Below are 54,055 nucleotides of genomic sequence, written 5' to 3'. Positions count from 1 at the left end.
GCTGAGGCCCTTCAGTGCAGGGATCTCCAGGGCCAACTGAGAGGCAGCATCCCTTGCCCACGGCAGAGTTCATGCAGGGCATGTGTCTGCTGTTACTGCAGTGAGAAGGCTGGCTCTGAGAAGCCCCACAGCCCAAGGGAGAAGAGCACAAAGAAAAGGGAGAGAAGGAGGTAGGTGGAGGGATGGAAGGAGAGGCATGGGCCATGTTTTCAGAAAGTGCAGGCTGGCCCCTTCCTGCCAGCATGTGCCAGAGGAGCTGAGAAAGGTCAGACATTCTGAAAGGAATGGCCTGAAGATTCCTCCTTTGTGTAGCACCATGTTCGTAATCCCGGAGAGAAGAAGCCCAGGGCCATGGCCACTGGCTTCTTTAGCACGGCAGGCACCTTCTGCCACAGTAGCGGCTGGAAATGCCCGAGAGGTCGCAGCAGCCGGAGGTGATGGGGACTCCGTCACAGCTGAGGATGCTGCCAACGGCAGCAGAGGTGGAGGATCCCACAACGGTGTTCTGCGGGAAGGAGCTGAGGATGGGGCCGGGCAGGGTCACCACCACGGGAGAGGGCTCAATGACGATGGTGGAGTTCTGGCACTGCCTGACGCAGGGCTCGTTGCAGCTGCTGGCCAGTGGAGTCGGGCCACAGGGCCTGCATGGCAGGCACTGGTTGTAGCAGGACATGTCTGGGGGCAGGAGATGCACCTGGGAAAGAGGACAGGGAGGAAGTAGAGCACACGGGCAGGTGATTTACCAGCCTGGTTACCCCATCACAAAAGAGCCAAGGCAACTGCTGAGGGTGGATGTGGAGGCTCTACCAGGAGGCTCATGGTCTTCATCGCTTTGTCCTGACAGGGCCCTTCAAAGAGCAGCCTGGCCCAGGAACACTCTTGCATAGTACATAAACCAAAAGCCGCCTCAGCCCCATGTCCCAGCCTCTGTCTACACAGAGTTTCTGTATCCACCCCTCTCCCATGGCAAGGAACTCCAAGGCCCAGCATAGCACTGAACCACCATCAGATGAGATGTCTATTGATGCAAGATCCCTTCCACTTCGGAAGAGGAGGAGAGAGGGCTTCAGACTCACCTGGTTCCCAAGGAGGAGGAGGTGAGAGAACTGGATGGGAGAGCAGGGAGCTGGGCTGCTCTTTATACTGGTCCTTCATTGCCGTAGGCCATGAACCACCCTTAACAAAGGTAATAATTTTTTATCAAGCTCATCTTGAATGCAAACTATCCCAACTAATAATATGTATGGGCTGTGTGTTGGTTTGCTGCACTTCTACCTTTTCATTTCCAGATTTAGGTCTTGCCCATGCCCCAGTGAAGGATTCTTTGGAGTGCTGGGATGAAAGGCCCAAGGATTTCTAGGGCAGGAACGCGTTAGTGAAGGCAGAAGACTCAAGTGATAGACGTGTCTTGAGCAGTCAGGTGATGTCTGTCTGGGTCACTTTGTTGGGACTGTTTGAAGTGCCATACTCGGGAAGAAGCTCCCACAAGCTTCAGTTGGTTTCTGAAGGACTCCTGTTCATGAGGACGTCACATCGTTCCCTTTCCTTCCCTATTTAATTCTCTCTTGGTCCCTTGTTGCCTCCCCGGGTGTGTGATTTGTTCTACTGGCTTTTGATCCCATCCCCATTTACACTGCCCTCCAGAATTTATATTCTTTCCCTTTTCAACCCTGCCCAGGGTCTTTCCCTTTTCAACCCTGCCTGTGCAGTCTGTGAGCTGAGGATGGGGCCTGTCAGAGCCAATATCACAGAAGAGGTTTGGACGATGACAGTGGAGTGACACTGGCACTGCCTGCTGCAGGGCTCATTGCAGCTGCTGACAGTGGGGTTGGGCTTCAGGGCTTGGCACAGCAGGCACTGGTCGTAGCAGGACATGTGTTGGGACAGGAGGTGCAACTGGGAGAGAGGGCAGGGAGGAAGCAGAGCACAGGGACATGTGAGGAGCAAAATGTCTTCATCCAGACATGATCTGAAAAGTGTGGTCAGGACCAACAAGGCTGCTGCCTCTCTCTTAGGTGAAAATCCTACTCAGCCAGGTCCCACATGGTCTCTGAGTCACACCTCTCCTGACTGTGACCTCTCATGACCACCATCGCCAATACCTAGCACAACATGTATCGGTATTACTGGAAAAGGATATGGGGAAAGGGCTTCAGATACACTGGGTTCCCAAGAATAAGAAGACGAGGGAGTCAAGGATCTCAGCTGGCTTTTCTGGTGACCCTTTACTGCTCCAGGCCCAGAGGTAGCCTCCACAGAAGTGATAATTTTCTAGGGTGCTCGTGATGAATGGAAAACCTCCCAGTTAATGACATGGGCTGTGGGGCTGTTTCCCCCTCTACACTGTCTTTTCATTTCCTGGCTTATGCCACACCCGTTCCCTCTTAGAGGCTCCTTCAGAGTGCTGGGATGGAGAGGCCCCAGGATTTCAGGACTGAGTCAGCGGTGGCAGAGGACTTGGCTCAAGCACCAGATGGGTCCAGTGCAGACAAGTGATGATGGCCTGGGGCACTGTGGTGGCGTTGTTTGTGACTGTGGTAACAGGAAGGGGACCAGCTGTTCCCAGACCTGCAATCCTTGCCTGGTCACCTGAGGGCTTTCCTGCATGTGGACGTGCCATGTCTTCCTCTTTCCCTCTCTCCCAACTTACTCCAACAGTCCCATGGGGTGGGCTTCCAGACAGGTGGGCTCTATTGCGGGGTTTCCAATCTCTTCCCATTAAAGCTGCCCTCTGGAGAAATGGGTTGACATCCTTGGACTCCTCTCTCTGGGTCGTCCCTGCGCATCCCCACACTGTGCTGTCCTCTCCTCTGGAGCCTTGTCCTGCTCAGAGTGCACAGCCCTGCCCTGCCAGAAGGTCCCCAGCATCTCCTCTGTCACCTGCCCTTGGCCTCTGCCTCTACCCCACCAGGAATGTGTGTGCACATGCGTGTGGCAAAGCCCTTGTGAACCCGTCAGAGGCACTGAGTGCACATGTGTACCTGATGTCTGCATGTGTACACATGCATGGCCTCATGTTCCTGTGCATGCAGTGTTTGCACCTGCATTTGTCAGGGTGTATATAGAACTATATGTGCATGCATGCACATGCATGTTTGCATGTGTCCATGGATCTGTGTGTGAAATGTGTATGCAATTCTTGGTATGTGCTAGTGTGCACATAATTCACCTGACCCTAGGCATGTGTCCAGCTGGTCCCAGGGCCTATAGTGTCATCTTGGTGTCATGACACCAGGACTACCAACTCCTGGTGGGGAGCACCTTTCTCTGAGGAGGGAAAGGATTTTTGTCCAGGAGTTAGCAGGGCTGATTGATAGGGGTTTAAACTAGATTTGAATTGGGAAAGAGACAAAACCAGGCCCACCAGTGATAAGCTAAGGGACTACGTGACAATTTTTGAGGAACTGCATGCTAGTGAGGCCCCACAAGGTCTTCTAGTCTGCCCCACAAGGGGCTAAGTTGAATGAAATACATCTGAATTTTCTTATACATACACGTGCGGCATGAGAAGTAAGCATATCAGGTCCCTGAAATGCTTGTATACTAATGCACGTAACATGGGAAACAAGCAGGAGGAGTTGGAAGCCACAGTGCGATTAGAAAACTACGATCTAATTGCTATCACAGAAACATGGTGGGATGAACCAGGGCAATCAGTGCAACAGCGGGAGATTTAATTGGCTGAAAGCAGGAACTAGCCCTCAGTAGTCGAGGTCAGCCGCTTTGGAGCTGGCCCAGCCGCAGCAACTAATTACGAGTTACAGGGGGATTTTGAACCCTTGCTTCACCAGCAGTGACCCGGGACAGCGGCACGACCAGGCAGCACCGCCAGCTCTCGAGAGAGAGGCTGACAGGGAGTGGAAATTGCCAGGACAATGGTGACTACTCCCACACCCTCTGCCTAGAAAAAGCCTCCAGGAGGACAGGGACACCCTGCTGCCCACCATGAAGAGGGAGGGGCCATCAGCACATGCGCACTGGTGAGCAGCTGGTGTGGCAAGGAGCAGGAGCTCTGCACCAACTATCGGCAGTCTGCGAGATTACAAACCTACCATGGTGTCCACTAGGCAGAGAGCTCAATCCAAAAAGGCTGCGGCGACCCAGATGGAGGGTCTGCCTAGAGACATAGCTGTTCAGGCCTCTGGCTGCAGGGAGTGCCTGAGCCTGCCGCTGCCAAGGGAGGGCAGCGAGGAAACTGCCTGTTCTCAGGGGGAAAGTCTTCTCACCATGGTGGCTGAGCTCAAGGTGGAGGTGGAGAGACTCAGAAGCGTCAGGGAGTGTAAGCAGGAGATTGATTGGTGGAGTAACTCCCTGGTGTGCCAGAGAGAAGGACGCCAGGGGGATGCCACCCGGAGTGTAGTGGAGCCCCTGCCCTGTCACTGTTGGGCAGAGGGAGGGGACCAAAAAGAAGAGGAGGGTTGGAAGCGAGTTCCAGTTTGGCTTCGTGGGCACCCCCCCTTCCCTTCCTCCCTATCTTCCCCAGGTACCCCTCCATAATAGGTTTGATGCCCTGGATCTTGAAGGAGAGGTAGGCAAGGATGTCGTGGAAGGCCTGCCTATGAGGTCACATAGAAAAAGGCAGTTGACACCACACCTCAAGACTGACTCCAAAAAGAAAAAAGGAAGGGTAACTGTAGTAGGAGATTCCTTTCTGAGAGGAACAGAGGGCCCAATATGTGGAGTCGACCCTCATCATAGGGATGTCTGCAGTCTATCTGGAGCCCAGATATCACCAGGACACTCCCCAACCTGGTGTACTCAACAGACTACTACCCGCTTCTGATCTTCCAGATAAGTGGGGAGGAAGCTGCATCCCATAGTCTGAGGGGAATGAAGAAAGACTTAAAGGCCTTGGGATGGTTGGTGAAGGAGTCTGGAGCGCAAGTTATTTTCCCCTCTCTCCTTCCATTCTCAGGTGATGACGTAGGACATAATAGAAGGATCCAGTCCATAAATGCTTGGCTATGTGACTGGTGCTGCAGGCAGGGCTTTGGGTTCTTAGACAATGGCTGGTTTTATAAGACAATAGGCCTGACAGTAAAGAAAGCAAGAAAGGTTGATCTCACAGAGGCAAAAGGGTTCTGAGACAGGAATTAGCAGGGCTCATTTGGAGAGCTTTAAACTAGATTTGAAGGGGGATGGGGCTGTAGCTGGGCTTGCACCGGTGGGGCAGCATTATAGCATTGAGGAAGACCGGGCAGCCTCCCACCTTCCTAGGGTTAAGTTGGCATGCTCAGCTCGCACGCTGAAGTGCCTGTACACCAATGAACGCAGCACGGGGAATAAGCAGGAGGAGTTAGAAATCCGTGTTCGGTCAGGAGATTATGATCTGGTGGGAATTACAGAGACATGGTGGGACAGCTCACATGACTGGAATGTGGTCATGGATGGTTACGTCCTTCTCAGGAAAGGCAGACCATCAAGGCGAGGTGTCGGAGTAGTGTGAGAGAGCAATGTTAAATGCTTTGCACAAATCCAGGTAGATGATATCAGTTGCACTTTCTGTATCCACCAGTTCTTTAGGCCCATCATAGAAGGCCATCCAGATTTGTCGGACACGATCTGCCCTTAGTGAAGCCATATAGGCTGTCACCTGTCATCTTCTAATGTGCTTAAGCGTAGTTTCCAGGAGGATCTGCTCCATAGTCTTGCTGGGTACAGAGGTGAGGCTGACTGGCCTGTACTTCTCTGAGTCTTCCTTTTTTCCCTTTTTAAAAATGGGGAGTTATTTTTCCCCTCTTCCAGTCAGTGGGGAGTTCACCATTCTGCCACAGCTTCTCAATTATGACGAATAGGGGTTTAGATACCTCATCAACCACTTCCCTCAGGACATGCAGATGCATCTCATCAGGTCCCGTGCACTTGTGGACCTTCAGGTTCCTTAGCTGTTTTTGAATTTGATCTTCTCCTTTTATCATCCATCATTTGATCAGCGGGCAGTTCTTCATTCTCCTAGTCCCTGCCTTTGCCTTCTGGGACTTCTGGGCTAAATGGCTAGAGCTCTTGCTGGTGAAGACTGAAGCAAAAAAGTCATAGAGTAACTCAGCCTTTACCATATCTTTGGTGACCAGGTTTCCAGTTTCCTCCAGGAGAGGGCCCACAATTTCCCTAGTCTTTCTTTTGTCACTGACATACCTATAGTATGCCACCCAGCAGATCAGGTTGGCCAAGGGCCCATCCAGCCTGGCCTTGAACACCTTCACTGATGGAGCATTCACAACTTCTCTTCAGCCTGCTCCAGTTCCTCATTAACCTTACAGAGAAGAATTTCTTCCAAATGTCTAATCTAAATCTCCCCTCTTTTAGTTTGAGACCTTTTCCCCTTGTCCTATCATTATTTCCCTGAGTAAAGAGTCCCTCCTCGTCTAAGGGTATAAGCCCCCTTTAAGTATTGAAAAGCTGCAATGAAGTCTTCCTGGAGCCTTCTCTTCTCCAGGATGAACATTCCCATCTCTCTCAGACTTTCTTTGTAGGAGAAAGGCTCCAGCCCTCTGGTAACTTTTGTAGCCCTCCTCTGGACTTGCTCTTGCAGGTCCTCATCCTTCTTGTGCTCAGGGCCCAAAACCTGGATGCAGTACTCCAGGTGGGGCCTCACAAGGGCAGACTAGAGGGAGACAATCACCTCTCTTGAACTGCTGGCTACTCCTCTTCTGATAAAGCCCAGGATGCAGTTGCCCTTCTGGGCTGCAAGTGTGTGCTGCTGGTTCATGTTGAGTCCTTCATCCACCAAAATCCCCAAGTCCATCTTTGCAGGGCTGCTCTCAATGAGTTCAGCCATTCTGTGCCCGTGCCTGGGATTGCCCCAAGCCACGTGCAGCACCTTGCAGATGGACTTCTTGTACCTCATGCGGTTCACATGGACCCACTTCCCAAGCCTGTGCAGGTCCCTTGGGATGGCATCCTTTACTTCTGCTGTACCAATTGCACCCCTCAGCTTGGTGTTGTAAAAAGACATGAAACAGAACCAGTCTGTAGGCAGACACCTGAAGGACACCAAAATTCCCACCAAAGCAATATCTTTCTCCCTTGGCCATCTCTTTGCAGATGGAAAGACCAGACAGGGACTCACTCAGGGATGCTGCAAATGTTTATTGAATCTCAGGAGGGAAAAGAGGTGACTACAAGAAGAGGCCCTGAGAGAGGAGATCAGCAAGAGCCGACAAAATTTGTTCAGATTTTCCTCTGGCAGACTTGCCACAGGATATCCATCTAACTGGACCCACAAGTGGAGAGAGGCTTGCAGGTCACACCAGGTTGGTTTCTGGGGGCCTCACAGAGAGCTTGGACGGGAGCAGAGGGCAAAAAGTAAAAGAGAGAAAAGGAGTGAGTGAGTGGAAAACAAAAAAGGTAGACATTGGCCGTGTTGACAGAGAAACCAGGCTGGCCCCTTCCTGTCTGTCATTACAGGACAAGTCAGAGATGGTCAGCTCCTCTTAAAACAGGAGCACGAAGTTCTGTTGTTCTTCTGTCCAGCAGCATGTTCTGAGTTCCTGGGGTCCTGGTCTGGGGCACTGTCTGGCATCTTTAGCAGGGGCGGCACCTGCTGCCACAGTAGCGGCTGGTAATACAGGAGAGGTCACAGCACCCGGAGTTGATGGGGACTCCGTCACAGCTGAGGATGCTGCCAACAGCAGCGGAGGTGGAAGATCCCACAGCAGTGTTCTGTGGGAAGGAGCTGAGGATGGGGCCGGGCAGGGTCACCACCACAGGAGACGGCTGGATGACGATGGTGGAGTTCTGGCACTGCCTGACGCAGGGCTCGTTGCAGCTGCTGGCCAGTGGAGTCGGGCCACAGGGCTGGCACGGCAGGCAGGGCTGGCACTGGTCGTAGCAGGACATGTCTGGGGGCAGGAGGTTCACCTGGGAGAGAGGGCAGGGAGGAAGCTTAACATGGGGATGCATGAGGAGCAGCCTGTCACCACACCCTAAAAGAACCAAGGCACAGGCAATGCTGTGAGCTGGAGGCTGTGCAGGGATGTGCGAGGGGTTCTTGGCCTAATCCTGCCAAGGCCTAAAAAAAGCTACCAGGGACTACCTGGCTACAGCTGAGGTTCTAGCCAAGAAGCCATTGTAGTACATGTCCATCCTCTCCATTACAAAACTTCTCCCCACTTCCCTCTCCCACTACCAGCAGCCCCAAGATTTGGCATGGAACAGAGCTGATTGCAGCTAAGAGGTCCATAGAGCTAAGACTCCCTTCTGGAGAATGAGAGGGACAAGAAGGGGCTTCACACTCACCTGGTTCCTAAGGAGGAGAAGGCCAGAGAAGTGAATGAAGGAGCACGGAGCTGGGCTGGCTTTTATAGTGGGCCTTAGCTGCCCGATATCCAGAGGCATCCCTTGAAGCTGTGATTATTTTCTGACAAGCTCCTCTTGAATGCAAAACATCCCAGCTAATGATATGGGCTGTGTGTTTCCTTCCTGTGATGATGTTTTTCATTTCCTGCTTTATGCCCATTCCTCAATTAAGGCAACTTTTGAGTGGCAGGTAGGGAGGCCCAAGTATTTCCGCGCAACACAAGTCAGTGTGGGCAGAAGACTCAGCTCACATGCTGGAAGGGTCCAGTAAAGGCAAGTGATGTCAGCCTGGGTGACTCCTTAGGGGCTCTTTGAAGCTGTTTTTCCCAGAGGTGGCCCAGCTCCTGCCTGTGACCCCAGCCTACCTAACACTGCTCTTAGGGAAAACCTTTTGGCCTGTTTTGCCTCCTTCTGCTCTGACTCAGGGATGTCTGTATGGGGGAAGAGGTTGTGCAGGGCCCGTTCTGGATCTCAAAAGAAAGGCCCAACAGGAAATTTTCTCTTTTATTTAGAAGGAATAATAATAAGAATGTAGACAGAAAGTAAATCTTTCATGTTCAGGAACCCTGTGCACATCTGACACACAGTGCAGATCCTATTCATAGAGAATTCCTTCTTCACTTCCATACATTGGTGCCAGCCAGAGAAGCGTTACTGGACCTGGTGTTCTCCAGTGCAGAAGAGCTCATTAAAGAGGTTAAGATCGGAGGCAGTCTGGGCTGCAGTGACCACACCCTGGTTGAGTTTGTGATCTCTAGGAACATGGGCTTGCCGAAGAGCAAAGTCAGGACCCTGAACCTCCTACAAGCAAACTTCCAGCTGTTTAATGACGTAGTGGATGAGATCCCCTAGAACACTGTCCTTAGGGCAAAAGAGCTGTACAGACCTGTTAACTCTTTAAGGACACTTTTCTGAGAGCACAAGAACTCTCCAACCCCCTGTGTAAGAAAGCGAGCAGGGAAGTCAGGAAACCAGCATGGATGAGCAAGGGCCTGCTGGTCAGACTGAGGCACAAGAAGAAAATGCACAGGCAGTGGAATCAGGGACATGTGGCCGGGGAAGAGTACAGGGATGCTGTCCAGATGTGCAAGGTTGGGATCAGGTAAGCCAGGGCACAGCTGGAACTGAGCCTGGCAAGGGATTCAAAGAATAACAAGATGGGATTCTATAGGTGCATTGGCCAGAAAAGAAAGGAAAGGAGAGTGTAATCCCAATGATAAATCAGAAGGGAGAACTGGTAAAGACAGACATGGAGAAGGCTGAGGTACTCAACAACTTATTTGCCTTAGTCTTCTCTGCCACCCAGGCTTCCCACATCTCTCAAATCCTGGAACCTTGAGATAAGGGCTGGGGCAGCAAAGTCTCCCCCACTGTAAGGGAAGAGCAGGCTTGAAATCACCGGACAAAACTGACCAGGTACAAATCCATGTAGCCCAATGCCATGCATCCCAGGGTCCTGAGCGAACTGGCTGATGTCAAGTCAAGCCTTGAAAGTCAAACTTTTGAAGACTAGAAAGTCAAGCCTTTCTCCATCCAATTTGAAAGGTCAAGGCAGTCAGGTGAAGTCCCTGGTGAGTGGAAAAAGGGTCACTTACATTTTTTAAAAGGGTTCAAAGGAGGTCCTGGAGAAATACAAACTGATGAGCCTCATCTATCTACCTGGGAACATCATGGAACAGATCCTTCTGGAAGCAATGTCAAAGACCATGCAGGACAAGGAGGTGGTCCAAGACAGCCAGTATGGCTTCACCAAGCACAAATAATGCCTGAACAGTCTGGTAGCCTTCTATGAGTCACTTCTGTGGAGTGAATGCATCAGTTGACAGGCAAAGACTGACAAATGTCTTCTGCCTGGACTTCTCTAATGCCTTTGACACAGTCCCAAATGGCATCCCGAGCTCCAAATTGGAGAGAGATGGATTTGAAGGCTGGAACATGCAATGGATAAGGAATTGGCTTGAAGGCTACACACAGAGAGTGGTGGTCAATGGCTTTATGCCTAGGTGTAGGCTGGTGACAAGTGGTGCCCCTCAGGGTTCTGTCTTGGGACTGGTACTCTTTCAGATCTTTATCAGTGACATAGAGCATGGGATCGAGTGCAGCAAGTTTGCAGATGACACCAAACTGAGTGGTGCAGTTGATAAAACAGAAGGAAGGGATGCCATCCAAAGGGACCTGGAGAAGCTTGAGAAGTGGGCCCTACGTGAACCTAAAGAGGTTCAATAAGTCCAACTGCAAGGTGCTGCACCTGGATCAGGGCAATCCCCGGCATGAGTACAGACAGTGTGAAGAATTTATTGAGAACAGCCCTGCGGAGGTGGACTTGGGGGTTCAGGTGGACAAGAAGCGTACTTGTAACCCAGAATGGCAACTGCATCCTGGGCTGTATCAAGAGGAGTGGCCAGCAGGTCGATGGAGGTGATTGTCCCCCTCTGCTATGACCTTGTGAGGTCCCACTTGGAGTGCTGCAGCCGGGTCTGGGGTCCCCAGCAAAAGAAGAATGTGGACCTGTTAGAGTAGGTCCTGAGGAGAGCCATAAAACAATTGGAGGGCTGGAGCACCTCTCCTACAAAGAAAGTCTGAGAGAGATGGGGATGTTCAGTCTGCAGAAGAGAAGGCTCCAGAGAGACCTGATTGCAGATTTTTAATACTTAAAGGGCCCTTATAAAAAAGACAGGGAGCAACTTCTAGTACATCAGGTAATGATAGGACTAGGGGGAATGGTTTTAAACTAAAAGAAGGGATATTTAGGTTAGATGTTAGGAGGCAACACAGAGGTTGTTGAGGCATTAGAACAGCATGGGCAGAGAAGGTGTGTATGCCCAGCCCGTGGAGGTGTTCAAGACCAGATTGCCCTGGACAACCTGATCTAGCGGGTGGCATCCCTGCCCATGGCAGGGGGGCTGGAACTCGATGATCTTTAAGGTCCCTTCCAACCCAAGATATTCTATGGTTCTATGATTCTATCATACTGTTCTCAGACATCTACCTCTTAATCCAGACTGGGAATACACTTGTAATGGTGATGCCCCACCAGCACTTGCACTCTCCCATGTAGTTTGTCTTTGGCAACTTCCCTTTCACTGACATGTGCCATGTCTTGCTCAGGATGCCTCTTACGCTTTTAGATGCCTTCTGTGCAGCGAGGATAATTTTGTTCTCTAGCTGTGTGGTCTGGCTCCTTTTCCTCTCCTGGTGGGCCTAAACTGGGGTCTCCTCTTCACGCTCACTGGCCCAGGTAGATGTGGCCATCTACCATCCACTGCGGTATTCCAGCGCCATGGGAGGGAAGGTCTGCCTATTTGGTGGGAGGCCTGTGGGCTGAGCTTACGCTAGCCTCCTTGGCACAAGTGGCACTCCCCCTTCGATAATCCTATGCTGGCCCTACATAGTAACTGACAGCTTCTTCTGGGACTTGCTACCTGTCATGCAGCTGGCCTCTGCTGAGGGCTTCTGGCCTGGTGTGCTCCCTGAATACAAGAGCACCACCAGTTTTCCTGTCCTCTTTGAGCTCCTGTAGGGTGTTCCTTGTTGCCCTCTGGAAGTAGACATGTGAGGAGACACAAGACACTGTCTGCTCACTCTCACTTGGCTGTGGTTGTGTTGTGCCTCGGGCCATGCTCCCTCCTCTATACCCATCCATTGCCAACATCTCCCTGAACAAAATAGCATCCATCTTCTCCAGTGCTGTGATTACTCCCCTCCCCTCCCCTCCCCTCCCCTCCCCTCCCCTCCCCTCCCCTCCCCTCCCCTCCCCTCCCCTCCCCTCCCCTCCCCTCCTCTCCCTTCCCCTCCCCTGTCGCAAATTGCCGTTCTTCTGGGAGTGCAGAAGGGGCTCCATAAACACCCATCTTATACCCACTGAGGGCAAAGCCATTCCTCCCATGGACAGCTCAGGTGGGCATACACGGAGGGAAGAAAAATCTACAGCCAAGGCTGGGATGCAGAAATCTTTAATGAGTGTACAGAGGAAAAGCAGATCACTCCAAGCCGAGGCCCCTCAGTGCGCGGGATCACCAAGACCAACATAGAGGCAGCGTCCCTTGTTCATGATGGAGTTCATGCAGGGCATGTGTCTGCTGTTCCCTGCAGTGGGAGGGCTGGCTCTGAGGAGCCCCACAGCCCAAGGGAGCAGAAGAGCACAAAGAAAAGAGAGAGAGAAGGAGGTAGGTGGAGGGATGGAAGGAGAGGCATGGGCCATGTTTTCAGAAAGTGCAGGCTGGCCCCTTCCTGCCAGCATGTGCCAGAGGAGCTGAGAAAGGTCAGACATTCTGAAAGGAATGGCCTGAAGATTCCTCCTTTGTGTAGCACCATGTTCGTAATCCCGGAGAGAAGAAGCCCAGGGCCATGGCCACTGGCTTCTTTAGCACGGCAGGCACCTTCTGCCACAGTAGCGGCTGGAAATGCCCGAGAGGTCGCAGCAGCCGGAGGTGATGGGGACTCCGTCACAGCTGAGGATGCTGCCAACGGCAGCAGAGGTGGAGGATCCCACAACGGTGTTCTGCGGGAAGGAGCTGAGGATGGGGCCGGGCAGGGTCACCACCACGGGAGAGGGCTCAATGACGATGGTGGAGTTCTGGCACTGCCTGACGCAGGGCTCGTTGCAGCTGCTGGCCAGTGGAGTCGGGCCACAGGGCCTGCATGGCAGGCACTGGTTGTAGCAGGACATGTCTGGGGGCAGGAGATGCACCTGGGAAAGAGGACAGGGAGGAAGTAGAGCACACGGGCAGGTGATTTACCAGCCTGGTTACCCCATCACAAAAGAGCCAAGGCAACTGCTGAGGGTGGATGTGGAGGCTCTACCAGGAGGCTCATGGTCTTCATCGCTTTGTCCTGACAGGGCCCTTCAAAGAGCAGCCTGGCCCAGGAACACTCTTGCATAGTACATAAACCAAAAGCCGCCTCAGCCCCATGTCCCAGCCTCTGTCTACACAGAGTTTCTGTATCCACCCCTCTCCCATGGCAAGGAACTCCAAGGCCCAGCATAGCACTGAACCACCATCAGAATGAGATGTCTATTGATGCAAGATCCCTTCCACTTCGGAAGAGGAGGAGAGAGGGCTTCAGACTCACCTGGTTCCCAAGGAGGAGGAGGTGAGAGAACTGGATGGGAGAGCAGGGAGCTGGGCTGCTCTTTATACTGGTCCTTCATTGCCGTAGGCCATGAACCACCCTTAACAAAGGTAATAATTTTTTATCAAGCTCATCTTGAATGCAAACTATCCCAACTAATAATATGTATGGGCTGTGTGTTGGTTTGCTGCACTTCTACCTTTTCATTTCCAGATTTAGGTCTTGCCCATGCCCCAGTGAAGGATTCTTTGGAGTGCTGGGATGAAAGGCCCAAGGATTTCTAGGGCAGGAATGCATCTGTGATGGCAGAAGACTCATTTTAAGTGCTGGATGTGTCTTGAGCAGTCAGGTGATGTCTGTCTGAGTGACATTGTTGGGGATGTTTGAAGTGGTATTCTGAGGAAGAAGCTCCCACAAGCTGAAGTTGGATTCCGAAGTACGGCTATGCATGAGGAAGTGCTACATCCTTCTTTTTCCTTTCCTCCTCATCTCACTCTGATGGTCCTTTGTTGCCTCCCCGGGTGTGTGATTTGTTCTACTGGCTTTTGACCTCATCCACATTAGCACTGAAGTCAATGAAAAAATATTCCTTCACCTTTTGACTCCATGTGTCTCGGTGCAGTCTGTGAGTTCACTAACAGTGCCATAGAATCACAGAACAGCAGAATCATAGAATGGCTTTGTTTGGAAGGGATGTTGAAGTTAAAGTTCATTGAGTTCAATCTCCCTGCCATGGCCATGGATACTTTCCACTGGAACAGTCTGCCAAGAGCCCCATCCAATGTAGCCTTGAAAATTTTCAGGATGGGGCATCCACAAGTTCTCTGCACAACCTGTTCCTCTGTATCACCACCCATCATTGTAAAGATTTTCTTCCTAATAACTAATCAAAATCTACTTTCGTTTAGTTTATAACCATTACCCCTTAACATACTGTAGCCCTCTGATCATCTCTGAGGCCCTTCTCTGGACCCACTCTAACAGGTCTATGTTAGACATAGAAAGATGGTAGGGCAGGAATAGCTCATCTCTTGTGCTGCAGGAAGAGAGACAAACTCTTAATACAGCTGAGGGAGAGAGAGAGTAAATAGACTCAAATCTTGCTGAGGTACTGCTAAAAAGCACGGGTATGACAGACTTGGGTATGGGAATTGAATAGCATCTGCAGAAAGAAGAGTGCATGTGTACTTAGCTCAGCATTTCACAGCCCGTGAAAAGGGAGATGGAGAGTGGAGACAGTGAGCAAGTTGGTGAAATGAGAGACACAGGAGAGAGAGGGGGAGAACAGATAGACCTTCAAGCAGTGCTGAGATGCTGTTCTGGCCTTTGCAGGTCATATACAGAAGGACTCTGTGCTGCAGTTTGCACAAGAAACTGCCATCCAGGTGGGACACAACGCTACTCTGCACTGCAATTTCTCCACCAGCAGCTCTGCTTTCTACATCTTCTGGTATCAGCAGCGCCTGACCCAGTCCCCTCAGTTCTTGCTGCAGGTGAGCAGGTCCAAGCCTCATGTGCATTCCAGGGACGGATCTCCTCTGTGCTCTCCATGGAGAACTCTCAGGTGCTTCTCCACGTGCAAGATGCCAAGCTCCAGGACAGCGCTGTCTACCTGTGTGCACTGAGCCCACACTGGTGCCTGCAGCATGCAGCTTTATACAGGAAGGTGTGAGTGCTGTGAGGAGCAACTCCCTATCACCAGTGCTTCCATGGAGCTCTGACTGAGCCTGCCCAGCAAGGACACGTGGGGCTTGTGGTGAGCCAGGTGTGAGTGGCAGCCCCTGCTCCTGATGCCTGGCAGTGTGGTTAGCATAACCAACAGTAAGACAAATATCCATAATGTGGAAGGGGGCTGTTAATGCGCACCCCTGCCCCCTTGTCTCTCCTGTTCACTAGCCCCAGAGTTTGGAGATACCCGCTGTCATGGTGAGAAAGGGCACCAGTGTTATCAAGCCCCCAGTGCTGAGTCACCAAGAGGGTGTTGGGAGCACCTACTGACAGGGTGATTAAGCCCATCAGGGTTATCAATACCCAGGTTCTGGTTTGCCAGGAGATGGTGACACCAAGAAAACCTAAGACTGAAAAGGGAATTCTCATCCAAAGACACAGACATTTTAGCTTTTGCAATACACTGGTTATACTAAGTCAAGGACTTTTCATCTTCTCATACCAGACTCCCACCAAGGAGGCTGGAGGTGCATAAGAAGCTGGGAGGGGGCACAAGCAGGTTAAAATTCCAGATCAATTATCCGGTGTGCAATGAGCCAATACACACAGAAGGTTCAAGAGATTGTTTATTTTGGAATTGTGCAAGTCAGGGTACCCAGTGATTTTCCACAAAGCTGGCACCCCTTAAAACTTTCCTCACTACTTTTATACAACACCTTCTCAGTGCATTTACGTGCTTGTACAATCCCATTGCCTCTGATTGCTTCCTTAATTAGCATAGTGCTGCCATGTCAGAATCGTTCTGCACATCTTCAGAGAGGAAGGGTCCCTTGTTAGGGTGGGATCTCCCAGATTAGGGGTGTGATATTTACTCTTATAATGAGGATAGTACACAGACAGTTCACATTGGAATACTCCTAATCTTTGTTTTTCAGCCATCTATTCAGATTACATTGACTGATGATGTATTCAAGGAAACACATCAAAATGTTTTGCCTCAAGAATGTCAACATCATGGCCTTCCTGATTAGCAGTTCCTCAGTTAATCATCCTTTTGACATCTCCAAGGCCTGGGTCATCTTGGCCTGTCCTCAAAGTACATATTTTATCTTTTTCAGAGAAAACAGAATTAATGATCAACTGGTATCAAGGACAGCAGACCCAAACTGGACAAAAGGATATCCCATGCCACATAATGTTCTACCCATTAATGAAGCCTGGGGGAGTTGGATGAGGATGCTGCCATTGCTCAGGGAATGGCTGGGCATTGCTCAGCTTTTGGTGAGCAACTGCACTGTGCGTCACTAGTTCGATGGTTGTTTTCTTTTATTATTTTTATTTCTGCCTTTTCTTCTTATTGAACTGTCCTTATCTCAACCCATGAGCTCTTGCACTTCTTTTTTCCAGCTCTCTCCCCTCACCATAGCAGGGGGGCAGTGAGCGTACGTCTCACAGTACTTAGCTGCCCACCAGTTAAACCACAACACTTAGTGACTTTAGCATGATATGTGGGGGTGTATCTGTGCCATTTCTTAGCATATTTCAAGATGGACTAGCTGGTGAATGAGAGGAAAAGCTGTCTGTAAAGTCTGAGTCAGAGGTGGCTAAGGGAGCCCAGGGCCCAGGCATGGAGATTGGGCAGGCTGAGAACCTATGGTAATCTCTGAGAGATCCCTGTGAGGGTGGGGATGCTTGCGAGATGAATGGGTGATGGCACGCGTACCTTGGGAAAGCAAACATCAGACTGGCCTCACCAGAGGAAAGGAGGGGGACCACGTGCTGGGTAGGAGGAGTCAGGCTCCAGGCAGGGTCATGAGATGGGCTGAGGGCCAGTGCTGCAATGTTTCCTACGTTACTACTCTCCAGACTTTGCGCACTCCCAGCTGCAAGGTCACTTGAGTGCATTTACAATCCTCCTTGACAATCTGCCGCTCTCATCCCATCCTCCTTGCCATTCATTTCCTTTTAACTTGTTCCTCCCAAGAGATGGAATACATGAACAAGGGTGTGCTTGCACATCTAGTAGGTGAGGGTGTGTGTTTCCAGCAGGGATCTTCAATCCTGACCAGACACAGAAGAGGAACGGGGCTTGGCTCTCTGTAGGCAAGGTTTTGATGAGTACTGGTGGCGTTCTTTTGGGTGTTGTTAAAGGCAGTGCCCCGCCTGTGGCTGCAGTCTCTGTGAACAGCTATATTAGTGTCCTGTGTGTGTCTCCGTGTGTGTGCCTTCCTCGGATACATGCTCAGGCTTGCTACTGGCCCAGCCTGCAAAAGGGAGAGCAACAGCCCCATCCATCAGCAAAGAACAGAGAGTTCTGAGGGTCTCTGGGTGCACTAAGCAGACTAGAACCAGAGTCCCAACACTCTGGTGCCTGCCAGAGGCAGCAGCTTTCCTAGCATCCTCTCAACAGCCACCAAGATGGTGCAGAACACGCTCACAGTCTGGAGAGCAGCTTGGCAAAAAAAGCCCTGGGGGTTGTGACTGACACCAAGCTGACCATGAACCAACACTGTGTCCTGTCTGCAAGAGGGCTAATGGTGTCCTTGGCTGCATTAGGAGTGTTGCCAGCAGGTCGAGGGAGGTGATCATTCCTCTTGATTCAGTACTGGAGAGGCCACTCTGGGTGTAGAGTGTCTAAATGCTGGCTCTCATTTCTGTATGCGCCTTGGCTCCCCAGGACAGGAAAGTCAAAGACATCCTGGAGAGAGACAATGAAGGGCCATAGTGACGACTGAGAGACTGGAGAATCTCTCCTCTGAGGAAAGGCTGAGAGAGCTGGGACTGCTCAGCCTGAAGAACAGAAGGCTCAGGTGAATCTCCTTCATGCATAGGAATACCTGAAGGGACAGCACAAAGAAGATGCAGTCAGGCTCCTCTCTGTGGAGATGAGTGCCAGGACAAGAGGCACTGGCCACAAAATGAAACACAGAAGGCTCTTTCTGAGCATTAGAAAATATTTTTTCACTGGATGGTTGACCACACCTTGGAGGAGATGGCCCCACCAGGCTGTAGAGTCTTCATCCTGGGAGATTTTCAAAAGCCTTCTGGACATAGCCCACAGCAGCCTGCTGGCCCTGCGTGATCAGGACATTGAGTCAGGTGAACTGCAGAGGCTCCTTCCAGATGTGAAATTTGTGTTATTCATCAATGTGAGCCGTGAGGAGAGGCAGAGAGAAACAGTCTTCTTCAGCCTTCAAAAGAGAAGGTTAAGGAAGAGCTTTTTGATGCTTCTGATACTTGACTGCAGGACAAAGAGCCAGATGGAGCCAAACTCTTCTGGAACACCATGAAACACAAGGCAATGTCTGGAACATGAAAAATTCTAACTAGAAATTATAAATTATGGTGCTTCTCTTTTTTTATTATTCGTGAGGGTGGATCATGAATGTAGATGAAGGCCAGTAAGAGTAACCCTCCAATTCCAATTAAAATACCATTAGTTGGAGATAACACCAAAAGGAAAAGGGAATAGCCTAGGCAAGTTACGCCCTTTCAGATGCTGGGAACCCACTGATCCAACATCCTTTTCCCTGCTGACTCCCCACACCTTCCCCTATGGAATAGGTTGTCTTTGTCCCCCGCGGGCTTGTGGCATCCCACACCCCACTGCAGCCCCATTCCTCTTGCAAATGCTAGGTTTTCCTAACAGAAATGGACATGGCCACAGCCCCTGGGCTGCTGCACAGCAGGGTTCCTGACTGTGAAATTCTTCAATGGTAGCTCCTGCTGGAGGAGGGAGAAACCCCAGGGAGCATTTAAGGCACAATCAGACCAGATCATTTCTCATCGCTGCATCTCCCCTTGTTCCCCCAGCAGAGTCATTTCCGGCAGCTCTGTTCTCTCGGGGCTCGGTGGTGGTTTTCTGACTCTCTCTCCCTCAGCAAACAGGAGGGTCGGTCTCAGCATGCACTGTGGGTATCTCATCCTCACTGCCTTCCTGGGGCAACTGCTGGGTAAGTGCTGGCTTTTAATCAAGGCATAAATCTTCTTTCCCCAGGAAGCCCTCATCAACCTTACCACGTTTATGTGGGGAACAATTCTTGATTCAAAGGGAAATGCTGGTAAATGTTGGCTCCCATTTCTGGCTCTGCACCCCTTCTCTCAAGATGATGTTATTCTTGGAAATGAAAAGAGAAGATGTAGAAGAGAGACTTGAGGTCTCTCTTCTCTCCTAATTTTCTTATTCTTTCAGTCCATTTCTCTCTGCCTCTCTCTTCTGGTCCACCAGAGGAGATTTCAGCTGTCTTTGCAGTCCCACATTTCTCTCTTTCCTACAAAAAGAAGCCAGGTCCTGTCCAAGTGGATACAGAGACATTAAAGCTCTCCTCCCATGGAAATTACCAGGTTGTCCAGTCTGTCTTCTGCCTGATGCATTCCTGCCATGGCCTCCAATGTCCTCCTGCTTGTCAACTCAGCCAGGGCTCCCTCCTGCCACAACTCAGCTAGCCTGTATGTACCGGTTGGCCTCAGAACCCCCTGAGATGACAGGGATGGGGAAGCAGGTTGAACCTTTTCCCAGTAGCTGCATAAGCACCTCAAATGGCTGGAGGGTGTTGTGTATGTGGGTGACAGGCAGTGCCCTGGTCCTCTGGGCAGAAGGAGAGCAGGCAGGAGGAACAGGCACACAGCACAGCTCTCCTCAGGGTCCAGTCTGGCCAGGGAGCTCTGAGCTCTGCCCCCAAACCACCCTGCTGTGCCCGGGCCTCGGGACCTTTCAGCCCAGCAAAGGACAGGGAGACTTATCTCCCACAGGTTTGAATCCACTCCTGTTTGCCTGCCTGGAGACTTCCCCACAGAGCTGCCGACCTTCTCTTTCTTCCAGAAACCATGGGTCAGGTGTCTGTCACCCAGCAAGAAGGACAAGTCACCGTGGAGCAGAGAAACACCTTCCAGACCACTTGCACGTACCAGAGCTCCAGCTTTTATGGTTTGCTCTGGTACCAGCAGAAGAAGGGCCAAGGCCCTCAGCTACTTTCAAATCAAGCAATAGCAGGCACCAAGCAGAGCGTCCGTTTCACCACAGAGCTGAACATCACAGGGAAATACAGTGTTCTGCAGCTGAAAGAAGTTGAGCTCTCTGACAGCTCCTTGTACCTCTGTGCTGTGCGTGACACCCTGGTGCAGAGAGGTACCCTGGTTGAGCAATAACCCTGAGAAGGGAGGGGATGTGTCTGTGCAAGGCAGAGCTCTGGGATGGGGCCCTCAGCTCTCCCCTGGCTGTGCTGCTTCCCCTGTGCACCCCGATATCTGCCAGCCATATTCTCTTTCCCAAAGGGGCTGGTGTCTGTGGCTGTGCAGAGAGTGCTGACCCTGACTGGCTGACCAGGACCGCAGTGCTCTGCTTTTCTTCCCTTTCTGTGGTACCTGAATAGGGAAGATCTTGCTGGGAACCAGGATTCCTGCGGGGGCTTGTTCTCAGCCCCTTGATCCCAGATTGAGTAAATTCCTGAAAACCCATGATAAAGCAGCTTGCTTCGAGCCCTTGCCAGCCTAGCCCAGAGACTCCTAGAACAAGTTCTGACACAGATTTGCAGGGTTCTTTTCTCTCTTCAACAAGTCAGTAAATAAAATGGATTTTCTTCTGAGCCATTTCATTATCTCCAGACTTTCAGCCAGTTCATGTCCAAAGCCTGTGCCTGAGGGACAGAACTAAACACATAGAACATCCCTGATTGCCAAATGCCCAAGAGCTCTCCATGTTCATCACCATAAGCAAGCAGAGCAAGATATAAATGAAGACTTACAACCAGCTGGGGTCGTTGCTGTCTCCTCAAGGGAGCTGGGGGCATATGATCATCCCCAGCTCTTGCGCAGGGAGCAGTTTTGTAGTGACCAGCTCCCACAGCAGTAGGGGATTGCATGTCTGGGAGAAGCTAGGTGTCCTGCAGGCAGCAAATGTCGAGGCCAAGCAGGAGAAATGAGGATGTGCTGATAAAGGTTCGTCTGTCTCACAAACCATGCTGAATATGGTGTTTTGATGTCCTCAGACTCAAGGAAGCTCTTCTCTCTGCTTGCAAGAGCAAGAAGCAAAGCAACCCAGAGAAAGAAGAGCTCAGTGCAGGCAGCTCCCAGCAGGGGGCAGCCATGGGCCCTCTTTTCCTCTGTGCTCTCAAGGAAGGCAGCACCAGCCTCAGCCTTGTCTCTGAAGGCGTCTGATCAACTCCCTGGGATCATCTCCCCGAGGAGTCTCTGGGGACATTGAACACCTCTGCAGGAACAGTGCATTCCTTCCTGTCCTTGCCTGGTATTATGGACTGGCACTCTTGGTACCACATGTCCTGTACCTGCTCAGTCTCCCTGGAACCAACAGTGTCTGGAGTGCTGCTTTATTCCCCAAGGGGTTATTGTGTCCTTTCTTCCCTGAGCACAGAGGAGGCTTCCCAAGGGAAATGCCTCCATGAACAGCACCAGCTGCAGAACACCTCACCCCCACCCCTCCCCACCCCAGGCATAGGCACAGTCCCTCACTCTGGCGATCTGTGGGCTCTGCTCCATACCGTGGGCAGGAAGCAATGGGACAGAGACTCACTGGATTCTGGAAGTCCCATGCAAAAAACGTCTTTGTCCTCTGACTTTTCCCCAGAGCTCTGGTAGTGTGGACCTTCCCTCAGTGGGCATTTTGAGAGGACATAATGGTGCTGGCACTCAACTTCAGAAAGAACCATATTCCTCCAGCCTACAAGGAACAGGGGATCCCCAAGTGGGGAGGGGCACAGGGGAGGATAGGCACAGACACAGACACAGACACAGATTTCTAGGTTGGAAGAGACCTCAAGATCATCGAGTCCAACCTCCGACCTAACACTAAGTACTCCACTAAACCATATCACTAAGCTGTACATCTAAACGTCTTTTAAAGACCTCCAGGGATGGCGACTCCACCACCTCCCTGGGCAGCCCGTTCCAATGCTTAATAACCCTTTCGGTAAAGAAGTACTTCCTAACATCCAACCTAAAACTCCCCTGTCGCAACTTTCGCCCATTCCCCCTCGTCCTGTCACCAGGCACGTGGGAGAACAGACCAACCCCCACCTCACTACAGCTTCCTTTAAGGTAACTGTAGAGAGCGATAAGGTCGCCCCTGAGCCTCCTCTTTTCCAGGCTGAACAAGCCCAGCTCCCTCAGCCGCTCCTCGTAAGACTTGTTCTCCAGACCCCTCACCAGCTTGGTCGCCCTTCTCTGGACTCGCTCGAGCACGTCCATGTCCTTCCTGTAGCGAGGGGCCCAAAACTGAACACAGTACTCGAGGTGTGGCCTCACCAGAGCCGAGTACAGGGGGACAATCACCTCCCTAGACCTGCTGGCCACACTGCTTCTTATACAGGCCAGGATGCTGTTGGCCTTCTTGGCCACCTGAGCACACTGCTGGCTCATATTCAGCCGACTATCAACCAATACTCCCAGGTCCTTCTCTGCCAGGCAGCTTTCCAGCCACTCATCTCCCAGCCTGTAGCGCTGCTTGGGGTTGTTGCGCCCCAGGTGCAGGACCCGGCACTTGGCCTTGTTGAACTTCATACAGTTGACCTCAGCCCATCGCTCCAGCCTATCCAGATCCTCCTGCAGAGCCTTCCTGCCCTCGAGCAGATCGACACACGCACTTAGCTTGGTGTCATCTGCAAACTTACTGAGGGTGCACTGGACGCCCTCATCCAGATCATCGATAAAGATATTAAAGAGGACCGGCCCCAGTACCGAGCCCTGGGGGACACCACTTGTGACCAGCTTCCAACCAGATTTGACTCTATTCACCACAACTCTCTGGGCCCGGCTATCCAGCCAGTTTCTAACCCAGCGAAGCGTACGCCAGTCCAAGCCCCGAGCAGCCAGTTTCTTGAGGAGAATGTTGTGGGGAACGGTGTCAAAAGCCTTACTGAGGTCAAGGTAAACCACATCCACAGCCCTTCCCTCATCCACCAAGCGCGTCACTTTGTCATAGAAGGAGATCAGGTTCGTCAAGCAGGACCTGCCTTTCATAAACCCATGCTGACTGGGCCTGATCGCCTGCTCGCCCTGCAAGTGCCGCGTGATGACCCTCAAGATAATCTGCTCCATGAGCTTTCCTGGCACTGAGGTCAAACTGACAGGCCTATAGTTACCCGGGTCTGCCCTCCGGCCCTTCTTATAGATGGGCGTCACATTGGCTAGCCGCCAGTCAACTGGGACCTCCCCCGATAGCCAGGACTGCCGATAAATGATGGAAAGCGGCTCGGCCAGCTCCTCCGCCAGTTCTTTCAGTACCCTCGGGTGCATCCCATCCGGCCCCATCGACTTGCGCACATCCAAGCTCCTTAGCAGGTCGCCAACCATTTCCTCATGAATAGCAAAGGCCACATCCTGCTCCCCATCCCCTTCCGCCAGCTCAGGGCACTGGGTATCCAGAGAACAACCGGTATTGCCGCTAAAGACTGAGGCAAAGGCGGCATTAAGCACCTCAGCCTTTTCTTCATCCTTAGTAACTAGGTTTCCCCTCGCATCCAGTAAAGGATGGAGATTCTCCTTAGTCCTCCGTTTCGCATTGATATATTTGTAAAAGGATTTTTTGTTGTCTTTAACGGCAGTAGCCAGGTTGAGCTCCAGATGAGCTTTGGCCTTTCTAATTTTCTCCCTGCACAGCCTCGCTACATCCTTGTAGTCCTCCTCAGCGGCCCGCCCTTTTTTCCAAAGATTATAAACCCTCTTTTTTCTGCTAAGCACAAGCCGCAACTCTCTGTTGAGCCAGGCCGGTCTTCTTCCACGCCGGCTCGTCTTTGGGCACGTGGGGACAGACTGCTCCTGTGCCGTTAAGATTTCCTTCTTGAGGAGCGCCCAGCCTTCCTGGACTCCTCTGCCCTTCAGAACCGCCTCCCAAGGGACTCGGCCAACCAGCGTCCTGAGCAGCTCAAAGTCAGCCCTCCGGAAGTCCAAGACAGCAGTTTTACTGGTCCCCTTCCTGGCCTCGCCAAGAATAGAGAACTTTACCATTTCATGGTCACTCTGTCCAAGACAGTTTCCGACCACCACATCTCCCACCAGTCCTTCTCTGTTTGTGAAGAGAAGGTCTAGCGGGGCACCACCCCTGGTGGGTTCACTGACCAGCTGCGTCAGGAAGCTATCTCCCACGCTCTCCAGAAACCTCCTAGACTGCTTTCTCCGTGCCGTGTTGTGTTTCCAGGATATATCCGGGAAGTTGAAGTCCCCCACGAGGACAAGCGCCGACGATTTTGCAACTTCTGTCAGTTGCCTATAAAACTCCTCATCCGTCTCCTCATCCTGGTTCGGCGGTCTATAACAGACCCCGACCAGGACGCTAGCCTTGCCGGCCTTCCCACGGATCCTAACCCACAGGGATTCAACCTTATCATTCCCAGCCTGGAGTTCCACAACATCAAAAGATTCTCTAATGTAGAGAGCCACGCCACCACCCCCTCTGTGCTGCCTGTCCCTCCTGAAGAGCCGATAGCCAGGCATTGCAGCACTCCAGTCATGGGAGCGGTCCCACCACGTCTCCGTGATGGCAACCAAGTCGTAGCCTTCCTGCTGCACGATGGCTTCCAGCTCCTCCTGTTTGTTACCCATGCTGCGTGCATTAGTGTAGATGCACTTCAGCTGGGCCATCGCCTTCTTCCCCAGCCTAGCCATTGTTTCCCCCGGCACGGCTCCAACAAGCCTTGTTTGAGCCCCGTCCCCCTTCTCGCCTAGTTTAAAGCTCTCTCTATGAGCCCCGCCAGCTCCTGGCCTAGGATCCGTTTTCCCCTTGGAGATAGGGACCCATCTGAGGCCATCAGGCCGGGTGCCGAGTAAAGCTCCCCATGGTGAAAAAACCCAAAATTTCTGTGCCAGCACCAGTCTCTGAGCCACCTATTAACCACGTGAGCTTTCCATGTCCTCTCCGTGCCTCTCCCTCCCCCCGTAGGGATAGACGAAAACACCACCTGCACTCCCGCTCCCTCCACCAATCGTCCCAGCCCCCTATAGTCCTGTTTGATAGCCTTGAGGCTTCTCTTTTCAAGATCATCACTGCCAGCCTGGACTATCAAAAGCGGGTAATAGTCAGAGGGGCGAACCAGGTTTGGAAGCTTCCTGGTAACGTCTCTGACCCTGGCCCCAGGGAGGCAGCAGACTTCCCTATGCGTGGGGTCAGGCCGACAAATAGGGCCCTCCGTTCCCCTGAGTAGGGAGTCGCCCACAACAATCACCCTTCTTTCTTTCTTGGTGGAGGCAGTCCTGAGGCATGGAGTCAACTTCCTCACCTCAGGCATCCTCCTGGGCAGGCTTCCTACCTCGTCCTCACCCACCGGTATCTCAAGCTCCAGGGCCTCAAACCTATTGTTCAAGGGCACCTGGGAAGGCAGCGCCGGAAGGGGAGGGCATCTCCTGCGAGGTCGAGAGGGGACCCGTCTCCATTCCTCCTCAACTCGCAGGTCCCCTCCCTCTGCCCGATGGCAACAGGGCAGGGGGTCCACCCCCCTTTGGGGCGTCTCACCCTGGTCCCTCTCCCTCCGGTCCTGCAGGGAGTCACTCCACCAGTCTATCTCCCGCTCGCACTCCCTGAGGATCCATGGTTTTCTTGTACATTAGACAGATCCCTGTGACTTTGTCCACCACTGTAGCTCCAAGGGACAGTGACTGAAATGTCCGCACTGCAATGTGTCCCATATTCCTCTGGGAGTCTGAAAGGCCCCTCCTGTGCTCACCATATTCCCCTGCACACCAATGTCTTTCTTACCCTGCAACATAAGGGTGGAATGCAGAAAACTTTAATGACTGTGAAGAGGGAAATGAGATCATTTCTAGAGGAGTCTGTCAGAGGTGGCAGGTAGCACAAGGAAGTGTCAGAAGTCTGCGTGCATCACCAATGGTAGAGATCCCACAGGACATACATGTGCCTGTCCCACAGAGGGAGAGGGACCAGCAGAACCCAGAGGCTGGGTATGGAGATCTTAACAGCCTAGAAGAACAGAAAGGAGGGAAGAAGAGTGGAGAGAGCAGAAGACATGGAAGTTAGGCTTTGGCCATGTTTTCAGAGAGCCCCACCTGCACTTGTTTGGAAGGGGGACACTGGATGCTCAGCCTCTCACACATCATTGGCTAGAAGCTCTGTCCTCAATTCTGCATTACCTTGGGTGTATGTTTCCAGCAGTGATCTTCAATCCTGACCAGACAGAGAGAAGGAACGGGGCTTGGCTCTCTGTAGGCAAGGTTTTGATGAGTACTGGTGGCGTTCTTTTGAGTATTGTTAAAGGCAATGCCCCGCCTGTGGCTGCAGTCTGTATGAGCAGCTATGTTAGTGTCCTGTGTGTGTCTCCATGTGTGTGCCTCCCTCGGATACATGCTCAGGCTTGCTACTGGCCCAGCCTGCAAAAGGGAGAGCAGCAGCCCCTTTCATCAGCAAAGAACAGAGAGTCCTGAGGGTGTGCGGTTGCACAAAGCAGTCTGGAATGGGAGTCCCATGGTTCTGGTGCCTGCCAGAGGCAGCAGCTTTCCTGGCATCCCCTCAACAGCCACCAAGATAGTCATAGAACATGCTGACAGATGCTGAAGATAGCCAGAACATGCTGACCATCTGGAGAGCAGCTTGGCAGAAAAGGCCCTGGGGGTTGTGACTGACACTAAGCTGGAATCAAGCCACCATTGTATCCTGTCTGCAAAGAGGGATAATGGTGTCCTTGGCTGCATTAGGAGTGTTGCCAGCATGTCAAGGGAGGTGATAATTCCCCTTTACTCAGCACTGGAGAGGCCACTCTGGGTGTAGAGTGTCTAAATGCTGGCTCTCATTTCTGTATGCGCCTTGGCTCTCCAGGACAGGAAAGTCAAAGACATCCTGGAGAGAGACAATGAAGGGCCACAGTGACGACTGAGAGACTGGAGAATCTCTCCTCTGTGGAAAGGCTGAGAGAGCTGGGACTACTCAGCCTGGAGAAGAGAACGCTTGGGGGGATCTCATTCATGTGTAGGAGTAACTGAAGGGACAGTACAAAGGAGATAGCAGTCAGGCTCCTCTCTGTGGGGATTAGTGCCAGGACAGGAAGCACTGTGCACAAAACGAAACCTGTTCTTCTATCAGGAAAGACAGGCCAGCTATCCAAGGTGGCAGAGTTGCTTTTTACATGAGAGAGACTACAATATATTGAGTACTGTCCACGGGCAGATGAGGTGCAAGTTGAGAGTCTGTGGGTGAGAATTAAGGGACAGGCTGGCATGGGTGATACTGCTGAGGGTGTCTATTACAGGCCACCAGATCATGATGAGGAAGTTGACGAGGCCTTCTACAGGCAGCTGAGAGCGGCCTCGCAATTACAGGCCCTGGTTATCATGGGGGATTTCACCTACGCTGACATTTGCTGGAAGGCCTACTCAGCCAGCCATCTGCAGTCCAGGAGGTTCCTCTAGAGCACTGATGCAAATGGTGGATGTGCCAACTAGGAGAGGAGCACTGCTGGATCTTGTCCTCACTAACAAGGAGGGGCGGGTTGAAGCGGTGAAGGTTGAGGGCAGCCTTGGTTGCAGCGACCATGAGATGGTGGAGTTCAGGGTCTCATGGAATCTAAGGATCTCTTTAGAATTAAACCTTGCAAGAGGGGTCAAGGTGAACAGAAAGAGCTCCTACAAATACATTGCAAATCAAACTAACACTAGAGGCAATGTATACCCACTAATTAATGATATCGGTGCCCTGGTGACAAAAGATTAAGAGAAGTTAGAGTTACTGAATGCCTTCTTTGTCTCTGTGTATAATGCCGGGAGCTGTCCTGAGGAGCCCCGTACTCCTGAGGCCCCAGCTGAAGTCAGGATAAAGGAGGAGTTTGCCTCGGTTGATGAGGACTGGGTTAAGGACCGATTAAGCAAGCTGGACATCCATAAATCCATGGGTCCTGATGAGATGCACCTGCGGGTGCTGAGGGAGCTGGTGGAAATCATTGCTAAGCCACTCTCCATCATCTTTGGTAAGTTGTGGGTAACGGGAGAGGTGCCTGAGGACTGGAGGAAAGCAAATGTCACTCCGGTCTTCAAAAAGGTCAAGAAGGAGGACCTGGGTAACTATAGGCTGGCCAGCCTCACCTCCATCCCTGAAAAGGTGATGGAACAACTTATCCTTGGTGTTGTCTCTAGGCCTATCAAGGACAAAAGGGTCATTAGGGGCAGTCAACATGGCTTCACCAAGGGGAATTCATGCTTGACCAACCTTTATGAAGACATAACCAGGTGGATAGATGATGGTGAAGCAGTGGACATGCTCTATCTTGATTGTAAAGCATCTGACAGTCTCCCACAGCATCCTCACAGCTAAACTAAGGAAGTGTGGTCTGGATGATCGGGTAGTGAGGTACACTCTGAACTGGCTGAAGGGGAGCCAGGTGCCTCCCTGGCTAAAGCCACTGGTCATGGCCTTGGGGTTCTTCCCCCTGGAACTCACAACATTGTGGTGGAGAAAAGAAGGCTCTCTGGAGCCTTCTCTTTTGCAGACTGAACATCCCCATCACTCTCAGACTTTCTTTGTAGGAGAGGTGCTCCAGCCCTCCAATCGTTTTATGGCTCTCCTCAGGACCTACTCTAACAGGTCCACATTCTTCTTTTGCTGGGGACCCCAGACCCGGCTGCAGCACTCCAAGTGGGACCTCACAAGGTCATAGCAGAGGGGGACAATCACCTCCATCGACCTGCTGGCCACTCCTCTTGATACAGCCCAGGATGCAGTTGCCATTCTGGGTTACAAGTGCGTGCTGATGGCTCATGTTGCACTTCTTGTCCATCAGAAACCCCAAAAGTCCATCTCTGCAGGGCTGCTCTCAATGAGTTCAGCCATTCTGTGCCCGTGCCTGGGATTGCCCCAAGCCACGTGCAGCACCTTGCAGTTGGACTTCTTGTACCTCATGCGGTTCACATGGACCCACTTCTCAAGCTTCTCCAGGTCCCTTGGGATGGTATCCCTTCCTTCTGCTGTACCAACTGCATTGCTCAGCTTCATGTCATAAAAAGACATGAAACAGAACCAGTCTGTAGGCAGACACCTGAAGGACACCAAAATTCCCACCAAAGCAACAGCTTTCTCCCTTGGCCATCTCTTTGCAGATGGAAAGACCAGACAGGGACTCACTCAGGGATGCTGCAAATGTTTATTGAATCTCAGGAGGGAAAAGAAGTGACTACAAGAAGAGGCCCTGAGAGTGGAGATCAGCAAGAGCTGCCAAAATCTGTTCAGATTTTCCTCTGGCAGACTTGCCACAGGGTATCCATCTAACTGGACCCACAAGTGGAGAGAGGCTTGCAGGTCACACCAGGTTGGTTTCTGGGGGCCTCACAGAGAGCTTGGACGGGAGCAGAGGGCAAAAAGGAAAAGAGAGAAAAGGAGTGAGTGAGTGGAAAACAAAAAAGGTAGACATTGGCCGTGTTGACAGAGAAACCAGGCTGGCCCCTTCCTGTCTGTCTTTACAGGACAAGTCAGAGATGGTCAGCTCCTCTTAAAACAGGAGCACGAAGTTCTGTTGTTCTTCTGTCCAGCAGCATGTTCTGAGTTCCTGGGGTCCTGGTCTGGGGCACTGTCTGGCATCTTTAGCAGGGGCGGCACCTGCTGCCACAGTAGCGGCTGGCAATACAGGAGAGGTCACAGCACCCAGAGTTGATGGGGACTCCGTCACAGCTGAGGATGCTGCCAACAGCAGCGGAGGTGGAGGATCCCACAAGCAGTGTTCTGCGGGAAGGAGCTGAGGATGGGGCCGGGCAGGGTCACCACCACAGGAGAGGGCTGGATGACGATGGTGGAGTTCTGGCACTGCCTGACGCAGGGCTCATTGCAGCTGCTGGCCAGTGGAGTCGGGCCACAGGGCTGGCACGGCAGGCAGGGCTGGCACTGGTCGTAGCAGGACATGTCTCGGGGCAGGAGGTTCACCTGGGAGAGAGGGCAGGGAGGAAGCTTAACATGGGGATGCATGAGGAGCAGCCTGTCACCACACCCTAAAAGAACCAAGGCACAGGCCATGCTGAGAGCTGGAGGCTGTGCAGGGATGTGTGAGGGCTTCTTGGCCTCATCCTGCCAGAGCCCAAAAGGAGACACCGGAGACTATCTGCCTACAGACTAGGCCCTAGTCCAGAAGCAATCTCAATGCACACCCAGCATCCCTCTGTGAGAAACCTGCTTCCCTCCTCCACAACCAGAAGCCCCAAAATTTGGCACAGAACAGAGCTGATTGTAGCTGAGAAGTCCATGGAGATGAGACCTGGGATAATGAGGAGGACAAGAAGGGGCTTCACACTCACCTGGTTCCCAAGGAGGAGAAGGCCAGAGAAGTGGATGAGGGAGCATGGAGCTGGGCTGGCTTTTATAGTGGACCTTAGCTTCCCCATGTGCAGAGACATCCCTTGAAGCAGTGATTATTTCCTGACAAGCTCCACTTGGATGCAAAACATCCCAGCTAATGATATGGGCTGTGTATTTCCTTCCTGTGATGATGTTTTTCATTTCCTGCTTATGCTGTTTCCAGTTATGTCACCTTTTGAGTGGCAGGTAGGGAGGCCCAAGTATTCCTAGGCAACACAAGTCAGTGTGGGCAGAAGACTCAGCTCACGTGCTGGAAGAGTCCAGTAAAGGCAAATGATGTCAGCCTGGGTGACTCCTTAGGGGCTTTTTGGAGCCCTTTTTGCGATGGGTGTCCCAGCTCCTACCTGTGACCCTAACCCACTTAACGCCGTCCTCAGGGAAAACCTTCCGACACCTTTTGCCTCCTCCTGCTCTGACCCAGGGATGTCTGTATGGGGGGAGAGGTTGTTCAGGGCCCTTTCTGGATCTCAAAAGAAAGGCCCAACAGGAAATTGTCTGTTTTATTTAGAAGGAATAAGAAGAGGAATGTAGACAGTGAGTAATTCTTTCATGTGCAGGTGACCCGGCTTTTGTACAGCATCAGACAGAACTATGTGGATTTTTTCCAAGACACACAGTGCAGATCCTGTCCTTAAAGAGTTCCTTCTTCACGCCCATGCCTTGATGCCTTTCATTTTTGTTTAAAAAAAAAAATTAAAAAACCATACACCTTCTCCTTATATGATGGAAGCTTATTTCTGACATGACACTGACCAGTGCTCAGTAGGGGCACTCCATCAGATTCCCTTACCGCTGCTACTCAGGCTAACCAAACTGAGTGGTGCAGTGGATAAAACAGAAGGAAGGGATGCCATCGAAAGGGTTCTAGAGAAGCTTTAGAAGTGGGCCCATGTGAATCAAATGCGGTTCGACAAGTCCAACTGCAACTCCACCAGCGTCATCCAGCCCTCCCCTGTGGTGGTGACCCTGCCCGGCCCCATCCTCAGCTCCTTCCCACAGAACACCACTGTGGGATCCTCCACCTCCGCTGCCGTTGGCAGCATCCTCAGCTGTGACGGAGTCCCCATCAACTCCGGGTGCTGTGACCTCTCCTGTATTGCCAGCCGCTACTGTGGCAGCAGGTGCCGCCCCTGCTAAAGATGTCAGACAGTGCCCCAAACCAGGACCCCAGGAACTCAGAACATGCTGCTGGACAGAAGAACAACAGTACTTCGTGCTCCTGTTTTAAGAGGAGATAACATCAGAAAGAAAAAAAGAGAAATTTAATGAAATATAATAAGGGCAAGTGTAGAGTCCTGTATGTGGGCAAGAACAACTCCAGGCACCAGTATAATCTGGGGACTGGACCTGCTGGAGAGCAGTGTAAGGGAAAGGTTCCTGGGGGTCCTGATGGACAGTGGGATGGCCATGAGCCAGCACTGTGCCCTTGTGTGGTGGTTTTACCATGCTAGGCAGCTGAACTCCACCACAACCACTCTCTCACTCCCCCTTCTTAGAAGAGGAGGGGAAGAAGTAAAGGAAAGAACAACTCACGGGTTGGGACAAGGATAATTTAATTAAAGGGAAAAAATAATTATCAAGGAAAGATTATTATTAATTAAACAATTTAACTAAAGGGAAAAAAGGGAAAGGGGAAAAAGGGAGGGGGAAGGGAAAAAAACAAAACAAAACAAAACAAGTAAAGGCCGTGTGGAAGTGCAGAGGAAAGAAATTATTCTCTGCTTCCCACAAATGAGCGATGCTTGACAACATCCTTGAAGCAGGGCCTCAATGCACATAGCCAGTGTTAGGGAGGACATATGTTTTCACAATGAGAGCCCACCCGTCCTCTCTTCTTCCTTTTTCCACCTTTTATTGCTGAGTGTGACATCATGTGGTATGGAATATCCCTTTGGTAGGTTTAGGTCAGCAGCCCTGGTGATGTTCCTTTCTCACTTTTTTGCCCACCCCCTAGGAGGGTTAGAGAGAGTCCTGATGCTGTGCCAGCACTGCTCAGCAGCAGACTCAACACTGGTGTGATACCACTGCTGTTCTAGCTAGAAGTGCAGAGCACAGCATGGTATGGGCTGCTGCAGGGAGAGTTAACATCCCAGCCAGACCCAGTACACCTTGTGGCCAAAAAGGCCAATAGCATCTTGGGGCATATTAGAAGGGGTGTGGTTAGTAGGTTGAGAGAGGTTCTCCTCCCCCTCTACTCTGCCTTGGTGAGACCACATCTGGAATATTGCACCCAGTTCTGGGCCCCTCAGTTCAAGAAGGACAGGGAACTGCTTGAGAGAGTCCACCGCAGAGCCACGAGGATGATTAAGGGAGTGGAGCATCTCCCTTACAAGGAACGGCTGAGGGAGCTGGGTCTCTCTAGCTTGGAGGAGAGGAGACTGAGGGGTGACCTTTTTAATGTTTATAAATATGTAAAGGGTGAGTGTCAGGTGGATGGAGCCAGACTCTTCTCAGTGACATCTAATGATAGGACAAGGGGCAATGGGTGCACGCTGGAACATAGAAATAAATGTGCTTAAATACGCTTAAATACGAGAAGAAACTTCTTCATGGTGAGGTTGACAGAACACTGGAACAGGCTGCCCAGGGGGGTTGTGGAGTCTTCTTCTCTGGACACATTCAAAATCCGCCTGGACGCATTCCTGTGTGACCGAATCTAGGTGTTCCTGCTCCCGCGGGGGAATTGGACTAGATGATCTTTCAAGGTCCCTTCCAACGCCTAACATTCTGTGATTCTGAGAAACACCGCAGGCTCTGTCTGAGCATTAGGAAATATTTTTTCACTGTATGGTTGATCAAGCCCTGCAAGAGGTTGTCCTGACAGGCTGAAGAGTCTCCATCCTTGGAGATTTTCAAAAGCCTTCTGAATGTGGCCCAGGGCACCCTGCTGGCCCTGCATGATCAGGGCGTTGTGCCAGGTGAACCCAGAGGCCCCTTCCAGATGTGTAAATTCTGTTATTCTGCAACATGAGCCATGAGGAGAGGCAGAGAGAACCGGTCTTCAGTCTTCAAAACAGAAGGGTAAGGAAGGGCTTTTCAATGCTTCTGATACTTGACTGGAGGATGAAGTGTCAGATGGAGCCAAAATCTTCTGGAACACCATGAAAGAAACAAGGCAATGTGCACAGTACTGTGCACAGTACACCACCCCAAAAGGATCATGTGGAGTGAGACGGTGGGATGCAGAAAAATTTAATGATTCAGATGAGGGAAATTAGGTCAATTTTAGAGGAGGCTGTCAGTGCAGGCAGCACCATGAGGTGCCAGAAGTCTCCACCATGGTGGAGATCCCACAGGACATACATGTGCCTGCCCCACAGAAGGAGAGCGACCAGCAGAACCCCCAGGCTGGGTATGGAGGTCTTAACAGCCTAGAACAGAAGGGAGGGAAGAGAGTGGAGAGAGCAGAAGACATAGAAGTTAGGCTTTGGCCGTGTTTTCAGAGAGCCCCACCTGCACTTGTTTGGAAGGGGGACACTGGATGCTCAGCCTCTCACACATCATTGGCTAGAAGCTCTGTCCTCAGTCTGGCACCACCTTCTGGGTTTCTAGGGTTCCTTGTGTAGTTTGTCACCAGTGGCTTTAGCAGGGGCAGCACCTTCTGCCACAGCAGCAGCTGGAAATGCCCGAGAGGTCACAGCACTCGAAGGTGATGGGGACTCCAATACAACTGTAGATGCTGCCAACGACAGTGAAGGTGGAGGATCCCACAATGGTGATCTGCGGGAAGGAGCTGAGGATGGTGCTTGGCAGGGTCACTACCACGAGAGAGGGCTGGATGACAATGGTGCAATTCTGGCACTGCCTGACGCAGGGCTCGTTGCACCTGCTGGCCAGCGGGATCAGGCTGCAGGACCGGCATGGGAGCCACTGGTTGTGGCAGGACTGGTCTTGGGGCTGGAGGCGCAGCTGGGAGAGAGGGCAGGGAGGAAGCAGTGCACGGGGACATGTCATGAGCAAAATATATTCATCCAGATGCGATCCAAAAATGAGTGGCTAGGATGAAAAAGCTTTCTGCCACTTTCTTAGATGAAAAATCCACCTCAGTGAAGTCCATACAGTCTCTGAGTCACAACTTTCCCAATCCCTCTCTCATGAGAACCATCGCCAGAAACCATCACAACCGGTACCAGCATTACTAGAAAAGGATGTAGGGAAAATGCTTCAGACTCACCAGACTCAAAAGAAAAAGGAGGTTATAGAAGTGGAATAGGATGTCAAGGGGCTTGGCTAGCTTTTCTGGTGATCTTGCACTGTCTTGTTTCTTTCATGGTGTTCCAGAAGATTTTGGCTCCATCTGACACTTCATCCTCCAGTCAAGTATCAGAAGCATTGAAAAGCCCTTCCTTACCCTTCTGTTTTGAAGACTGAAGACCGGTTCTCTCTGCCTCTCCTCATGGCTCATGTTGCAGAATAACAGAATTTACACATCTGGAAGGGGCCTCTGGGTTCACCTGGCACAACGCCCTGATCATGCAGGGCCAGCAGGGTGCCCTGGGCCACATTCAGAAGGCTTTTGAAAATCTCCAAGGATGGAGACTCTTCAGCCTGTCAGGACAACCTCTTGCAGGGCTTGATCAACCATACAGTGAAAAAATATTTCCTAATGCTCAGACAGAGCCTGCGGTGTTTCTCAGAATCACAGAATGTTAGGCGTTGGAAGGGACCTTGAAAGATCATCTAGTCCAATTCCCCCGCGGGAGCAGGAACACCTAGATTCGGTCACACAGGAATGCGTCCAGGCGGATTTTGAATGTGTCCAGAGAAGAAGACTCCACAACCCCCCTGGGCAGCCTGTTCCAGTGTTCTGTCAACCTCACCATGAAGAAGTTTCTTCTCGTATTTAAGCGTATTTAAGCACATTTATTTCTATGTTCCAGCGTGCACCCATTGCCCCTTGTCCTATCATTAGATGTCACTGAGAAGAGTCTGGCTCCATCCACCTGACACTCACCCTTTACATATTTATAAACATTAAAAAGGTCACCCCTCAGTCTCCTCTCCTCCAAGCTAGAGAGACCCAGCTCCCTCAGCCGTTCCTTGTAAGGGAGATGCTCCACTCCCTTAATCATCCTCGTGGCTCTGCGGTGGACTCTCTCAAGCAGTTCCCTGTCCTTCTTGAACTGAGGGGCCCAGAACTGGATGCAATATTCCAGATGTGGTCTCACCAAGGCAGAGTAGAGGGGGAGGAGAACCTCTCTCAACCTACTAACCACACCCCTTCTAATATGCCCCAAGATGCTATTGGCCTTTTTGGCCACAAGGTGTACTGGGTCTGGCTGGGATGTTAACTCTCCCTGCAGCAGCCCATACCATGCTGTGCTCTGCACTTCTAGCTAGAACAGCAGTGGTATCACACCAGTGTTGAGTCTGCTGCTGAGCAGTGCTGGCACAGCATCAGGACTCTCTCTAACCCTCCTAGGGGGTGGGCAAAAAAGTGAGAAAGGAACATCACCAGGGCTGCTGACCTAAACCTACCAAAGGGATATTCCATACCACATGATGTCACACTCAGCAATAAAAGGTGGAAAAAGGAAGAAGAGAGGACGGGTGGGCTCTCATTGTGAAAACATATGTCCTCCCTAACACTGGCTATGTGCATTGAGGCCCTGCTTCAAGGATGTTGTCAAGCATCGCTCATTTGTGGGAAGCAGAGAATAATTTCTTTCCTCTGCACTTCCACACGGCCTTTACTTGTTTTGTTTTGTTTTGTTTTTTTCCCTTCCCCCTCCCTTTTTCCCCTTTCCCTTTTTTCCCTTTAGTTAAATTGTTTAATTAATAATAATCTTTCCTTGATAATTATTTTTTCCCTTTAATTAAATTATCCTTGTCCCAACCCGTGAGTTGTTCTTTCCTTTACTTCTTCCCCTCCTCTTCTAAGAAGGGGGAGTGAGAGAGTGGTTGTGGTGGAGTTCAGCTGCCTAGCATGGTAAAACCACCACACAAGGGCACAGTGCTGGCTCATGGCCATCCCACTGTCCATCAGGACCCCCAGGAACCTTTCCCTTACACTGCTCTCCAGCAGGTCAGTCCCCAGATTATACTGGTGCCTGGAGTTGTTCTTGCCCACATACAGGACTCTACACTTGCCCTTATTATATTTCATTAAATTTCTCTTTTTTTCTTTCTGATGTTATCTCCTCTTAAAACAGGAGCACGAAGTACTGTTGTTCTTCTGTCCAGCAGCATGTTCTGAGTTCCTGGGGTCCTGGTTTGGGGCACTGTCTGACATCTTTAGCAGGGGCGGCACCTGCTGCCACAGTAGCGGCTGGCAATACAGGAGAGGTCACAGCACCCGGAGTTGATGGGGACTCCGTCACAGCTGAGGATGCTGCCAACGGCAGCGGAGGTGGAGGATCCCACAGTGGTGTTCTGTGGGAAGGAGCTGAGGATGGGGCCGGGCAGGGTCACCACCACAGGGGAGGGCTGGATGACGCTGGTGGAGTTGCAGTTGGACTTGTCGAACCGCATTTGATTCACATGGGCCCACTTCTAAAGCTTCTCTAGAACCCTTTCGATGGCATCCCTTCCTTCTGTTTTATCCACTGCACCACTCAGTTTGGTTAGCCTGAGTAGCAGCGGTAAGGGAATCTGATGGAGTGCCCCTACTGAGCACTGGTCAGTGTCATGTCAGAAATAAGCTTCCATCATATAAGGAGAAGGTGTATGGTTTTTTAATTTTTTTTTTTAAACAAAAATGAAAGGCATCAAGGCATGGGCGTGAAGAAGGAACTCTTTAAGGACAGGATCTGCACTGTGTGTCTTGGAAAAAATCCACATAGTTCTGTCTGATGCTGTACAAAAGCCGGGTCACCTGCACATGAAAGAATTACTCACTGTCTACATTCCTCTTCTTATTCCTTCTAAATAAAACAGACAATTTCCTGTTGGGCCTTTCTTTTGAGATCCAGAAAGGGCCCTGAACAACCTCTCCCCCCATACAGACATCCCTGGGTCAGAGCAGGAGGAGGCAAAAGGTGTCGGAAGGTTTTCCCTGAGGACGGCGTTAAGTGGGTTAGGGTCACAGGTAGGAGCTGGGACACCCATCGCAAAAAGGGCTCCAAAAAGCCCCTAAGGAGTCACCCAGGCTGACATCATTTGCCTTTACTGGACTCTTCCAGCACGTGAGCTGAGTCTTCTGCCCACACTGACTTGTGTTGCCTAGGAATACTTGGGCCTCCCTACCTGCCACTCAAAAGGTGACATAACTGGAAACAGCATAAGCAGGAAATGAAAAACATCATCACAGGAAGGAAATACACAGCCCATATCATTAGCTGGGATGTTTTGCATCCAAGTGGAGCTTGTCAGGAAATAATCACTGCTTCAAGGGATGTCTCTGCACATGGGGAAGCTAAGGTCCACTATAAAAGCCAGCCCAGCTCCATGCTCCCTCATCCACTTCTCTGGCCTTCTCCTCCTTGGGAACCAGGTGAGTGTGAAGCCCCTTCTTGTCCTCCTCATTATCCCAGGTCTCATCTCCATGGACTTCTCAGCTACAATCAGCTCTGTTCTGTGCCAAATTTTGGGGCTTCTGGTTGTGGAGGAGGGAAGCAGGTTTCTCACAGAGGGATGCTGGGTGTGCATTGAGATTGCTTCTGGACTAGGGCCTAGTCTGTAGGCAGATAGTCTCCGGTGTCTCCTTTTGGGCTCTGGCAGGATGAGGCCAAGAAGCCCTCACACATCCCTGCACAGCCTCCAGCTCTCAGCATGGCCTGTGCCTTGGTTCTTTTAGGGTGTGGTGACAGGCTGCTCCTCATGCATCCCCATGTTAAGCTTCCTCCCTGCCCTCTCTCCCAGGTGAACCTCCTGCCCCGAGACATGTCCTGCTACGACCAGTGCCAGCCCTGCCTGCCGTGCCAGCCCTGTGGCCCGACTCCACTGGCCAGCAGCTGCAATGAGCCCTGCGTCAGGCAGTGCCAGAACTCCACCATCGTCATCCAGCCCTCTCCTGTGGTGGTGACCCTGCCCGGCCCCATCCTCAGCTCCTTCCCGCAGAACACTGTTGTGGGATCCTCCACCTCCGCTGCTGTTGGCAGCATCCTCAGCTGTGACGGAGTCCCCATCAACTCTGGGTGCTGTGACCTCTCCTGTATTGCCAGCCGCTACTGCGGCAGCAAGGTGCCGCCCCTGCTAAAGATGCCAGACAGTGCCCCAAACCAGGACCCCAGGAACTCAGAACATGCTGCTGGACAGAAGAACAACAGAACTTCGTGCTCCTGTTTTAAGAGGAGCTGACCATCTCTGACTTGTCCTGTAAAGACAGACAGGAAGGGGCCAGCCTGGTTTCTCTGTCAACACGGCCAATGTCTACCTTTTTTGTTTTCCACTCACTCACTCCTTTTCTCTCTTTTCCTTTTTGCCCTCTGCTCCCGTCCAAGCTCTCTGTGAGGCCCCCAGAAACCAACCTGGTGTGACCTGCAAGCCTCTCTCCACTTGTGGGTCCAGTTAGATGGATACCCTGTGGCAAGTCTGCCAGAGGAAAATCTGAACAGATTTTGGCAGCTCTTGCTGATCTCCACTCTCAGGGCCTCTTCTTGTAGTCACTTCTTTTCCCTCCTGAGATTCAATAAACATTTGCAGCATCCCTGAGTGAGTCCCTGTCTGGTCTTTCCATCTGCAAAGAGATGGCCAAGGGAGAAAGCTGTTGCTTTGGTGGGAATTTTGGTGTCCTTCAGGTGTCTGCCTACAGACTGGTTCTGTTTCATGTCTTTTTATGACATGAAGCTGAGCAATGCAGTTGGTACAGCAGAAGGAAGGGATACCATCCCAAGGGACCTGGAGAAGCTTGAGAAGTGGGTCCATGTGAACCGCATGAGGTACAAGAAGTCCAACTGCAAGGTGCTGCACGTGGCTTGGGGCAATCCCAGGCACGGGCACAGAATGGCTGAACTCATTGAGAGCAGCCCTGCAGAGATGGACTTTTGGGGTTTCTGATGGACAAGAAGTGCAACATGAGCCATCAGCACGCACTTGTAACCCAGAATGGCAACTGCATCCTGGGCTGTATCAAGAGGAGTGGCCAGCAGGTCGATGGAGGTGATTGTCCCCCTCTGCTATGACCTTGTGAGGTCCCACTTGGAGTGCTGCAGCCGGGTCTGGGGTCCCCAGCAAAAGAAGAATGTGGACCTGTTAGAGTAGGTCCTGAGGAGAGCCATAAAACGATTGGAGGGCTGGAGCACCTCTCCTACAAAGAAAGTCTGAGAGTGATGGGGATGTTCAGTCTGCAGAAGAGAAGGCTCCAGAGAGACCTGATTGCAGATTTTTAATACTTAAAGGGCCCTTATAAAAAAGACAGGGAGCAACTTCTAGTACATCAGGTAATGATAGGACTAGGGGGAATGGTTTTAAACTAAAAGAAGGGATATTTAGGTTAGATGTTAGGAGGCAACACAGAGGTTGTTGAGGCATTAGAACAGCATGGGCAGAGAAGGTGTGTATGCCCAGCCCGTGGAGGTGTTCAAGACCAGATTGCCCTGGACAACCTGATCTAGCGGGTGGCATCCCTGCCCATGGCAGGGGGGCTGGAACTCGATGATCTTTAAGGTCCCTTCCAACCCAAGATATTCTATGGTTCTATGATTCTATCATACTGTTCTCAGACATCTACCTCTTAATCCAGACTGGGAATACACTTGTAATGGTGATGCCCCACCAGCACTTGCACTCTCCCATGTAGTTTGTCTTTGACAACTTCCCTTTCACTGACATGTGCCATGTCTTGCTCAGGATGCCTCTTACGCTTTTAGATGCCTTCTGTGCAGTGAGGATAATTTTGTTCTCTAGCTGTGTGGTCTGGCTCCTTTTCCTCTCCTGGTGGGCCTAAACTGGGGTCTCCTCTTCACGCTCACGGCCCAGGTAGATGTGGCCATCTACCATCCACTGCGGTATTCCAGCGCCATGGGAGGGAAGGTCTGCCTATTTGGTGGGAGGCCTGTGGGCTGAGCTTACGCTAGCCTCCTTGGCACAAGTGGCACTCCCCCTTCGATAATCCTATGCTGGCCCTACATAGTAACTGACAGCTTCTTCTGGGACTTGCTACCTGTCATGCAGCTGGCCTCTGCTGAGGGCTTCTGGCCTGGTGTGCTCCCTGAATACAAGAGCACCACCAGTTTTCCTGTCCTCTTTGAGCTCCTGTAGGGTGTTCCTTGTTGCCCTCTGGAAGTAGACATGTGAGGAGACACAAGACACTGTCTGCTCACTCTCACTTGGCTGTGGTTGTGTTGTGCCTCGGGCCATGCTCCCTCCTCTATACCCATCCATTGCCAACATCTCCCTGAACAAAATAGCATCCATCTTCTCCAGTGCTGTGATTACTCCCCTCCCCTCCCCTCCCCTCCCCTCCCCTGTCGCAAATTGCCATTCTTCTGGGAGTGCAGAAGGGGCTCCATAAACACCCATCTTATACCCACTGAGGGCAAAGCCATCCTCCCTGGGCAGCTCAGGTGGGCACACACGGAGGGAAGAAAAATCTACAGCCAAGGCTGGGATGCAGAAATCTTTAATGAGTGTACAGAGGAAAAGCAGATCACTCCAAGCCGAGGCCCCTCAGTGCGGGGATCACCAAGACCAACATAGAGGCAGCGTCCCTTGTTCATGATGGAGTTCATGCAGGGCATGTGTCTGCTGTTCCCGCAGTGGGAGGGCTGGCTCTGAGGAGCCCCACAGCCCAAGGGAGCAGAAGAGCACAAAGAAAAGAGAGAGAGAAGGAGGTAGGTGGAGGGATGGAAGGAGAGGCATGGCCCATGTTTTCAGAAATCTCAGGGTAGACCTTGGTCTGGCTCCTTCCAATGTTTGCCAGAGTAGCTGAGGAAGGTCAGTCATTCTGAAAGGAATGGCCTGAAGATTCCTCTTTTCTCCACCACAATGTTGTGAGTTCCCAGAGAGAAGAACCCCAGTGCCATGGCCACTGGTTTCTTTAGCACGGCAGGCACCTTCTGCCACAGTAGCGGCTGGAAATGCCCGAGAGGTCGCAGCAGCCGGAGGTGATGGGGACTCCGTCACAGCTGAGGATGCTGCCAACGGCAGCGGAGGTGGAAGATCCCACAACGGTGTTCTGCGGGAAGGTGCTGAGGATTGGGCCGGGCAAGGTCACCACTACGGGAGAGGGCTCAATGACGATGGTGGAGTTCTGGCACTGCCTGACGCAGGGCTCATTGCAGCTGCTGGCCAGTGGGGTTGGGCCACAAGGCCTGCATGGCAGGCACTGGTTGTAGCAGGACATGTCTTGGGCTGGAGATGCACCTGGGAAAGAGGGCAGAGAGGAAGCAGAGCACATGGGTAGGTGAGGAATCAGCCCATTTACCCCATCATAAAAGAGCCAAGGCAACTGCTGAGGGTGGAGGTGGAGGCTGTGCCAGGAGGCACATGGTCTTCATTGCTTTGTCCTGACAGGGCCCTTCAAAGAGCATCCTGGCCCAGGGACACTCTCGCATAGTGCATAAACCAAAAGCTGCCTCAGACCCCTTTCCCAACCTCTCTCTACACAGAACTTCTCTATCTACCCCTCTTCCATGGCAAGGGACTCCAAGGCACTGGACTCCATAGCACTGAGCCACCATTGGATGTGATGTCTATTGATGCAAGATCCCTTCTAGTTCAGAAGAGGAGGAGAGAGGGCTTCGGACTCACCTGGTTCCCAAGGAAGACAAAGTGAGAGAATTGGATGAGAGAGCAGGGAGCTGAGCTGCCTTTTATACTCATACTTCATTGCCACAGACCCAGAGTCTCCCTTGCAAGAGGTAACAATTTTTCTGACAAGCTCATCTTGAATGCAAACCATCCCAACAAATGATATGTGCTGTGTGTTGGTTTCCTGCACTGCTGCCTTTTCATTTTCAGATTTTAGGTCATGGCCATGCCCCAGTGAAGGCTTCTTTAGAGTGCTGGCATGAAATGTCCAAGGATTTCTAGGGCAGGAATGCATCTGTGAGGGCAGAATACTCATCTCAAGTGCTGTATATGTCTCGAGTAGTCAGGTGATGTCTGTCTAGGTGACATTGTTGGGGGTGTTTGAAGTGGTATTCTGAGGAGGAAGCTCCACCAAGTCTCAGAAGAATGCCCAAGAGCTCCTATGCATGAAGACATTTGACATCCTTCCCATTCCTTTCCTCCTCAACTCATTCTGATGGTCCCTTGTTACATCCCCTAGTGTGTGATTTGTTGTACTGGCTTTTGATCCTATCCCCATTTACACTGCTCTCCAGAATTAACATTCTTTCTGTTTTTGACTCTGCCCTTCTCTGTGCAGTCTGTAAGTTCATAAACAATGCCATAGAATCACAGAATGGCAGAATCATAGAATGTCTTTCATTGGAAGGGACCTTAAAGATCATCTAGATCAAACCCCCTTGCCATGTGCATGAATACTTTCCACTGGAATAGACTACCCAGAACCCCATCCAATGTGGCTGAGGTGGTGTTACCCAGCTCTGCATCTGAACACCACCACAGCCGCTCTCTCACTCGCCCTCCTCAAAGGGAAAGGGGAGAAAATACAATGAAATGAGCTCAAGGTTTGAGATAAGGACAGGGAAATCACTCAAAAATTGTTGTTATGGACAAAACAGACTCAGCATAGTGAGATTAAGAAAATGTATTGCCTATTACTAACAAGCTAGAGAAGTGAGAAACAAAGAAAACTAAAACCACCTTCTCTTGAGCCAGAGGCGTATACGAACTTGGATAGCCACCAAAGTCTTATCGCTTTGGTCAGCAGAAAGCCCTGGGAACGTGATGATTAGGAGGAAGTAGGGAACACCAAAAGGTTGTTTTTGTAATATAAGCGCTAACATGAGATTGCTTAACCTTGGGCAGTGAGAAAATAACAAAGTGCTCGTAGGCTGTATTCTGTCACTAGGAGGTTTCCATGGTATTGTGCTATCTCAGGACAGATATAGAAGAGCAGAGGTAGAGACAATAAAATGTTCTTTTCCTTTGCTTGCAACTTGCATTGGAGTCTGTGTGCTCATTGCCACACCTTCCCCACATCCACCCTCTTCCAGCTCCTCCGACCAAAACCTTGCCATGTAAACCCACCTAAACTGGCCTTGAATATTTCTAGGGATGGGGCAATCACAAGTTCTCTGGGCAACCTCGTCCTCTCTATCATCACCCTCATAGTAAACAATTTCTTCGTATTAACTTATCTAAATCTACTCTCTTTTAGTTTAAAATTATTACCCCTTGACGTACTCCAGCCCTCTGATCATCTTTGTGGCCTTCCTTTGGACCTGCTCTAACAAGTTTATGTCTTTCTTATGCCGGAGGCCCCAGAGCTGAATGCAGCACTCCAGTTGGTGTCTTCCTGGAGCAAAGTAGAGGGGGAGAATCACCTCCCTTCACCTGCTGCTCATGCCTCTTTCAATGCAGCTGAGATTAAGGTTAGCTTTCTGGGCTCTAACTGTACTTTTCCAGCTCATGTTGAGTTTTTCATCAAACACCTACACCAAGACCTTCTCTTCAGGGCTCCTCTCAACCCATTCTCAGCCCAGTCTGTATTTGTGATTGGGATTGCCCTAATCCACATGAAGGACCTTGCACTTGGCCTTGTTGAACCTCATGAGACTCGCATGGGCCCACTTTTCAAGCCTGTCTAGGTCTCCATGAATGGAATCCCTTCCCTCTAATGTGTCAAATGCACCTCTTGGTATCATCAACAAACTTTCTGAGTGCCACTCAGTGCCACACTCCATGTCCCCAAGAAAGATATTAACTAATACCAGTCCCAGTACAGACCCTTGAGGGATACCAAGGGTCCACTAGCTGCATGGTCTGAGTGCATCCATGCAGCTAATTCCTTATCCGCCGAGCATTCCATCTGTCAAATCCATGCCTCCCCAGCTCAGAGAGAAGGATGTTGTGCCGGATGGTGTCAAATACTTGGCACAAGTCCAGGTAGATGATGTCAATTGTTCTTCCCCTATCCACCATTGTAAAAGAACCACCAGATTTGTCAGGTACAATCTGCCCCTAGTGAAGCCATGTTTGTTTTCACCAATCACCTCCTTATTTTCTGTGTGCCTGAGCATAGTTTCCAGGAGGATCTGCTCCATGATCTTGCGGGTCACAGAGGTGAGGCTGGCTGGCATGTAATTCCCTTTGTCTTCTCAATTAGGATGCACAGTAGCTTGGCAACATCATCCATCACTTCCCTTAGGACCCACAGATGCATCTCATCAGGTCCCATGGACTTGTGCACCTTCACGTTCCTCAGCTGGTCTTTAACCTGATCTTCCCGTACGGAGAGTGGTTCTTCATTCTCCTAGTCCTTGCCTTTGCCTTCTGGGACTTGGGCTAGGTGGCTAGAGCTCTTGCTGGTGAGGGCTGAAGCAAAAAAGTCATTGGGTAACTCAGACTTCACCACATCCTGAGTAACCAGGTTTTCCATTTCCTTCCGGAGAGGGCCCACAATTTCCCTACTGTTCCTTTTAACAATGGCGTACCTATAGAAGCCTTTCTTGTTGCCCTTGATGTCCCTGGCCAAATTAAATTCTAATAGGGCTTTTAGCTTTCCTAACCTGATCCCTGGCTGCTCTGATGATTTTTCTGTGCTCCTCCCGGGCCATCTGTCCTAGATTTCACCCTCTGTAGGCCTCCTTTTTCTCATAGAGTTTACCAGTTGCTCCTTGTTCATCCATGCAGGCTTGCTGGCATTTTGCCTGACTCCCTCTTTGTTGGGATGCATCACTCCTGAGCTTGGAGGAGGTGATCCTTGAATATTAACCAGCTTTCTTAGGCCTCTGTTCCCTCCAGGGCTTTGTATCATGGTACTCTACCAAGGAGATCCGCGAGGAGGACAAAGTCTGCTCTCCCAAAGTCCAGTGCAGCAAGCTTTCTGTGCTCCCTCCTCGCTGTGCTCAGGATCCTAAATTCCACCATTTCATGGTCACTGCAGCCAAGGCTGCCCTTGAGATTTAGATGCTATCAGCCCCAGTTGCTGTGAGAACAAGGTCCACCATAGCATCTCTCCTCGTAAGCTCACTTTGTGTACTCACCTGAGTGTCTGGCTGCTTGTGTCCACGCATTTGTTCTTGTCTTTTGACAACCTGTGTGCAGCTGGCTTTGTGTGAACGCATGTGGGTGCACAGATTTGTGTGCATGACTCCATGAAGGTATAGATGAGCGTGTGTGTGTCCTTGTTTGCCCCTCATCACGAAGGGAATGTGCACAGTGGCAGCACTGTCCCCTGCTGTGTGCATGAGCCCTGCAGAGGAGCAAGTTCCCAGGGTCAGAAGGAGCCTGAGTGCAGCTGGATGGAGAAGGCACCAGCCTGGCAGAGATCTGTCCAGGTGTTGTGGTTTAACCCGGCCAGCAGCTAAGCACCACACAGCAGCTCGCTCACCCTCCTGCCCCCCTCTGTGGGATGGGGGAGAGAATCGAAAAAAAAAGTGAAAGCTTGTTGGTTGAGATAAAGACAGTTTATTAGGACAGAAAAGAAAGGAAAATAATAATAATAATAATAATGATAATAGTACTACTGCTAATAATGTGTACAAAACAAGTGATGTGGTGTGCAATTGCTCACCACCCGATGACTGATGTCCAGCCTATCCCTGAACAGCGGTCCCCGCTCCCTGGCCAGCCACCCCACATTAATTGCTCAGCATGATGTCCTATGGTACAGAATATCCATTTGGCCAGTTTGGATCAGCTGTCCTGGTTCTGTCCCCTCCCAGCTCCTGCTGCACCCCCAGGCTGCCCACTGGCAGGACAGTGTGAGAAGCTGAAAAGTCCTTGGCTTAGTGTAAGCACTGCTCTGAAACAATTAAAACATCAGCATGGTATCCACATTATTATCCTAAATCCCAAACACAGCACACTACCAGCTACTAGGAGGAACATTAACTCTATCCTAGCTGAAACCAGGACACGAGGGAAGAGGCACTGAAACTCAGCTCCTCTCTCCTGAGCATTCCTTTTCCTCACACTGCAACGATCACCCTCTGCTACTGTCAATGTCAGGCCCCAAAAAGGACTATATCAGGACAGTTTGGATCTCTGGTTTAATTCAGGGTAACACTATTTGGAGTGCCTCAGTGTGGCTGACCATCAAGCACCATGTTTCTGTGAGCCCTTCCCACGGGCCCTGGGCCAGCAGCTTTGGTATGGAGGGCACCTTCTGCCTGAGCAGCAGCTGGCAATGCCAGAGATATCCAGTCCTGCTGAATGCTTTCATTAAGGCCACAACCAGTCAGAAGAGGGCACCCACGACCAGTTTGTGCATGGCCCCCAACCGGGGCACACAGGTGGTGACAGCGTAGGTCATGACAGGGATTATAGAATCGTAAAATATCCTGAGTTGGAAGGAACCCATAAGGATCATCAAGTCCAACTCTGGGCTCCACACAGGTCTACCCAAAACTTCAGACCATATGACTGAGAGCATGGTCCAAATGCTTCTTAAACTCTGACAGGCTTGGTGCTGTGACTGCGTCCCTGGGGAGCCTGTTCCAGTGCGCGAACACCTTCTCAGTGAAGAACCTCTTCCTGATATCCAACCTGAACCTCCCCTGTCACAGCTTTACTCCATTCCCTCAGGTCCTATTGCTGGTCACCAGAGAGAATAGATCGGTGCCTGCCCCTCCACTCCCTCTTGTGAGGAAGCTGTAGGCCACAATGAGGTCTCCCCTCAGCCTCCTCTTTTCCAGGCTGAACAGGCCAAATGACCTCAGCCGCTCCTCATGTGTCTTCCCCTCTAGGCCCTTCACCATCTACGTATCCCTTCGCTGGACACTCTCCAATAGTTTCACATCCTTTTTGTGCTGTGTGCTGTGGTGCCCAGAACTGCACATAGTACTCGAGGTGAAGCCGCACCAGTGCAGACTACAGCAGGACAATCAAGTCCCTTGACCGACTAGCGATTGGCCCTTCTGGCTGCCAGTGCACACTGCTGGTTCATATTCAGCTTGCTATCAATAAAAAAAAAAAAAATAAATAAATAAATAAAAAAGATCCCTCTCTGCAGGGCTGGTCTCTGTGGAGCTGTTTCTTTGGCTTCAGAGAACATGGGCAGGCTAGAGAAAGGGGCTGACCAGGACCTCATGATGGTGCAAAGGAGCAAAGAAAAGGATTTTCCTCTTGGGCAGGAAGCACCCCCAGAGTAATGCGGGGTGGGAGCTGGCTGCCAAGGAAGCAGACCCGCAGGAAAGGCTGTGGGGTGTTGGAGGCACTCAGCCACACACGAGCCAGCAGCGCGCCCTTGCAGCAAAGGCAGCCAACAGCCTGCGGAGCTGAGGGGGGTCAGGGGGTGGTCCGGGGTGGGTGGGGGCGAGGCGGGGGCACAGCCACAGCCGGAGGCACGTGGGGGCGCTGCCGGTGCTTGGAAGTCCCCTTGCAGGGCCTGGAGTTAAACAGCACGGGCCCGGGGGAGCATCGGAACAGCCACGTTGGGTTTCCTCCGTTTTCTGCAGAGGTCACGTTTCAGGAGCTTGTTGTACAGGCTTTGTCCCAAGCCCAAATGCAGCACCTCTGGTGCTCAGATGACGTCCTGGCAATGCAACAAATGTCTGTGCTGGACACTGCCTCTAGTGACACCTTTTGGAACCTTGGATCTTGCCAAAGGACTGAGTCGTTGAGGAGTTTGCTGCACTAGTCAGCGCTGTTGAAGGTCTGCCCTTGGAGCAGGATTCACTCCTGTGTGTGTGTGCAGAGGTGCTGACTGCTGAGCGGAGGTGGGGCGTCCTTCTCTGCCAGCGTGGCAGTGTGGCTCTCCCTGGGGGTGTGGGGGGGGGGGGCAGTGGCGAGGGCTTTCTGCAGCAGGCACTGTCAATGGAGATGTTTCCTCGCAGAGCCTTCCCCCTTGCCCAGGGAAGAGGTGAAGGATAACCAGATGGGCAGAGAAAGTTGGGCACCTGGGTCTAGGTGCCTTTGTCTGTGCCTGGTCCTACCTCCATCCAGACAGCCCCTAGGGAAGAAGAGGACAAGGGCAGCAGAAGTCATCCCTTCTCCATTGACAGCAGAGGTGGATGCAGGCCTCTGTGTCTGGCTGGGTTCTGCATGGCAGGGGGAGGCCACTGGGGACACTTGCCCCTTGCTGGGGCTGCCCCATTCAAGGAGGGGCAAAAAGAGGGAAGCACACAATGGCCATGTTGGTGTCCTTTGCCTTACCACTGACCAAGTGAAAAAAACTGGCCTTCAGAAGCCTTCAGCTGACTGTGCAAGTGTGAAGCTCGCAGTGCTGAACAACCTGTGCCTAGCCATAGGGAACCTGGGGCACAGCAAAGATTGGCTGGATTCCTTTCTGACTGCTTTAACCACTGGTCCATCCCCCTCTTGAGAGCCTTGCTGTGGCAGAGGTGAGCCCCAAGGAGCAGCAGGGGGAGAGCTTTGCTCCACCCTCTGTGCTGAGGTTCAGAGGCTGCTTTGAGCTGGCAGAGGCAGAAGTGAACTCACAAGCTTGAGCTCCCTCTTTCCAGGCACTCCGTGGGCACCCTGTGAAGGCGAGAGCGTGACATGGTCCTGCTTTTCCTGGCAGCCTTGATGGCACTGTCAGACTTTGGTGAGATGTGACATTCAGGAGGGCAAGCTAGGGGCAAGATGGCATCCCATCATTTCTGGAGGGGGGAAATTGGAGTCCTGCCTCCCTGGAAGAACTGCAAGTGCTTTCTGTAGGGAGAGCAGGGGCTGCAGACAGGTACAGGAATCAGTCTGGGAGATGTCAAGAGCAACGAGTGTACAGGGATGAATAAGCTTCTGCACGTTTCCTTTGCATATGCCTAGCATTCTTACATGCATTGTTCATAGGTATGTATGGTGAAAGAGAGCTTGCTGCTAGGGAACAGATCAGAATGGTAGGTAGGAGCTTGTGCCCTCCTAGATGTGCTGGAGAAAATGCCATCAGCATGAATGTAATCCTCAGTAGACATGGAAAGAAGGCTAAGTCCATGCAAGAACAGAGATGCTACATGAGGACAAAGCAAGGACACATCACATTGTGTGAAGTATGGAGTAAATTTTGCAATAAGAAATGATGAAGTGAGGTAGGGCAGGAATGGCTCATCTCTTGTGCTGCATGCAGGAAGAGAGACAAACTGTTACTAGAGCTGAGGGACAGAGAGAACAGATAGATTCAAAGCCTGGTGAGATACTGCTAAAAAGCAGGTAAGCTGACAGACTTAGGTATGGGAATTGAATAGCATCTGCAGAAAGAAGAGTGCATGTGTACTTAGCTCAGCATTTCACAGCCCGTGAAAAGGGAGATGGAGAGTGGAGACAGTGAGCAAGTTGGTGAAATGAGAGACACAGGAGAGAGAGAGGGAGAACAGATAGACCTTCAAGCAGTGCTGAGATGCTGTTCTGGCTTTGCAGGTCATACACAGAAGGACACCGTGCTGCAGTTTTCACAAGAAACTGCCATCCAGGTGGGACACAATGCAACGCTGCATTGCAATTTCTCCACCAGCAGCTCGCTTCCCTACATCTTCTGGTATCAGCAGCGCCTGACCCAGTCCCCTCAGTTCTTGCTGCAGGTGAGCAAGTTCAAGCCTCATGTGCATTCCGGGAGGATCTCCTCTGTGCTCTCCATGGAGAACTCTCAGGTGCTTCTCCACATGCAAGATGCCAAGCTCCAGGACAGCGCTGTCTACCTGTGTGCACTGAGCCCACACTGGTGCCTGCAGCATGCAGCTTTATACAGGAAGGTGTGGGTGCTGTGAGGAGCAACTCCCTATCACCAGTGCTTCCATGGAGCTCTGACTGAGCCTGCCCAGCAAGGACACGTGGGGCTTGTGGTGAGCCAGGTGTGAGTGGCAGCCCCTGCTCCTGATGCCTGGCAGTGTGATTAGCATAACCAACAGTAAGGCAAATATCCATAATGTGGAAGGGGGCTGTTAATGCGCACCCCTGCCCCCTTGTCTCTCCTGCTCAGTGGCCCCAGTGCATGGAGACACCCACCATTGTGGTGAGAGAGGGCACCAGTGTTATCAAGCCCCCAGTGCTGAGTCACCAAGAGGGTGTGGGGAGCAGCTATTGACAGGGGGATTAAGCCCATCAGGGTTATCAATACCCAGGTTCTGGTTTGCCAGGAGATGGTGACACCTGTCTGAGAGCAGGGAAGGTTAACAGCACAGCACGCCCTGTCTATAAAATCAGGCAGCAGCAAGACTTAAGTGGGACTTAGTCCAGGACTGCTGCTGGATGGTAAAGCTTGTGATCCTTGCTGGCCAGGGAGGCCTCCACCATCGTCTTCTTCCTGTGAGGACTGAGTGAGCAACTGGTGTTCCTTTATGTAAAGCCTGTTTCCAGGCTGTGAGTTTATCACATGGTGATTGGTGATCTGCAGAGGGTCTGTCCTGGTGACTAAAAACTTGTGTAACTGAGCCTTCTAAAAATTTAGTGCAACTCTAGTCTATGCTAAGCACTAGAAACTGTAGATAAGCTATGCTGGTTTTTTTTTTGTTGTTTGTTTGTTTGTTTGTTTTTTATGTAATAATAAATTTCTAACTATAACCACAACCTCTGACCACTCCTCATTCTGCCAAGGATCCCAAAAGAACCTGCCAGTGCTCTGTAGTGTTGGGTGACAGAATTGTGAGTAGTCAGCAGGATCATTGTGTTAGAATAATGAATGCTTCCCTTGACAAATGGGCCACACTGTGAAAGAGTTTTCTTGGAAATGGATGGCAATATCCAAAGCAGGAAAGGCTAAGGTCAGTAAGCCACCAGCCAAATGCTGCAGGGAATTAACTTAATACATGGAAAGATGTGTGAGGTAAGGAAAGGGAAAAGGAAGGAAGGTGTTGGTTGTCAGCTGCAGTGTGGAAAATTGAGAAGGAATGGGCTGGAAGTTTAGAGGAAGAAAACAGAAGGTTGAAAAGGGAATTAGCAGCCAAAGATACAGATGTTTTAGCTGCTGCAGAACAGTGCTTACATTAAGTCGAGGGATTTTCAATTTCTCATGCCACCATCCCACCAATGAGGCTGGAGGTGCAGATGAAGGTGGGAGGGGACACAACCAGGTAAGATGTCCAGATTTGTTACCTGGTGTGCAATGAGCCAAACTACACAAAAGGTCGAGAGATTGTTTATTTCAGAATTGCACAAGTCAGGGTACCCAGGGGTTTCCCACAAAGGCACACACTGCACATCCTGCTCATGCTGAGATTCACTGGCATTGTCGTCTTTGGAGCTCTTCTGGGATTTCGTGTGATTTTTCTCAGAAATGAACAACTCTATTCATCAATGCTGCTGTTGAGCCAAGGTCTGTTTATATGACAACATCCTGCTTCGCTCCTACAGACTCGCCACAAGCTCCTTGCCACCTGCCAAAGGATGTGTACAGCACAGCTCTGTATGGCACAGCAGAGCTCTGTGCCTACTCAGGTGAGCTGCCATGCAGATCCCAAACTTCTCCATGAACAATCTTCTGTTTCAGGCCACAACAGGCAGGAAAGTGGATTCACTGCTCCATGCAGTACACATTTTTGGAGAGAGAGAAAATGTTCACACTGCTTGAAGGGTTTGAAAGGAACAGTTGGGGTCTGCAGGGCTTAGCGTGCCATTCCTTTGGGTATTTGAGTCCTCCACCTTTACGATGTGCTGAGGGAGGTGTGGGAGCAAGATGGAGCTGGGTGCAGCCAAGCCAGACAAGGTGTTAGGGACGGTGATAGATGGGGCCAAAGCATCAGGGAAGCAAAGACTGCCAGGGGTGTGGCCTTGGGTAGTGTAGGGGGGTTTATGTGGCAAGGGTTTGGTAGCGGAGGGCTGCATGGATGGCTTCTGTTAGTAGAGTCCAGAAGCTGCCCCATGTTAGATAAGGGCCAGGTTCAGCCTGCTCCAAAGCGACCAGCCACTGCCCAAAGCCAAGCCAATAAGTGATGTTGTTTGCCTCTGTGACAGCAGATGTAAAAAATATAAAGAAAAAAAAAAACTGTTACACAACAGCAGCTGGGAGAGTGAGGAGTGAAAAACAGCCCCTGCAGACAGTGAAGAAGGAGGGCAGTAGGTGCTCCATGAGCCAGAGCTCATCCCTGAGCTCATCCCTCAGAGCTCATCCCCTGCAGCCTGTGGAGAGGACCATGGTGGAGCAGGTTGTTTGCCTGCAGCCCATGGTGTACCATGGTGGAGCAGGTTTCCACACTGTAGCCCATGGAGAAGACCACAGTGGAGCAGGTGGATCTGACCTGAAGGAGGCTGTGGCCTGTGGAGAACCCCTGCTGGAGTAGACTCCAGGCTGGACCTGTTGCCTGTGGAGAGGAGTTCATGCAGGAGAAGGTGACCTGGCAGAAGCTGCTGCCAATGGGGGACCAATGTTGGAGCAGTGTGCTCCTGATGGATGGAACCCTGTGGTACAGACCCATATTGGAGCAGTTCTTGAAGAGCTGCTGCCTGTGGGAAGCCCACGCAGGATCAGTTCGGGAAGGACAGCATCGCATGGGTGGGACCCCATTTTGGAGCAGAAGAATAGAGTGACCATGAAGTAGTGACAGAGGTGAAAGTGTTATTGACTGACCGCAGCCCCTATTTTCCCTTTCCCCTGTGTCGCTCAGGGGGAGGAGGTGGATGAGTGTGGATGGGGGGAAGGTGTTTTTAGTTTGTTTTCTTTGATTCTCACATCTCCAGCTTGTTAGCAATAGGCAATAAATTTCTATAATCTCCATATGCTGAGACTGTTTTGCCTGTCACGGCAATTACTGAGTGATCTCCCTGTCCTTATCTTAACCCTTGAGCCCTTTTCATCGTATTTTTCCCCCTTTCCCTTTGAAGAGCAGGAGTGAGAGAGTGGTTGTAGTGGAGCTCATTTGCCCGCCTGAGTAAAACCACCACAAGTGGGTGCCTCTAGTGGCACATCAGAGTGTGTGGAGGTGACCCACTGATCCCACATCCTTTTCCCTGTTGACTTCCCACCCCTTGCCCTATGGAAGAGGTTGTCCTTGTCCCCTCTGGGCTTGTGGCATCCCACACCCCACTGGAGCTAGGTTCCTCTTGCAAACGCCAGATTATCCCACCAGAACAGGACAAGGCCAGAGCCCCTGTACAGAGCCCCGCTGTACAGAACAGCAGAGCTCTGTGGCTACTCAGGTGAGCTGCCATGCAGATCTCAAACTTCTCCATGAACAGTCTCCTGTTTCGAGCCACAACAGTCAGGAAAGTGGATTCAGTGCTCTATGTGATACATATTTTTTGGAGTGAGGGAGAAAGTTCACACTGCCTGGGGGGTTTGAAAGGAACAGTTGGGGTCTGCAGGGCTTGGAGTGTCATTCCTTTGGGTGTCTGAGTGCTGTACCTTCAAGATGTGCTGAGGGAGGTGTGGGGGAAGACAGTGCGACGGACCCACTTATTGCCAAGCCAGACAAGGTGTTAGTGGTGGTGATAGAGGGGGGCCAAGCACCAGGGGAGCAAAGACTGCCACGGACATAGCCCTGGGTGGGTGCCCCCTGTGGCCCATCAGTGTGAGTGCAGGAGACCCACTGATCCCACATCCTTTTCCCTGCTGACTCCCCACCCCTTGCCCTACATAATAGGTTGTCCTTGTCCCATCTGGGCTTGTGGCATCCCACACCACACTGAAGCCCCATTCCTCTTGCCAAAGCTACGTTATCGCACCAGAACAGGACACAGCCAGAAACCCTTAGCTGCTGCATAGCATGGTTCCTCCCTTCTTTCTGGGGATGTAGGAGAGAACTTGGGTTGTCTTCTGCTCTCAGGGGAAATAGGAACATTCCCATGAAGCTGAGGTCCCCAGAGAAAGATGCCACAAGCTCAGTGGGGAAAAATCCCCTG

General features: G+C 51.4%; 6 protein-coding genes, 1 pseudogene and 1 gene segment (V, D, J or C); 3 read left to right on the top strand and 5 right to left on the bottom strand.

Moving 5' to 3' along the window:
* Positions 1-367: 367 nt before the first annotated feature.
* LOC118258252 (feather keratin Cos2-3-like) lies at positions 368-1,155 on the bottom strand. Its single transcript, XM_035566917.1, has 2 exons — positions 1,077-1,155; positions 368-675 (listed from the first exon to the last, which is right to left on the bottom strand). The coding sequence occupies exons 1-2, from the start codon at positions 1,153-1,155 to the stop codon at positions 368-370; spliced, it is 387 nt and encodes a 128-aa protein (XP_035422810.1).
* A 6,369-nt stretch (positions 1,156-7,524) lies between these two features.
* On the bottom strand, positions 7,525-8,337 carry LOC118258268 (feather keratin Cos1-2-like). The gene is made up of 2 exons (XM_035566933.1): positions 8,239-8,337; positions 7,525-7,860 (listed from the first exon to the last, which is right to left on the bottom strand). The coding sequence occupies exons 1-2, from the start codon at positions 8,335-8,337 to the stop codon at positions 7,525-7,527; spliced, it is 435 nt and encodes a 144-aa protein (XP_035422826.1).
* A 4,324-nt stretch (positions 8,338-12,661) lies between these two features.
* On the bottom strand, positions 12,662-13,450 carry LOC118258253 (feather keratin Cos2-3-like). Its single transcript, XM_035566918.1, has 2 exons — positions 13,372-13,450; positions 12,662-12,969 (listed from the first exon to the last, which is right to left on the bottom strand). Exons 1-2 carry the CDS (start codon positions 13,448-13,450, stop codon positions 12,662-12,664), a joined length of 387 nt encoding a protein of 128 aa, XP_035422811.1.
* A 5,493-nt stretch (positions 13,451-18,943) lies between these two features.
* On the top strand, positions 18,944-29,481 carry LOC118258277 (uncharacterized). Its single transcript, XM_050715439.1, has 5 exons — positions 18,944-18,992; positions 19,862-20,167; positions 27,798-27,962; positions 28,303-28,397; positions 29,452-29,481. The coding sequence occupies exons 1-5, from the start codon at positions 18,944-18,946 to the stop codon at positions 29,479-29,481; spliced, it is 645 nt and encodes a 214-aa protein (XP_050571396.1).
* An 87-nt stretch (positions 29,482-29,568) lies between these two features.
* Positions 29,569-30,372, bottom strand: LOC118258306 (feather keratin Cos1-2-like; annotated as a pseudogene).
* A 7,295-nt stretch (positions 30,373-37,667) lies between these two features.
* LOC118258276 (feather keratin Cos1-2-like) lies at positions 37,668-38,572 on the top strand. Its single transcript, XM_035566937.1, has 2 exons — positions 37,668-37,766; positions 38,135-38,572. The coding sequence occupies exons 1-2, from the start codon at positions 37,668-37,670 to the stop codon at positions 38,570-38,572; spliced, it is 537 nt and encodes a 178-aa protein (XP_035422830.1).
* A 2,680-nt stretch (positions 38,573-41,252) lies between these two features.
* On the bottom strand, positions 41,253-42,044 carry LOC118258255 (feather keratin Cos2-3-like). The gene is made up of 2 exons (XM_035566920.1): positions 41,966-42,044; positions 41,253-41,560 (listed from the first exon to the last, which is right to left on the bottom strand). The coding sequence occupies exons 1-2, from the start codon at positions 42,042-42,044 to the stop codon at positions 41,253-41,255; spliced, it is 387 nt and encodes a 128-aa protein (XP_035422813.1).
* Positions 42,045-48,787: 6,743 nt separating this feature from the next.
* Positions 48,788-49,989, top strand: LOC118258275 (T cell receptor delta variable 1-like). The segment is given in 2 exon segments: positions 48,788-48,833; positions 49,643-49,989. Coding segments are annotated over 2 exon segments (393 nt in total).
* The last annotated feature ends 4,066 nt before the right edge of the window (positions 49,990-54,055 follow it).

This window comes from Cygnus atratus, chromosome 25 (genome assembly GCF_013377495.2).
Source record: "Cygnus atratus isolate AKBS03 ecotype Queensland, Australia chromosome 25, CAtr_DNAZoo_HiC_assembly, whole genome shotgun sequence".
Classification (NCBI taxonomy): Eukaryota; Metazoa; Chordata; class Aves; order Anseriformes; family Anatidae; genus Cygnus; species Cygnus atratus.
Note: the sequence above shows the minus strand (reverse complement) of the source record. Positions and strands in the feature narration are given on the sequence as shown.

Excerpts from the sequence above, each read along its gene's own strand:
- LOC118258252 (XM_035566917.1), bottom strand. The coding sequence starts at position 1,155 with ATGAAGGACCAGTATAAAGAGCAGCCCAGCTCCCTGCTCTCCCATCCA. Across the intron at positions 676-1,076 it reads TCCTCCTCCTTGGGAACCAG|ACATGTCCTGCTACAACCAG; the intron begins GTGAGTCTGAAG and ends TCCTGCCCCCAG.
- LOC118258268 (XM_035566933.1), bottom strand. The coding sequence starts at position 8,337 with ATGCCTCTGGATATCGGGCAGCTAAGGCCCACTATAAAAGCCAGCCCA. Across the intron at positions 7,861-8,238 it reads TTCTCCTCCTTAGGAACCAG|GTGAACCTCCTGCCCCCAGA; the intron begins GTGAGTGTGAAG and ends CCTCTCTCCCAG.
- LOC118258253 (XM_035566918.1), bottom strand. The coding sequence starts at position 13,450 with ATGAAGGACCAGTATAAAGAGCAGCCCAGCTCCCTGCTCTCCCATCCA. Across the intron at positions 12,970-13,371 it reads TCCTCCTCCTTGGGAACCAG|ACATGTCCTGCTACAACCAG; the intron begins GTGAGTCTGAAG and ends TCCTGCCCCCAG.
- LOC118258277 (XM_050715439.1), top strand. The coding sequence starts at position 18,944 with ATGCACTGTGGGTATCTCATCCTCACTGCCTTCCTGGGGCAACTGCTG. Across the intron at positions 18,993-19,861 it reads CTTCCTGGGGCAACTGCTGG|AAACCATGGGTCAGGTGTCT; the intron begins GTAAGTGCTGGC and ends TCTTTCTTCCAG. Across the intron at positions 27,963-28,302 it reads GCCACTCTCCATCATCTTTG|CTAAACTAAGGAAGTGTGGT; the intron begins GTAAGTTGTGGG and ends GCATCCTCACAG.
- LOC118258276 (XM_035566937.1), top strand. The coding sequence starts at position 37,668 with ATGTCTCTGCACATGGGGAAGCTAAGGTCCACTATAAAAGCCAGCCCA. Across the intron at positions 37,767-38,134 it reads TTCTCCTCCTTGGGAACCAG|GTGAACCTCCTGCCCCGAGA; the intron begins GTGAGTGTGAAG and ends CCTCTCTCCCAG.
- LOC118258255 (XM_035566920.1), bottom strand. The coding sequence starts at position 42,044 with ATGAAGTATGAGTATAAAAGGCAGCTCAGCTCCCTGCTCTCTCATCCA. Across the intron at positions 41,561-41,965 it reads TTGTCTTCCTTGGGAACCAG|ACATGTCCTGCTACAACCAG; the intron begins GTGAGTCCGAAG and ends CTCCAGCCCAAG.